This window comes from Bos indicus x Bos taurus, chromosome 6 (genome assembly GCF_003369695.1).
Source record: "Bos indicus x Bos taurus breed Angus x Brahman F1 hybrid chromosome 6, Bos_hybrid_MaternalHap_v2.0, whole genome shotgun sequence".
NCBI lineage: Eukaryota > Metazoa > Chordata > Mammalia > Artiodactyla > Bovidae > Bos > Bos indicus x Bos taurus.
The window spans coordinates 109,629,565-109,701,653 of NC_040081.1; positions in this window are offsets into that span (position 1 = coordinate 109,629,565).

The following is a 72,089-nucleotide window of genomic DNA, read 5'->3' on the forward strand; positions in this document are numbered from 1 at the left end:
CTCCAGTGTTCCTGCCTGGGAATCCCATGAACAGAGAAGCCTTGTGGGCTGTAGTCCACGGGCTCACAAAGAGTCGAACACAGCAACTAAACAACAAGAACAACAGAACTTCTAATCCACTCCATTTTTCTTCCGGTGGGTTTGCAAAGAGCTTAGTAAAGTGCCCAGCATATAATGAGCAACACGTACCTGTCAACTGTCAGATCAACAAGATGATTCGTCTCTTCATTAACCCATCCATTGGATTTTAATTTCAATAATTATATTTTATCTCCAGAAGTTCCCTTTCATTCTTTTACTAGATCTGTTGGGTTGTGATTGATAGTCACTTTTTGCTTGCTACTTTTATTCCATCTTTTATTTCTTCAGGCACAATAGTCTTGGGTAGTATATCTGTATCTGATAATCCCAAAGCTTCTACTGACTCTCACTCTTGGTGGCCTGCTCCCACATGTGCTGGGATATTTGGTCATCTTTCTCTAGGAGTTTATATTCAGTTCAAGTTAACCTGTAGACATCCTGAAGGCCTCAGTTGAAGGTGCTGATCCCGTAAGAGATTTTTGTACATGTATGTGCCCTGGTATTTCTGGACACCAGGGAGTGCTCTCTCAGGCTGGGACCACTTTCTTTTTTTTTTTTTTTGGCTTTATTTTTTCTGACACCATGGAGGCTACAAAAGGAGTCTAGGTCCACATGAGAACAGATCTGGACTGGAGCTAATGATCTCCAGGGTAGACAAGTATTACCATTAATTAAGTTAATGTGACTCTATCCAGAGTCACAGCAAAGACAGATACACTCTCGTCGGCTATAGGCAAATATTTTTCTTTTTAGTCCAGCTTTTCCCTGACTATAGACGTGCTTGTGGACTCATGGTTTATGTGCATTGCTTAGTCGCTCAGTTGTGTCAGACTCTTTGCAACCCCTGGGACTATAGCCCCCCAGGCTCCTCTGTCCATGGGATTCTCCAGGCAAGAATATTAGAGTGGGTTGCTGTGCCCTCCTCCAGGGGATCTTCCCAATCCGGGGATCGAACCCATGTCTTCCTCATTGCAAGCAGATTCTTTACTATCTGAGCCACCAGGGAAGCCTACATAGATGCTGTAATTTAAAGAATGTATACCATGTACAATAAGTACACAGAATAGATGAGGGGACCTCAGGTCCAGTTTGGGGCTTGTGTGTGAGCCCCAGATACCTTTTGTCATAGTCTGTGTGATCACCAGTCCTCAAAGCTTCAGGTATACCTGGTTGTCTCATTTTATGCAGGATGACTCTGCCTTCATGATCCTCACCTCTCTGGTTTCATTGTGGTATTAATAGCTTGAAGTTTTGCCCTTTAGGAAATCCCTTACTTTCTTGTGGACTCAGTAACACATTCACAAGTGTGTTGTGTGTTGGTTGGTTTTGTGATTTATTCCACACATAGGTATTCCATAGCAGAACATTTCTGCAGTCCATCTAGTCCATCACCTGGCTAGAAGAGAAAATCTGTACAAACCTCACGAGTGCAATTGTAACCAACCTGAGATAAAGGGGACCACACAAGAGCTCTGAGCCCTCTTATTCCATCCCCTTTCAAATGCCAGGTGCAGAAGAGTCCCGCCAGGTCCTAGAAGGGCGTCTCATAGGTGCTCTGAGAACTACATGCCTTTCAACTTCTTCTCTTGTCCTCTGTGGATCACAGTGCTGCTATTAATGTCATCGGTCACCAAGACACCAAAGTGGCCACTCTTCCCTTCACATCCATGAAAGGACCCTCTGCCTTTGCTGCCGCCGCCCAAGGACCAGAGCACTGACTTTACAGACAAGAATGCCAAGGCCAAGTGTCACAGCGCCATCCCACTCAGCCCAGCCAGTTCAGCCCTGTGATCAAGGCCACTGCTCCCAGGCTATTGGCAGCTTTGTCCTCAACCTTTATAGAAATCATAGAAAGATCACTTTTTAAAAATGTTAGCAGTAAGGGTGATAGTCAAAGACAGTCACTGTCCTTGTGAGTAGCATTTGCCGAGTATACCAGGCACTGTGATTTCTCTATACATGCTGTCTCATTCATCCGATGACAATCCTCTGGTCTCCAATTAGGATCTGCCAACGGGGAGGGTGGGTGTCTCCTTCTGTTTTCAGATGAGCATCTAAACCACATCACGGTTAAGAATACCATAAGAATGGTTCTGAAGCCTCACTGCGTACGAGTCCTCTTCTGCCACTTATTAGACATGTCATTTTGAGCAAACTACTTCATCTGTCACACAGACTCAGTTTTCCAGTCTGTTAAATGGAGCCAGACAGAGAAGATACCCCATAGGACTGGCAAGAGAATCACCATTAAAATGTTTGGCTCCATGCCTGGCATGCTGTAAGTGCCAAATGCATTTGAAGATTTTTAATGTTTTGCTATAATTATGTATGTCGATGTAAAAGTTAATGAACACAGGATAGGTTTTGATCACCATGACTTTTTCAGTGAATGAATACTGAAACTATAATTAGTGGACAATGTTGACACCAAAAGGTGTGGGGGTGTCACAGATTCAAGAAGATTATAAACTACCGGCTAAAGGAAATCCATTTCTACTACACAGGGCTGCTGTGAGAATTAAAATGGAACTGTGGACCACAGGTCCAGAGGGGTTACACCCACCTAGGCCCTGAATAGGGATCAAGTCCACCAGGACCTGTTGAGGGCAGGGTCTGGATCAAGAACAGCTTGTGTGACAGAGATGGGTGGGACTTGTGCCAAATCTCTTCCCATCCCCTGATCAAGGGTTTGCCAGGCCAGACCTGTGCACATGTTAGGGTTCTGGATCTGTTGGGAGAGGTGAAAACATTTAGGAAAATCACCATTTCCTAGCCCAGGATCTCACAATGGATGACAGGAGAATGGCTTACAGAAATCTCTTAAGGTTTCTGAGCCTTTTTTTTTTTTAAGATATATATTGAAATAACATACGAGAGAACAAATAAGTGGCACAGCCTTGAAGATACAACAGGGAGACTGTATTTATATCTCTATTGATACTCACATCTCTACCATGTCTGTATTTATAGCTGTGCTTTTATCACCAATCTCATTTGTCTCATGCAATTAAGAGTCATCTTCTGCAGAGCTGGCAAGCAACATGGAATTCAGGGATGGCCCTGAAATACAAAAACCTGCAGCGATAATTGCCTGTTCTCTCTCTCTACACACACTGCCTGGCTTTTCTCTTTCTTGGGACCTGGCGTCTTCATTTATACTCATTAAAATGTGTTAATGAGAACTTTGCAGAGTGAAAAATGAGGAAAGTAAGAAGGGGAAAGAGAAGGAAAGATACATCAAGGGAGTTTAGGTTCTAGTTAATAAGCAAGACAGAGCAAAGTTGTATTTCTTGGCCATGGGCATACTGTTTTCTCCCTAAAGATGCTTATCACTCCTTCCCCAGTTTCTCTGAGTCTGTAATCATTTTGCAGTGCCATGAACAGGTTTTCAATTCAATATAAAGCTGGTTTTAAATACCTGCTGAACACAAGATACGTATCTGGATGAGCTAGGAAATGATGTGTGTAGCTCAAAACTCTTCTTTCTGCCCATGCCTGAGCTTCTCTGGTGGCTGAGACAGTAAAAAAATCTGCCTACAATGTGGGAGACCTGGATTCCATCCCTGAGTCAGAAAGATCCCCTGGAGAAGGAGATGGCTACCCACTCCAATATTCTTGCCTGGAGTATTCCATGGACAGAGGGCCCTGGAGGCCTACAGTCCACAGGGTCCCAAAGAGTCAGACACAACTGAGCAACTAACCCTCAGGTAAGTCAACCGTAATCACCGTCCAAGGCTCCTCTGTTCAGCCTTCTCTGATACAAAATGTTGGGCATATGCTAGCTACTTAGTAAGTATTTGCTTAGTGAATAAATAAATCCACCTGGATACACAATCAAGGCACACCACCATGGCAGGGCCTTGCCTCTTTCTTTAAAAGCAACTCAAACCAGCCAGACCATGATTATTAGTATGAAACCCTGTGCTTCCTTCCCTGGTAGTTCAGCTGGTAAAGAATCCGCCTGTAAAGCGGGAGACCTGGGTTCGATCCCTGGCTTGGGAAGATCCCCTGGAGAAGGGAATGGTAACCCACTCCAGTACTCTGGCCTGGAGAATTCCATGGACTATAGTCCATGGGGTCGCAAAGAGGCAGACACGACTGAGTGACTTTCAACTTCACTTTCTGTGTTTCCTTACTTTAAAAGATGCCAATTTGGGGATTCCTCTTACCTCATTCATGTTGGTCCTCGCTTGCCCCCCACCTCATTTTCCCACTCCTGCTCTGACACCTTACCACAGTTGCACCCCTTTAGCACAGCTGCTGAAACACCTCAGTTGATATCAACTTGGCTGCATTTCATGTCAGACCTTCAGGACTATATTTGAGGTGAGGGGTCAGCGGATGAAAAAGGAACCTCCAGCACACACCACGTTTCAATCTCCCTCAGCTCTGCCCTTTCACTTCACCCTGTTAGTCGATCAGTCATATCTGACTCTTTTTGATCCAGGTGGACTGTAGCCCACCAGGCTACTCTGTCCATGGAGTACTCCAGGTAAGAATACTGGAGTGGATATCCATTTCCTTCTCCAGGGGACCTTCCCAACCCAGGGACTGAACTTGTGTCTCCTGAATTGCAGGCAGACTCTTTACCATCTAAGCTACCAAGGAACCCCCACTTCACCCTACAAGTTTCTAAAGAATGTATTGATGCAGGCAGAGCTGTGTGCTTCAGGGAAGATGACCCTGAAGGAAATGGCAGGTTGAAGGAAATTAGAGTGAAGGCAGAAAGTTAAGAAAATATCCGGCCATCCAAGTGAGAAGAAACGAATATCTGAACTAAGGAGGTGATGAGAAAGAGAAGGAAAACATGAGACATATTCTGGGAGGCAAATGGCCTGGAAAGGGAATTGAATGAGATTCAGGCACAGTGAGCTGTGGTGAGCTGGTGATCTGTAAAGACCTGCTGGATCAGAGAAAACAGTCTTGATGGATAAGAGCTGCCAGAGAAAATGCCATGGAGTCCATGACAGGGGGACTGAGTCCTCAGTGACAGAGAGTCTACACTGGCTCAGGAGTGAGGCAGATGGGATTTCAGGTGGGAGACAGTGAGTGGGGAAAACCAGAGCAATGGCCTTGAGTATCACAGTGTCCTAAACACTGAGACTTGTGGGTAGGGACTGACCACACCTTTACCCTGGCTTCCGGAGTGGACAAGCTAGGCTAAGCTAATTAAGATTTCTACTTGGACAATTAGCCCCCAAAGGCCTAATTCACTGGAAAAGACCCTGACGTTGGGAAATATTGATGGCAAAAGGAGAAGGGGGTGGCAGAGGATGAGATGGTTGGATGGCATCACCAACTCAATAGACATGAGTTTTAGCAAACTCTGGGAGACAATGAAGAACAGGGAAGCCCAGTGTCCACAGTCCACAGGGTTGTAAAGAGCTGTACACGACTTGGCGACTGAATATCAAGAAAAAGATGGAGATGACCTATTCTAATGCATTACAACTATTAATAAGATTTCTTTCTCTAATGACCTAAATGGAAGGAAATCCAAGAAAGAGGGGATATATGTATGCATATAGTTGGTTCACTTTGTTGTACAGCAGAAACCTACACAACACTGTAAAGCAACTATATGCCAATAAAGTTTTAATAAAATATTTATTTTTTTCTAGCTAGAGTGTAAATGGTTTCTCCTGGGTCAGGAAGATCCCCTGGAGGAGGGCATAGCAACACACTCCCTCCTCTATTCTTCCGTAAAAAATCCCATGGATAGAGCAGCCTGGTGGGCTACAGTCCATAGGATTGCAAAGTGTCAGCCATGACTGAAGTGACTTGGCACAGAGTGGAAATGCACTCTAACTTTTATTTTTCCTAATCCTCTTCCCCACACAGCCATTAGAGCAGCCATGGGGAGCTTTCAGTTGCATGTAATTAAAACCCAATGCTAACTAGTTTAAGACAAAAAAAAAAAGTTACCCCGATTCCCAGGCTAATTTTCCTTCCACTGTGTGCTACAGTCTTCATCATCCTTATAGAGATTTCAGCAGAGTTGTCCTCCCAGAAAAAAAGCCTTGCTCTGCTAATTATACAACTGTCTTCTTGACATTTCTGCTCTGTTACCTCTTCACACCATTTTTAAAAGATGTAACAGCAGATGATGTTACTTCACATCACATCACACACACACACACACAGCCCCATGCCTTTGAAAAGTGCTACTATCTTTTGTCTCTCTGGCTGTTTCTATAGTTCTCTTTCTTTTTGGATGCTGGGCTTTTCCAGGTAAGAAAAAAAAAAAAGTCTTAGAATTGTATAAAGGTTAGGGATGAACCAATACCACCCTATTGTTGTAGAGCTGAGAAAATTGCATAGTGAACACCTATTTTCTACATTGAAGACACAGGGCTGGGCTAGATCTGATTCTGCAGAATTACTGAGAATCAATGCACAGCTAGTAGGTACTTACATTCTGCAAGGAGCCAAACCTGTCTTGCTCAGCAGAGGTGCTGGAAGCTTCTTCTAATATCACCTCCAAGTTTACTGGAAGGTATGTCTGCCACTGGATACCTCTGATGGGGCAAATGGAGCAGTCTGATGTTCACATGGCCAATGAAAATCAATTATCAATGGAGTGAGTTTTTATACGATTTTAGAGGATCACACTTAAAAACTGCTTGGATATGAATATTTAAGTAAGCCTCGATTTTTAAAACTCTGTTAACTAGAAAATTTATGCTAGTAGACTTTTAGGAAAGAAGCAGAAAAACCACAAGAAAACTTGCTGAAGTCAGGGATTATCTCCAAAAAGTTTTTTTGAAAAGTCTAGGCTAATCACATAAATAGTTACTCATAATATTCTAGGCTTTTACCATTTGAAGATACTTCGCTCACAGATGCTTGAGTTCAGGTAAGCAGGCACCTTTATTTTTATCCCCTTTTGACAGATGCTAAAGTTGAGGGATAGAGGGGTCAAGCCAATTTCCAAAGGTAAAACAATGCAAATTCGACAGCCAACCTGTAGTACGTAGTCACTGTTAGTTCCTCCCTTCTCCCTCCTCTTGGAGCACATTGCAAATTCCATATGTACTACAGTGTAATTCCAGAGCCAGGATCAGTGCGCATATGTTCACACATTCATGATAAAAAGCACGAGGAAGCCCTTGGCCATCAGTGAAATATGTATTCACACTCACTGTCTCCCTCTCCACCCCACCTCCACCCCAGGAGTATACCTCCTTTATTTCTTACTTGAGCACTTCCCCAAACCTGAAACCTGTGAGGCAGCCCATGCTCTGCCTTCTTCTTGCCTTTGACATCCTGTTAGTCATTGAATCCTACTCACGTCACATCCTAATAATCTCTGCTCACTCTGCTTTCTCCCCTCCATCACCGAACTGTCTCCAGTGATCTAACACAATCCCATCTAATGCTGTAGGATAGTGTGACTTTGCTCTCAGCCCACTCTATTCTACCCTCCAGGATGGTTCCCATGGTGAGTCTGTAAGGGACAGATCTGATTACAGAATCAGATCTGCACCAAGTTACCCAATCTCTGCAACTGCCTGAAGCATCTACAGTCTTTAGTCTAGTACATAAGACCCACCATCGGCTGTTCTCTACCTCACCTCCTCCAGCTCCTGGTGGCATAAGATGTTCTCTGATGCAAGGCCACATCACTGCAATCTCTGCCTCCAATGCCATGTGACCTATTCCTTTTCTGTATCTTCCATCTCTATGTCTCTCATAAAGACATTTTTCACTGGATCCCATCTTTTTTCCAAAACTCCACAGGCCATTGGGCTTCCCTCGTAGCTCAGACAGTAAAATGTCTGCCAGCAATGTGGGAGACCTGGGTTCGATTTCAGGGTCAGGAATATCCCCTGGAGAAGGAAATGGCAACCAATTCCAGTACTCTTGCCTGGAAAATTCCACAGATGGAGGAGACTGGTAGGCTACAGTCCATGGGATCACAAAGAGTTGGACATGACAGAACAACTTCACTGGCACCACAGGCCATGTCTAACTATTACAATACCCTAAAGGTGCTTTGGCCACCTGACGAGAAGAGCTGACTCATTTGAAAAGACCCTGATGCTGGGAAAGATTGAAGGCGAGAGGAGAAGGGGAATGACAGAGGATGAGATGGTTGGATGGCATCACTGACTCAATGGACATGAGTTTGAGTAAGCTCTGGGAGTTAGTGATGGACAGGGAAGCCTGCATGCTGCAGTCCATGGGGTCGCAAAGAGTTGGACATGACTGAGAGACTGAACTGAAAATGAAAGGTGCTTTGAGCTTTTCCATTGTTTTTGTTTGGAAAACTTCTTGATGTTGTTTAGTCACTAAGCCATGTCTGATTCTTTGTGACCCCATGGGCTGTAACCCACCAGGCTTATTTGTCCGTGGGACTTTCCAGGCAAGAATCTTGGACTGCGTTGCCATTTCCTTCTCAAGAAGATCTTCCTGACTCAGGGATCGAACCCATGTCTCCTGCATTAGCAGGAGGATTCTTTATCACTGACCTACCTGGGAATCTCCTAGGAAAACCTACCCCACTTTATAATCTAGAGAAGTATCTTCATCATCAAAAGCAGCCCAATATCTACTGTCTCTTCTAGGATGACTTCCCTGATAATCATTCCCCCAAAGTTGGGAACATGTAACTTTTGCATGTACCCTCATATGCTCCTATAGCCCTTTATATTTGCACCATGTTTTCAAAGAACATTTTGGAGTATAATATAACTGGTAGTTTATCTCTGTGAAGACAGAGTTATAAGATACAATATTCTACTAAGGTTGAAAGCAAGTTCTAAAGCTGCCTGAGTTAGTGTCATATAATATCATCTACTAGATATGGGACCTTAGGTAAGTTTAATTGACCCTTTAATGCCTTGATTTCCCTTGAGAAAACCGTAACTGAAAAAGATGCATGCATCCCAATGTTCATAGCAGCACTGTTTACAATAGCCAGGACATGAAAGCAACCTAGATGTCCATCAGCAGATGAATGGGTAAAGAAGTTGTGATATGTATATACGAAGGAATATTATTCAGTCATAAAAAGGAGCGCACTGGAGTCAGTTCTAGTGTGGTGGATAAACCTAGAGCCTGTCATACAGAGTGAAGTAAGTCAGAAAGAGAAAAATGAGGTTCAAGTATTAATACCTATGTATGGAATCTAGAAAAAATGATACCAATGAATCTATTTATAGAGCAGGAATAGAGGTGCAAACATAGAGAACAGACTTTGGACACAGTGTGGGAAGGAGAGGATGGGACGAATTGAAAGAGTAAAGCTCACATTGCTGTTGCTGCTAAGTCACTTCAGTCGTGTCCGACTCTCTGTGACCCCATAGACGGCAGCCCACCAGGCTCCCCCATCCCTGGGATTCTCCAGGCAAGAACACTGGAGTGGGTTGCCATTTCCTTCTCCAATGCGTGAAAGTGAAAAGTGAAAATGAAGTCGCTCAGTCGTGTCCGACTCTTAACAACCCTATGGACTGCAGGCCACCAGGCTCCTCTGTCCATGGGATTTTCCAGGCAAGAGTACTGGAGTGGGGTGCCATCGCCTTCTCCAAAGCTGACACTACCATGTATAAAATAGATGGCCAGTGGGAAGCCACTCTATGGGCACAGAGAGCTCGGCGCAGTGCTCTGTGACAACCTAGAGGGGTGGGATGAAGAGGGTTAGGGAGGAGGCTCAGGCTGGAGGGGACGTATTTGTACTTGCGGCTGATTCGCACTGTTGTTTGGCAGAAGTCAATTCAATATTGTAAAACAATTATCTTCCAACTAAAAAAATTTTTTTAAAGGAGCTGTCTTCACATAGGCTATTTATCTTTCTTTCTTAAGGACATTAAACATTTTATGCTTAAAAATATTATGTTGGTTTCTTCCACCTGCTGTGACAACACATTACCACAAACTCAGTGACTTTAAACAACAGGGCTTTATTTATTCCCTTCCAGTTCTGAAGGCCTGCTGTCTGATATTAAGGTGCCGGTAGGGTTGTACTCCCTCTGAAGCTGAATGATCTGTTCTTTGCCTCCCTGGCTCCTGGTGGTACAGGGTGTTCCCTGGCCCATGGCCACATCACTCTGCCTCCAATGCCATGGGATTTTTCCTCTTCTATGTCTTCCCTCTGTGTGTCTCTTTTAAGGACATTTTTCATTGGATTTAGGGTCCATCTTGATAATCCAGATGATATCATCAACTCAAGATCCTTAACTCAATTACATCTATAAAGACCTTTTTTTCAAATAAGTTCACATTCATGGGCTCCAGGAATTAGGACATGGACATATCTTTTGGGGGACCACCATTCAACACACCACAAGTCTAGCTTTTGTATTTCTTGGGAATCTTGAATGAAATTATGCATGCAACGCTCTCAGAACAGTACCCGACAGGGAATAGATTTTCAATAGCTATGATGATAATAATGAAGATGATGAGTTATGGTGATTATCTCAGAAGCTGGTATATACATAATCATTCACACTTGGTTTCTTTTTTTTTTTTTAATGTGTTTCTTAGATCAAAAAAAGTTAACTAGTACGCTTAAGACATATTGCTAGCACCAAGGATTTATATGGACTTCTCAGGTGGTGATAGCGGTAAAGAATCTGCCTGCCAATGCAGGAAGATATTGCAGGAAGAAATGCAGGTTCAATCCCTGAGTCGGAGAGACCCCCTGGAGAAGGAAATGGCAACCCACTCCAGTATTCTTCCCTGGAGAATCCCATGGACAGAAGGGCCTGGCAGGCTACAGTCCATGGGGCTGCAAAGAGTCAGATGTGACAGAGTGGCTGAGTACAAGGGTTTATACAGGTTTTTCTGGTTAATTTTCACTTCAACAACAAAAAATGCAGTTCACCAGAATTCTCCTCCACCATCACACATGAACCTTGACAGTGCATCCAGTAGAAGCTATTTCCCCAAAGGAGTTTATACATGCCAAAGGCATGGAGGTCTTTACTATTTGCCAGCACCCAAAAATGAATGACTTTATGGGAAATGAAGTTGGAGAGATCAAGTGTGTTTGACTGTAGACTTGGAGAGGCTAGGAAAGCAACTATCCAATAATCACCTAGCAAGAAGACAGATATAAGGTTACTAAGGCTGGCAAAGAGACAACCTTCCCCAGGTCACTCCTTGAGTTGGTGACAAAGCAGAGACTAGGACCCAGGTCTCCTTATTCACCCCACTGTTATTCTCACCAATGATCTGCCTCATGTTGTTGACACTACTTAGAGCAAGAAATTAATATAAATAGTAAGATCCGCTATTTAAAAGGATGAAGAAGGTCAAGCACTTTAGCACAGGCTTATCGTCATAAGCTTTCGATATTCTACTCCAATAGACTCATATAACGGTATAGGTAACAGCCATATAAACTTATCAGCTCAGCTGCTCAGTTGTGTCCGACTCTTTGCAACCCCATGGACTGCAGCACACCAGGCTTCCCTGTCCCTCACCAACTCCCAGCACCTGCTCAGACTCATGTCCATTGAGTCGGTGATACCATCCAACCATCTCATCCTCTGTATATTTCATTTTCATTTGGTAATAGCGACATAGAAAAGTCATGCAGTGTATTCCAGCCACTTCATTTTGACACCAAAGGCCCTCTATGACTTTCCTTGATAATATAATCACCTTCTGTTCCCCTTCATATACCTACCTCTCCATTAAATGTGTCAACTCCATACCTATTCCATCCTTTTCCAGCCCACGTGTTGTCCCAGCTCTTGTTCTTTGTGTCCTGAACACCTTCTTCTCCATGTCTACATCTCCAAGTCCTGCCATCCTTGAAAGACTCAGTTTAAACAGAACAGGATCCAAAAAGCCTTTTCTTTTGCTTCTGCCTGTATGTGACATTTCTTGTTTCTGAACCCCCATTTCCTATTTTTTTACACCACTCTTAAAGCATTAGTCATTTCCTGATTTATATTTTTGTAGCTTCCTCTTAATCTGTTAAGATCTCAGAGATATCTGTAAAATAAGAATTAAACAAATAATATTTATCTTAGAGTGTATTATACACTGGAAACTCCCTCTTACCCAAGGACTTTCTGAGAAAGATTCATGGTGTTCCTGATACCATGACCACAGTATAAATGGACCAGGATGGGAATCCAGTTCCAGGCCAGCCAATCCCTAGACTGACCAGTAACTCACAGGATCCAATTTTAAAATTTTTAAGATTTGAGGAGCCAGGTGACACTGTGTCAATAGCTTGAAGTCAACCATAGTGGAAATATCTGCACCATAGAAATTGGCAAACACTACGAATCAGAATTTTCCCCTACCCCACCCCCCTACAGATAGCCACTTATTAAATATTTATCAGCACACCACTAATGCTAAGGAACTGAACCTTCTCCCTCGGCAGTTTGAGGGAGAGACCTATAGAAAGAGGCAGTGGTCCTTAACAGAGACAAAAGCAGAATAACTTAGAAGAGACAGCTGTAAGCCGGAAATTGAGACAGCAAAAGCTAGGAGGTAGCAAGGGCCACAAGGTGGAGAGACAGGATAGAAAGAAATTAATCCGTCATGGCAGGTTCGGTGAAGTTGTTATGATGACCAATTCTTGAAGTAGGAAAAACAGGTGCCCCCACCTTGGGTTGATGCTAATCCTGGTTCCTAGAGTCTCTGGCTAGATCTCATGTGATCTTTCCTAAATCCTTTTGCTCTGTGAGGCTGGCTCTGCAGTGATTCCTGTTTTTCCCTTACTTCCCTGTCTCTCCTGAAAGACAGATCCTTATCACCGAGGACAAGTGGCCCAAAGAGGGACCATGATGCTTCACAGCTCATAAAGGACTTTCACATGCATCCTCAAAAGCCAACCTTCCAACAGCTCTGCTGGTTACACAGACCATCAGCTGCTGTAGGTACCAGCCAGCCCATGAGACTAGAAGCTGAGGCTCAGAGAGTGTCTGGGACTTGCCCAAGGACATGCAGCTAGAGAACAGCAGAGGCAAAACATAAACCCATGGCTTCTGGTGTCAGGATCGAGGCTCTGTTCACTTCGGGCCTACATGAGCTGTACAGGTCCAGATGAGTGATGCTCTGACGTTCTGACCACCCAGATTACACTCTGAACAACAAGCTTAGTCAACAATTAGAAGTAGCACAGAGGAAAAGTAAGAGAGGAGACAGGAAGAGAGAGAGAAAACGTGATTTGAAAGTTCAGATGCCATATACAGATAACATGGTATAAAGGTAAACATGGGATTTCCCTGGTAACTCAGCAGTAAAGAATCTGCCTTCCAATGTAGGAGGCACTGGTTCAACCCCTGGGTTGGGAAGAATCCCTAGAGAAGGAAACGGCAACCTACTTTGGTATTCTTGCTGGAACATTCCATGGACAGAGGAGCCTAGGGGGCTACAACCCATGGGTTGCAGAACAGTTGAACATGGCTTAACAGCTAAACAATAACAACAAAGGTGAACACACGTATATGCACATACAACATGCAATATCAGATTCCCAGGCGGCTCAGTGGTGAGAAGCCACCTGCCAGTTCAGGAGGTTCAGGTTCAATCCCTGGGCCGTGGACATCCTTTGGAGGAGGAAACAGCAACCCACTCCAGTATTTCTTGCCTGGTAAATTCCATGAAAAGAGGGTCCTGGCAGGCTACAGTCCGTGGGGGTCTCAAAGAGTCGGACACAACTAAACAACTGAGCGCATACACACATGTAACATCACATAGATTATAGTTTACGTATATTCTGGAGCATCAGACACACCTGAATTAAAGTCTTAGCTCCCTATTCATTGGTCCTGAGAACGTGGGCAAGTCATTACCCCTATGAAACTTCGTTCACAAAGTAGATATTAAATTTCTTTATCTACTTCATAAGATTCTGATGAAGCTTAAAGAGAAAGTGGATGCAAACCATTTGGCACAAAGTTTGCCATGAAGTACATATTTGATATATTTGGTATATATTTGCTATTTTTTATGTAAAATAATAAATATAACTAATAATTTGAATTTATCTGATTGTATTAATATTTAATTGATTTTAATGAATCTTGAAATTTGTGAAAGGCACTGGCTGCTAATTAAATGACTGCTATACATAAATCAGTGGTGTTTTAGACATGCACACAGTCTGCTCTACAAAACACACACACACACAGGAAGACACACAAGGCTCAAAATTAAATGTCTTTAAATAAAACATAAAGCAAAAACATCTGCTGCTGGAACCTGGTCTCTGGGCAGATTTGATTTTTGAAAATGACAAAGAGGCCAAATTGTGCTTCGATTCCTGGGCTGTGAGAGAGTGGGACAGTGATTGCTTCCCTGGAGCTGACAGCCTGCTGGAGGGAAAGATGCAGATGCTTAAACAAAGGACATTGTATGCTGGACACACAGCACTCTGGGACCCTGGGCCAGCAGGGAATTCTGTAGCCACATCGTAAACAGTGTTGCTGAATTTCCTTCCATTTTCTGAAATAGCAACCACCACAAATGAGATGCCCTAACAGAGCCGTGAATGTGAAAAGAGCAAATTCATTAGGCTGCCGGAGGATAACACTCCTTGCTACTGGCAGAGAAATCACCTATATTTCCAGAGGCCTCGGGATGTGGCCTTATCATTTCCTAATAGAGCCTCTGCTAATATATTACAGACCGAGACCAGTTCCTCCTGGGAGATGAGTTTCTGTGGCCGTGACCTAGAAATTAGACTCAGGATGTCTGTCGGAGGTCTTCTTCAATGTAATTCAAATATAATTTTTTAAAATATAATTTTAAAGTCAGTAAAATCAAACAAACAAAAAGACCCACGTAATATAGAGACAAGAATATCCACCAACAAACCCATCCCCCTAACATAATTACCACCTTTTACGTAAAGGCTTTCCAGCCCTTCTTTCTCACGTGGTTGCTCTCACAGAATTGAATTGAGAGCATCCACATGATTTTGCAACGTGAATTTCTGGGAACTGGGCTGGGGTTCCTTGAGGGTAAGTGATTTAAAGGGTGGCCATCTATTCCACTCACCTGCCAGGGGTTCAAGCAGAAAGTACTCCTAGGAGGAGATTCGAGGAGAGGAGTATGAGTTCCCGTTGGGACGGGACTGTCACAGGAGTGAGAATGAGAATCTGCTTCTTTGTCTCAGCCCAGCTTACCTTTGCCACGTTCCCACCTCACTTTCTCCCTCACGCCCAGTGCTCCTGGCCTAGAGGACTGATTCCAATTTTCTGACCACTTCTCATGGCGATCAGAAAGGGAAAAAGTGCAAGCAGTGACAGATTTTATTTTCCTGAGCTCCAAAATTACTGTGGACGGTGACTGCAGCCATGAAGTTAAAAGATGCTTGCTCCTTGGAAGAAATGCTATAACAAATGTAGACAGCATATTAAAAAGCAGAGATGTCACTTTGCCAACAAAGGTCCGTGCAGTCAAAGCTATGGTTTTTCCAGTAGTCATGTATGGATGTGAGAGCTGGAACAGAAAGAAGGCTGAGGGCCAAAGAATTGATGCTTTCGAATTGTGGTGCTAGAGGAAAAGATCCTGATACCAGGAAAGATTGAGGGCAGGAGGAGAAGGGGATGACAGAGGATGAGATGGTTGGATGGTATCACTGCACATGAGTTTGAGCAAACTCTAGGAGATAGTGAAGGACAGGGAACGCTGGCATGCTGCAGTCCATGGGGTCACAAAGAGTTGAACATGACTGAGCAACTGAACAACAACGACAAAGCTTTCTATTATTTTATATATATTTTATTAATTTCATTTTATTTATTTTCACTAAGTGATGGTGTTACATGTGTTAATTTATTATAGCAGGAGATGACCAATGTTGAAACCTCACTGTGATGATAAAATCCCAACATTAGCAAAGAGGCAACTTTATAGTGAAATTAGGTACTTGATATTAATATTGCTTTATGTATCAGCCCTGGGATTTCTTTGGAAGGAATGATGCTAAAGCTGAAACTCCAGTACTTTGGCCACCTCATGCGAAGAGTTGATTCATTGGAAAAGACTCTGATGCTGGGAGGGATTGGGGGCAGGAGGAGAAGGGGATGACAGAGGATGAGATGGCTGGATGGCATCACTGACTCGATGGACGTGAGTCTGAGTGAACTGCGGGAGTTGGTGATGGACAGGGAGGCTTGGCGTGCTGCGATTCATGGGGTCTAAAAGAGTCGGACACGACTGAGCGACTGATCTGATCTGATCTGATCTGATGTGTGCTCAACTGTGTCCGACTCTTTGTGGTCCTATGCACTGCAGCCCACCAGGCTCCTCTGTCCATGGGATTTTTCCAGGCAGGAATACAGGAGTGGGTTGCCATTTCCTTCTTTAGGGAATCTTCCTGACCCAGAAATTAAATCTGTGTCTCCTGCTTTAGCAGGCAGATTCTTTACCATTGAGTCATCTGGGAAGACAATGTTGCCACAGTTGCTTCTCTCTTTGTGAACTTTCGCCTATCATAATTTTCTAATCTTTTACTTTTCATTTTTTACTTGATATTTTTAGAAGCATGCACTGTAATACATTGCACGCGTGTGTGCTCGGTCCCTTCAGTGATGTCCGATTCTTTGCGACCCTATAGACCCTTGTATCCATGGGATTCTCCAGGCAAGAATACTGGAGTGGGTTGCCATGCCTTCCTCCAGGGGAATCTTCCAGATCCAGGGACGGAGCCCGAGTCTCCTGCATTGCCAGGAGGATTCTTTACCGCTGAACCACAGAGAAGCTCCATTATAATACATTCAGCTCATTTCAGTCACTCAGTCGTGTCCAACTCTTTGCGACCCCATGGACTACAGCATGCCAGGCTTCCCTGTATAATACATTAAGTTGTATTTAAAAGAAAAGAAACTCAGACTCTGTCCTTTAACAGAGGCATTTAACCTGTTTACATTTTTGTGATTACCAGCATATTTGGCCCTTATGAATTTCATTGAATCAATGTAAATTTCCTGTAAGGATAGCTGAACTATTGAAATAGTTTGGGGAGTGCAAAAGCTCCCTTTCAGGACAGCTGAAGCCCTTTGGGACTTTAAACTTCCAGTGTTCATTTGAACATATGGATGCTGACACTGCCCTGATTATTCCCTAAAGTGGTACCTAGTCAAGAAACAGGGTCCCACTGAATCAGAGCCAAGGAGGCTTCCCTTCATGTATTTGCAAGCTGCTTCCCTCTTTGATCTTAAAAAAACTCTATTTATTTATTTTTTGGCTGCACTGCATGGCATGTGGGACCTTAGTTTCCCAGACCAGTGTTCAAACCTGCACACCCTGCATAGGAAGTGCAGAGCCTTAACCACTGGACCTCGTGGGAAGTCCCCAAGCTGCTTCCCTCTTTGCGTCTGCATTTGCCTGCTTTGCTACTGAAACTGTCTTTTCAAACTCCTGGTTGAGGAAATGACTGCCTGAGTGATACTATTTTTGTGTTACTTTCTAAGACCCAATTATCTCTGTGATACCCGGTAGTAGCAATTTACTTTCCCTTCCATCCATCCATCCACCCATCCAACAAATGTTTACCATCATGCTTCATCCACCAGCTCTTGTTCTGGGTGCTATTATAATTTAAGTGTACATGAAAACTATTTTGAAGGTCTAGAAAAATTCTACCCTTGAGGAGTACCCAGGACTTTTCTATGGACAGCCTCAGCTCTGCAGACCACAGCTTGGGTTTATTCTGGCCCTTTTCTCTGAGCACAGGACTGTGACCTGTGTTGCCGTAGCTGACCACTATTCTTGGCCTTAGCTCCATGTAATTTTGCTCCACTGCAATAGTCCAGGGCCTTGGAGTCCCTCAGAGAGCTCCTAGTGGGGCTTTTCACATCTCCTCCTCTCACTCCTTCTTGGCATCATGTGTCTAGCAGTGAGAACTGATGTTGGTTGTCTCCACTCTGAGCCTCAGGACATTTCATCATGACTATCACGGTTGCATTTTCTCAAGTTGATGGTTTCTTTTCTTCAGTGATGGCCCTTTTAAAAACTGACCCCATTAAAAAGAATACATTTGAATCAGTTCTAATGAGGCGAATGAAACTGGAGCCTATTATACAGAGTGAAGTAAGCCAGAAAGAAAAACACCAATACAGTATACTAACGCATATATATGGAATTTAGAAAGATGGTAATGATAACCCTGTATGCGAGACAGCAAAAGAGACACAGATGTATAGAACAGTCTTTTGGACTCTGTGGGAGAGGGAGAGGGGGGGATGATTTGGGAGAATGGCATTGAAACATGTATAATATCATATAAGAAACGAATTGCCAGTCCAGGTTCGATGAGGATACAGGATGCTTGGGGCTGGTGCACAGGGATGACCCAGAGGGATGGTATGGGGAGGGAGGTGGAAGGGGGGTTCAAGATTGGGAGCACATGTACATCCATGGTGGATTCATGTTGATGTATGGCAAAACCAATACAATATTGTAATTAGCCTCCAATTAAAAGAAATAAATTTAAATTTAAAAAAATAAATAAATAAACTAAAATTTTAAAAAATAAAAACTGACCCCAGCCCGGAAGGCCATTTGGAGCTGTGAGAAAGGAGCATCCTGTCTGAATGGATGGGTCCTCCTGCAGGCCCTAGAGTGGCTTCACCCCAGACCTACTGCTGCTGACTTAAAAAATAGTCATAACCTAAAAGTTAAGAGTTATGTTTTACTCAGTGGAAATTTTTAGGATTCATGCCCGGGAGATAGCATCTCCAGTGACCCCGAGAGAGCTGTTTCCAAGGAGGCAAGGGGAGAAACCAGGTTATACAGAAGTTTTGCAACAAAAGGTAGGTAAGTCTGAATATCCCAAAATTATTGCTAATTAAGGAGAACCAGATATCCCAAGTTAAGGAATTTAACACTTTTCTATGTATGGAAGATACAAGAGTCTGAGCTCACTGAAATCATTCCTTTCATGTGCATCTCAGCTCTCTGGGACCAGTTTCCTGTGTTTTTCACATCCTGAGCTTCCTTGAGGCTCACCATAGGGAGTGGCTGCAGTCTGGTAGCTGCTGGGTGGCAGGTATTTGTCTCCTTTTTGAGTGCCCTTAGGGTTCAAATGGGCTTCTCTGGTGGCTCAGATTATAAAGAATCTGCCTGCAATGTGGGAGACCCAGGTTCTGTCCCTGGGTTGGGAAGATCCCCTAGAGTAGGAAATGGCAACCCACTCCAGCATTCTTGCCTGTAAAACCCCATGTATAGAAGAGCCAAGCAGGCTACAGTCCATGGGGTCACAAAAAGTCAGACATGACAGAGTGACACACACTTCACTTTAGGGCTCAGAAACTCACAATGGAGGGCTGTAATTGCTGATGACTGTGATATCCTTGTTTATTCAGTCCTTTCAATGATTATTCAGGGTTGATTTCCTTTAAGATTGACTGGTTTGATCTCCTTGCTTTCCAAGTGACTCTCAAGAGTCTTCTCCAACACCACAGTTCAAAAGCATCATTTCTTTGGTGCTCAGCCTTGTTTATGGTCTAACTCTCACATCCGTACATGACTACTGGAAAAAGCATAGCTTTGACTATATGGACATTTGTTCTCAAAGTGATGTCTCTGCTTTTCAATACACTGTCTAGAAAACACATATACCCTGCATGTTTAGTGAATAAAATCTTACAAGATATAGGTTCCATGTAGTGACAGTAAATAGAAGGGTTGGTGCTCCACGGAGAAATGTATGAGCACCCCAACCTAATCTAAGCTTCTCAGAGGACTGAAGCTCCCAGAATGCCTGGGATCTGTCCGTAGACACTCCCCCGGGCTGTTTAACTCCAACACTCAATTCTTTTGTACGCAATCAGTTCTGTCCCACAAAATGAAAGCCTGTTACAAAATACTGAGTGTCTGAGACCCTGCAGCCTTGCTGCTTGGCCCTAGACCCACCAGCCTGACCATGTGAAGTCTGCCTTTCCAAGTCTGCAGTGAAACAGTAGACACCTCTCAAATACCACTGGAGCCCCCCAAACTGTAAGCTCAAACAGATTCCTATGTTCCAGTCTGGAGGCCAAATTCCTTCTTTGGGAAAACTCACTCTTTGCTCAGAAGGGCACTGGTCAGCATAGCTTAGCCACATTGACTCATAAAATTATCCTTCCCAGCCACAGTTCTATCAGTATTCAGAAAACTCCCAAGGCAGAAGAAAGAAAAAAAACTCTTAGAGATGTCAGCTCCTTCAGCCTCCTTTCCCGAATCTGGCAAGGGAGAAAGATCACATTCTGTGTGAGAGAATCACCAGTTTTTAAAATGCTGACAAGGTTCAAATTAGCCCCAAGTGTCCTATGGTGACTAATACACAGGGCAGGGCTCCCTAGGTGCCACCTTCTCAGCACATTTCTGCACCCCAGGTCCAATCTACTTGCCCATGAGTCCTGAACCTTGTGGGGAGGGGAAGATTTAACTACACACAATGAAAAGGAGCTCTTTATCATTAGCTCCGACTCTTGCCCCAGCTTGCCACTCCTAGCTGGACTGCGCCAGATGGATTCCATTGCCAAGTTGTCATAAATGTCTTCCCAGCCCCAAGCCATGTGCCCTTTCTGCTTAGCTGTGTCTGGTGTCATGGGAAAGCTCACACACACCCCTTCCCTCTGTGGGCCAAGGGGAAGCACCCACAAGGTGGTGGGAAGCCCTGGCTCAGAGTCCACATGCACACGAGGCCTGGCATTGATGGAGGCCCTGGAGAGTTTGCTGGTTTGACTCATTGTCTCAGTCATGCCCAGGCCCGAGAAGTCAAGCTTTTCGTCTTATCATTTCTTTTCTTTTTTTTTTTTTAGCAAGGAATGTACTGTCTTCTGGGGCTTCCCAGGTGGCTCAGTGGTAAAGAATCTGCCTGTAGTGCAGGAGATGAGGGTTCAATTCCTGGGTTGGGATTGAAGACTCCCTGGAAACAGAAATAGCAACTCAGTCCAGTATTCTTGCCTGGAGAATTCCATGGACAGAGGAGCCTGGCAGGCTACAGTTCATGGGGCCGTAAAAGAGTCGGACACAGCTTGGCAACTGAATAACAACTAGTGTTGTCTTCTACAGGTGTGAAGCACCTTTCTGCTTTGGAGAAGATCTGCATCCACATAATAGAGGAGAATTGGAGTAGACTCACTGCTGGCTGCTCTATCCTTGGATCTCTCTTACCTGGGAAGCCAGGAAGGTTGGCAGTCACCCACAGAGTCCTTGTAAGGGTTACATGAGGTGCTGATCTTAAGTGCCTGGCTCCAGTGTGCATTGAACAGAGTGTCTTTCCTCTCCCCTGTTATCTATGGACCGCTCTTGTTACAACTCAGTTCCCCACATGCTGTCCCATTGGATCACTCATATTCCCATGAGACAGATGTCGATTCCCTGGCCAGCAGAAATGGGACTTGAGAGTTGGCATGTCATCCTCCTAGCTTTGGGACCATGGGTGGCGGCCCCACAGTGTTCCCCAGTCTGTCCATGAGCAACCTCGAGCCTTTCTGTTTCACAACATATCAGGGAAAACAGGTGTCTGAGGAAATAACAGCCCACAGGGAAGGGCCAGCCAGCTTGAGCCTTGTGGGCCTCTGTGGCAATTCTTAGGCTACAAGTGGGCCAGACAGAGGAAGGAGCTGGGATTGGTAAGTGTGTGGGAAGCTGAGGGGAGAAAGAATGAGGATCCAAGCCCCACAGTCCAGGCGGAGAAAGAAAAGACCACCTTGCATGTGCCAAACAGCCATCTGAGATTCTAGAAGCACTGGTAAAAGACAGGTCATCACCCGGAGAGAGAAAGATTAGGAGAAAGGCAGGCCCTCAGCTCCAGCTGCTATTTCAAGGCTACTGTCACCTCTAACCCAGAATACTGCAACAGTCTTTCAACCGGTCTCTTGCTTCTGACCTTGACTCCGTCAGGTGAGACTAGGCTCCACATAGCAGCCAGAGAGCCCGTAAAGGCATGAGTCAGCTTATGTCACTTTTTTTGCTCAAAACCCTGCAGTGACTCCCATCTCAGAGCAAAACCAAACTCCTCATAAGGCCTTGCAATGACCTCTGTGGTCACTACAATCTGCCTTCCATCCCTGACCTCCCCTAACACTACTTCCCCATGGGCTTGTTATCGTTAATCACTAACTCATGTTTGACTCTTTTTTGACCCCATGGACTGTAGCCCACCAGGCTCCTCTGTCCACGGGGTCTCCTAGGCAAGAATACTGGGGTGGATTGCTGTTTCCTACTCTGGGGGATCGTCTAGACTCAGGGGTTGAACAGGCATCTCCTGCATTGCAGGTGAATTCATTACCACTGAGTCACCAGGGAAGCCTTCCCCACAGGCTTACTCTGCTCCAATCAAACCAGCCTCTTGGCCTGTCCACACACACACTAGGCCCACATCCACTGTCCTTTCCACTGGCTGTTGCTTGACTCGGAAGACTTTTTCCCTGTAGATCTACTTAGTTATTCCATGACTCAAATCTTGTATCAACCTTGCTCAAATCTCCTATTCTCCGGGAGGACTACCCTGCCAGTCTACTTCCTACTACAAACTGCCCTCAGTCCCCACTGCCTTCATTTCCTTCTCTGTTCTTGCTCCTTTGTGTCTGCATTTTTTTTTTTAATTTTACTTAAAGGTATCCTCTGCATTTCAGTACAAGAATGTCAGCCTCACAATGGTAGCAGACTTTCTCGTTTTTAAATATAAATTTATTTATTTTAATTGGAGGCTAATTACTTTATAGTATTGTATTGGTTTTGCCATACATCAACATGAATCTGCCATGGGTGTACACGTGTTCCCCATCCCGGAACCCCACCCACCTCCCTCCCCATACCATCCCTCTGTGTCATCCCAGTGCACCAGCCCCAAGCAAACTGTATCATGCATCGAACCTGGACTGGCGATTCGTTTCACATATGATATTACACATGTTTCAGTGCCATTCTCCCAAATCATCTCACCCTCGCCCTCTCCCACAGAGTCCAAAAGACTGTTCTATACATCTGTGTCTCTTTTGCTGTCTCGCATACAGGGTTATCATTCAGATCAGATCAGTCACTCAGTCGTGTCCGACTCTTTGCGACCCCATGAATCACAGCACGCCAGGCCTCCCTGTCCATCACCAACTCCCGGAGTTCACTGAGACTCACGTCCATCGATCTTTCTAAATTCCATATATATGCGTTAGTATACTGTATTGGTGTTTTTCTTTCTGGCTTATTTCACCCTATATAATAGGCTCCAGTTTCATCCACCACATTAGAACTGATTCAAATGTACTCTTTTTAATGGCTGAGTAATACTCCATTGTGTATATATACCACAGCTTTCTTATCCGTTCATCTGCTGATGGACATCTAGGTTCCTTACATGTCCTGGCTATTATAAACAGTGCTGCGATGAAAACTGGGGTACCAGGAAGAAATTGAAAATCTTAACAGACCCATCACAAGCACAGAAATTGAAACTGTAATCAGAAATCTTCCAGCAAACCAAAGCCCAGGTCCAGATGGCTTCACAGCTGAATTCTACCAAAAATTTAGAGAAGAGCTAACACCTATCCTACTCAAACTCTTCCAGAAAATTTCAGAGGAAGGTAAACTTCCAAACTCATTCTATGAGGCCACCATTACCCTAATACCAAAACCTGACAAAGATCACACAAAAAAAGAAAACTAAAGGCCAATATCACTGATGAACATAGATGCAAAAATCCTTAACAAAATTCTAGGAATCAGAATCCAACAACACATTAAAAAGATCATACATCATGAACAAGTGGGCTTTATCCCAGGGATGCAAAGATTCTTCAATATCCACAAATCAATCAAAGTAATACACCACATTAACAAATTGAAAATTAAAAGCCATATGATTATCTCAATAGATGCAGAGAAAGCCTCTGACAAAATGCAACATCCATTTATGAAAAAAAAAAAAAAAACCCTCCAGAAAGCAGGAAGAGAAGGGACATACCTCAACATAATAAAAGCTATATATGGCAAACCCACAGCAAACATTATCCCCAATGGTGAAAAATTGAAAGCACTTCCCCTAAAGTCAGGAACAAGACAAGGGTGCCCACTTTCACCACTACTTTTCAACATAGTTTTGGAAGTTTTGGCCACAGCAATCAGAGCAGAAAAAGAAATAAAAGGAATCCATATTGGAAAAGAAGAAGAAAACTCTCACTGTTTGCAGGTGACATGATCCTCTACAAAGAAAACCCTAAAGACTCCATCAGAAAATTACTAGAGCTAATCAATGAATATAGTAAAGTTGCAGGATATAAAATCAACACGCAGAAATCCCTTGCATTCCTATACACTAATAATGAGAAAACAGAAAGAGAAATTAAGGAAACAATTCCATTCACCATTGCAAAGAAAAGAATAAAATACTTAGGAATATATCTACCTAAAGAAACTAAAGACCTATATATAGAAAACTATAAAACACTGGTGAAAGAAATCAAAGAGGACACTAATAGATGGAGAAATATACCGTGTTCAAGGATCGGAAGAATCAATATAGTGAAAATGAGTATTCTACCCAAAGCAATCTATAGATTCAATACAATCTCTATCAAACTCCCAACGGTATTTTTCACAAAGCTAGAACAAGTAATTTCACAATTTGTATAGAATTACAGAAAACCTTGAATAGCCAAAGCAATCTTGAGAAAGAAGAATGGAACTGAAGAAATCAACCTGCCTGACTTCAGGCTCTACTACAAAGCCACAGTCATCAAGACAGTCTGGTACTGGCACAAAGTCAGAAATATAGATAAATGGAACAAAATAGAAAGCCCAGAGATAAATCCATGCACCTATGGACACCTTATCTTTGACAAAGGAGGCAAGAATATACAATGGAGAAAAGACAATTTCTTTAACAAGTGGTGCTGAGAAAACTGGTCAACCACTTGTAAAAGAATGAAACTAGAACAATTTCTAATACCATAGACAAAAATAAACTCAAAATGGATTAAAGATCTAAACATAAGACCAGGTAGCAGACTTTCAATTTGCTCATGACTATACTCTAAGGTCTGGTAACCCACTCCAATACTCTTGCCTGGCAAATCCCATGGACAGAGGAGCCTGGTAGGCTGCAGTCCATGGGGTCACTAGGAGTCAGACATGACTGAGCAACTTCACTTTCACTTTTCACTTTGATGCATTGGAGAAGGAAATGGCAACCCACTCCAGTGTTCTTGCCTGGAGAATCCCAGGGACAGGGGAGCCTGGTCGGCTGCCATCTCTGGGGTCGCATGGAGTCAGACATGACTGAAGCGACTTAGAAGCAGCAGCAGCAGCAGCAGCATACTCTAAGGTCTGAGAATAGACCTTGACAAACACTGGGTGTTTCGTAAACATTTTTGAAAAATGAATGAATAAATGAAAGAAAATGTACTTTGGAGCCAGTCAGACTTAGGGCTCAAATATACCACCATCTACCACAACCCACTGATCTTTGGAAGGTAGATTTAGCTTTCAGGGCTCAGTTTCCTCATCTGTAAAATGGGAATTGTAGTTTATACCTCATAAGATTGCTTTAGGGATTAACTAGAAGAATTTTACATAAAGTGACTGGCTATCAGTAAGAGCTAATTTTCTTTAAATATTTTCAGGAATTTTTCAGCACCAAAGTATCTGAAAGTGAAAGTTGCTCAGTCATGTCCAACTCTTTGTGACCTCATGAACTATACAATCCATGGAATTTTCCAGGCCAGAATACTGGAATGGGTAGCCTTTCCCTTCTCCAGGGGATCTTCCCAACTGAGGGATCGAATCCAGGTCTCCCACATTGAAGGCGGTTTCTTTACCAGCTGAGCCACAAAGGAAGCCCAAGAATATTGGAGTGGGTAGCTTACCACTTCTCCAGTGGTCTTCCCCACCCAGGAATTGAACCAGAATCTCCTGCATTGCAGGCAGATTCTTTACCAACTGAGCTCTGAGAGGTTGCTTATATCAAAATAATCAGGGACAAGTTTCAAAAATCAATAAAAACTTCTGAACACCAACCTGTACCAAGAACTCTGCTAGTCTAAGTGAATACGAATAGATAATAAAGCAGCTGTGCACTCAAGGAGCTCAGAGTCCTTGAGAGTCAGAGCCAACAGTTCAAAGCGTGAAATGTTCTCTTAGAAGCATTCAGAACGTGTTTCAAGAGGAAACAAAGCAGCATAAATTAGCTTTCTTAAAAGCATATTTTGAAATAACTTTAGATTGGCAAGATACTGCCAAATAATGCAGAAATCTCCGTACCCTATGTCCAGCTTCCTCCAGTGTTGATATCTTCCACATATGTCATGTTGGTTTGGTTTAGTCACTAAGTAGTTTCCGACTCTTGCAATGCCATGGACTATAGTCATCCAGCTCCTCTATCCAAGGGATTGTCCAAGCAAGAATACGGGAGTGGGTAGCCATTTCCTCCTCCAGATCTTCTCCACCAAGGGATCAAGCCCGAGTCTCCTGCATTGCAGGCAGACAGTTTACAGACTGAGCCACCAGAGAAGCCCCCATGTATCTTACATTCTTCATCAAAACCAAGAAATTGACGTTGATCAGTTGCAACTACAGAACTTATTCAGATTTCACCAGTTTTTACATACATTCTGTGTGTGTGTGTGTGTGTGTGTGTGTGTAGCTATGAGATTTTATCACATATATAGAGATTAACTGTTAAAGAAAACCAGAAAACATTTCACAAAAGTAACACAGTATCTTGTGTTTTTCCTGAGGTTGTGAATTTGATATTTCCATTTTACAGATAACATAATGAAATTCATAAAGCTAAGTGACTTGCCTAAGATGACATAATTCCTAAGTGGCAGAGCTGGTACCTGCAATTTTCTGACACTCAGCATGTATTGACATGAAAAACCTTAATGTTGGAAGGTAGGGTGCAATAGCATTAGGAGTTATCAAGGCTTTGTTCTCTGACTTATCTTGCCATAGAGACATTGGCAGCTATACAACTGCTGTTGTGTAGGTATCAAATTGCTATTTTCTTTGATCTTGCCCCAATATCTGGGCTCTGGAGTATCTAGGATATAAAATGCAAAAAAAAAAAAAAAAAGGCACTGATATTTCAGGATGACCTGAGTGCTGAGTGAAGGATTCCCCAGGACTTTCCCACTCTTAGATGTGCCAGCCAGACTCACCTGTCTGGGCTGTCAGAATCCTATAGAGCAAAGAAAGCAAAAAGGTTTAAAACAAGGGCCATGGACAGAGGCTTAAACAGCCTGGGAGGAATCCTGCAGAAAGAAAGTAACTGTTGTCCTTTCCTCTGAAGCTCCTCTCTATTGCCCAGTTTGAAAGCAGCTGAGTCTGAACCTCAGCCAAGAGATAAAGGGCTTTTTTTTGGCTAAAAGAAGTAACTGTGATCACGGTGGGCCAAAATAGGAGGGAAGTATTAAGACTTGAAAGGGTAACAGAGCTACCAAGTGTCAGAATCAGTGCTTTAGGATACGCATTAATTCTGCAAGGAGTCATGCAGTACATGCATCAGGCATGCATACGTGATTATGAGACAACTCCAGGTCTTTCAGGGAACTCCCAAACTAGTAGAAGACTTGCTCATTTTGCTCACTGTTTTTTGAAAAAAATCTCTGACTCTTTCAGAATATAATTTAGTTGTTAAGAACATAGTCTTGAAATACGAAAGTTTCACTCATTCATTCATGTAATATTTATTCAGTGCCTACTAAGTTCGCAAGACTGCTCAAGACACTAGGAAACAAAAGTCAACAAAACATAGCTGGGAACTGAGAGATGGAGGGACAATGGACAGGAAGCAGAGCAAATAAATAATATAGTATATTGTTTCTGTTCAGTCACTAAGTCATATCTGACTCTTTGCGACCCCATGGACTGCAGCACACCTGGCTTCCCTGTCCATCACCAACTCCCGGAGCTTACTCAAACTCATGTCCATGGAGTCAGTGATGCTATCCTCCCATCTCATCCTCTGTCGTCCCCTTCTCCTCCTGCCTTCAATCTTTCCCAGCACCAGGGTCTTTGCTAATGAGTCAGTTCTTCGCATCAGGTGGCCAAAGAATTGGAGTTTCAGCTTCAGCATCAGTCCTTCCAATGAATATTCAGGACTGATTTCCTTTAGGATGGACTGGTTGAATCTCCTTGCAGTCCAAGGGACTCTCAAGAGTCTTCTCCATCACCACAGCTCAAAAGCATTAATTCTTCGGTGCTCAGCTTTCTTTATGGTCCAACTCCCATATTCATACATGACTACTGGAAAGACCACAGATTTGACTAGACAGACCTTTGTCGGTAATGTAATGTCTCTGCTTTTTAATACGCTGTCTGGGTTTGTCATAGCCTTTCTTAAAAGGAGCAAGAATCTTTATATTTTGTGGCTGCAGTCACCATTCAAAGTGATTTTGGAGCCCAAGAAAATGGAATCTATCATTGTTTTCACTTTTTGCCCATCTATTTGCTATGAAGTCATGAGAGCGGATGCCATGATTTTTATTTTTTGAATGCTGAATTTAAAGCCAGCTTTTTCACTCTCCTCTTTCACCTTCATCAGGAGGCTCTTTGGTTCCTCTTTACTTTCTGCCATTAAAGTGGTATTATCATCTGCTTATCTGAGGTTGTTGATATTTTTCCTGGCAATGTTGATTCTGGCTTGTGAGTCATCCAGCCCAGCATTCCACCTGATGCACTCTGCGAAATAATATAGTATATTGGAAACTGGTAAATGCCATGGGAAAAAGAAAACAGAATTAGGTTAAAAATCTCAGAAATATGGGGCAAGAGAGTTTAGAAGGCAGTATTAGACAAATTTGTCAAAGTCGACCTTATTGAGAAGGTGGCATGTGAGCAGGGATCTCACATGAGATTAAGCAGGTGAGGGAGTGGGCGATTGTGTGGATATGGGATGGAGGAGAGGAAGCAACACAGATGGGGGGACAGACAAAGACAAGACCCTAATGTGGAGCCAAGCCTGATCTTTCCAGGAACACTAAAGAAGGCCACAAAGTTAGGTATAAAGAGGGGAGGGGAAAGGGGGGAGAGAGTTAAGACTGGGCCGATTATAGAGGGCCATATTGTACATGGTAGGATTTCTTCTTTTATTTAGTGACATGGGTAGCCACAGCAGAGTTTCAGCAGAGAACTGCCATCATCCATCTCGTGTTTCAACGCACCCCAGTATTCTTGCCTGGGAAATCCCATGCACAGAGGAGTCTCATGGGCTACAGTCCACAGGGTTGCAAAGAGTCAGACATGACAGAGAGGGAACATACACAATATATATTGCTACAATACATAACCTGCAACATATTATAATACTAGTATATTTCTACAGAGAACACACAGAATATACACCTTGCATATATACAGCAATATATGTATATACACACATATATAGATTACAACACATATACAAACACATATAGCTAGATATACTCAATAGCTAGTTATGGACACATATATACATAGGTAGATACAGCCACGGAGAAGGCAATGGCACCCCACTGCAGTACTCTTGCCTGGAAAATCCCATGGATGGAGGATCCTGGTGGCTTCAGTCCATGGGGTCGCTGAGTCAGGCACGACTGAGCTACTTCACTTTCACTTTTTACTTTCATGCATTGGAGAAGGAAATGGCAACCCACTCCAGTATTCTTGCCTGGAGAATCCCAGGGATGGGGGAGCCTGGTGAGCTGCCATCTATAGGGTCGCACAGAGTCGGACACGACTGAAGTGACTTAGGAGCAGCAGCAGCAGATACAACCACAGCATGCATAGATAGATAGATAGATAGATGAAATTGAACTGGTGAGATTCCGAGAAAACTGCTACCAGGAGCAGGACTGTGAGATTGGAGGAGGCGCAACCAATTCTGCCAGAAAAAGAAAATAACCTGGCATTTCATGAAGCAAATTAAAGTCCAAGTGTTTGGGGAGCGTCTCAGTGTTTGTCTTTCTGGTGAACTCTGGTGCTCTTGGCCGTGGGCCCAGGCTGGAGAGCCGGTGCAGGAAGGAGGCAGTCCTAGGCACCCAGCCTGCCGAGATCACACTTGTAACACTCCTCTCATGGGTCTCTCAGCCAAACATTGCTCAAGGACTCCAGAGGCAAGAAAACACTGTTCTGTTTGTGTTGGAAGTTTGGAGAATCTGTCTGAAACAGAGAGAAATTCCAGACTTTTAGAAGTTTGTCTTTTATGTTTGGGAAATAAATACAAACAGGACTGGTGTGAGAAAAGTCTTAGAATGTCCTAAGGAGGTGACATGGTCACATAAACATAAAATAAATAAGATATGTGAGGGGCATTTAGGAAGGGGTATCACAGAACACAGTGTCCTGGTTAATTTATCCGAATCAGACTTGACCATCTCCTACCCTTTTCACCAGGTGAAAAAGCATGGACTTTCATTTGATGGTTGGCTTTTGTTGTTTGCTGCCATCTGGTTGATTTTTAAAGACTTTTTAGACTTTCTATGAAGATGGGATATTGAATATAGAGTTTGTTCCTCTGATCCACAAAAAGAAAAGTGATAGGGAAAAAATAAGTTCAATGAATAAAGAAATAAACAATAAATTATATCATTAATATATGTTATATATATTGATATACAGGTGGCCAAGAATCTGCCTGCAATGCAGGAGCCACAGGAGATGTGGGTTCAATCCCTGGGTCAGAAAGAACCTCTGGAGGAAGAAATGGCAACCTACTAGAGTATTCTTGTCTGGATAATCCCATGGACAAAGGAGACTGGGCTACAATCAATGAATACATACATATATGGAACAAATACACTAACATATACATATATGTTAGTCACTCAGCCATGTCAGACTCTGCGACCTCATAGACTGTAGCCCCCCAGATTCCTCTACCCATGGAATTATCCAGGCAAGAATACTGGAGTGGGTTGCCATGTCCTTCTCCAGGGGATGTTTCCAACCCAGGGATCAAACCCGGGTCTTCTGCACTGCAGGCAGATTCTTTACCATCTGAGCCACCTGGGAGTGATTTTGTAAAACCACTCCCGAGTTTTATATACATATATGTATATATACATGTATGTATGTATACACATAAGATGGCAAGAGTGAACAATGACATTTTAGGAATCAGCAAACTAAAATGGACTGGAATGGGTGAATTTAACTCAGATGACCATTATATCTACTACTGTGGATAAGAATCCCTTAGAAGAAAATGGAGTAGCCATCATAGACAACAGAAGAGTCCGAAATGCAGTGCTTGGATGCAGTCTCAAGAATGACAGAATGATCCTTGTTTGTTACCAAGGCAAACCATTCAGTATCACAGTAATCCAAGTCTATGCCCCAATGAGTAAGGTTGAAGAAGTTGAAATTCAATGGTTCTATGAAGCCCTATAAGACCTTCTGAACTAACACCCAAAAAAGATGTCCTTTTCATTATAGGGGACTGGAATGCAAAAGTAGGAAGTCAAGAAATACCTGGAGTAACAACAAATTTGGCCTTGGAGTACAGAATGAAGCAGGGCAAAGGCTAGTAAGAGTTTTGCCAAGAGAATGCACTGGTCATAGCAAACACCCTCTTCCAACAACACAAGAGAAGACTCTACACATGGACATCACCAGATGGTCAACACTTAAATCAGATTGGTTATATTCTTTGCAGCCAAAGATGGAGAAGCTCTATACAGTCAGCAAGAACAAGACCAGGAGCTGACTGTGGCTCAGATCATGAACTCCTTATTGCCAAATTCAGACTTAAATTGAAGAGTGTGGGGAAAACTTCTAGACCATTCAGGTATGACCTAAATCAAATTGCTTATGATTGTACAGTAGAAGTGAGAAATAGATTTAAGGGACTAGATCTGACAGAGTGCCTGATGAACTATGGATGGAGGTTCGTGACATTGTATAAGAGACAGGAATCAAGACCATCCCCAAGAAAAAGAAATGCAAAAAAACAAAATAGCTGTCTTGGGAGGCCTTACAAATAGCTGTGAGAAGAAGAGAAGTGAAAAGCAAAGGAGAAAAGGAAAGATATAAACATCTGAATACAGAGTTCCAAAGAATAGCAAGGAGAGATAAGAAAGCCTTCCTTAGTGATCAGTGCAAAGAAATAGAGGAAAACAACAGAATGGGAAAGACTAGAGATCTCTTCAAGAAAATTAGAAATATCAACGGAACATTTCATGCAAAAATAGACTCAATAAAGGACAGAAATGGTATGGACCTAACAGAAGCAGAAGATATTAAGAGGAGGTGGCAAGAATACACAGAAGAACTATACAAAAAAGATCTTCATGACCAAGATAATCACGATGGTGTGATCACTCACCTAGAGCCAGACATCCTGGAATGTGAAGTCAAGTGGGTCTTAGGAAACATCACTATGAACAAAGCTAGTGGAGGTAATGGAATTCCAGTTGAGCTATTTCAAATCCTGAAAGATGATGCTGTGAAAGTGCTGAACTCAATATGCCAGCAAATCTGGAAAACTAAGAAGTGGCCACAAGACTGGAAAAGGTCAGTTTTCATTCCAATCCCAAAGAAAGGTAATGCCAAAAAATGCTCACACTATTGCACAATTCCACTCATCTCACAAACCAGCAAAGTAATGCTCAAAATTCTCCAAGCCAGGCTTCAGCAGTACATGAACCATGAACTTCCAGATGTTCAAGCTGGATTTAGAATGGAACAATATCTGGTTCCAAATCAGGAAAAGAGTATGTCAAGGCTGTATATTGTCACCCTGCTTATTTAGCTTATATGCAGAGTACATAATGAGAAATGCTGGACTGGATGAAACACAAGCTGGAATCAAGATTTCCGGGAGAAATATCAATAACTTCAGATGACACCACCCTTATGACAGAAAGTAAAGAGGAACTAAAGAGCCTCTTGATGAAAGCTAAAGAGGAGACTGAAAAAGTTGGCTTAAAACTCAACATTCAGAAAACTAAGATCATGGCATCTGGTCCCATCACTTCATGGAAAATAGATGGGAAAACAATGCAAACAGTGACAGACTATTATTCTGGGCTCCAAAATCACTGCAGATGGTGATTGAAGCCATGAAATTAAAAGACGCTTACTCCTTGGAAGGAAAGTTATGACCAACCTAGATAGCATATTAAAAAGCAGAGACACTACTTTGCCAACAATGGTCCGTCTAGTCAAGGCTATGGTTTTTCCTGTGGTCATGTATGGATGTGAGAGTTGGACTATAAAGAAAGATGAGTGCCAAAGAATTGATGCTTTTGAACCGTGGTGTTGGAGAAGACTCTTGAGAGTCCCTTGGACTGCAAGGAGATCCGACCAATCCATCCTAAAGGAGATCAGTCCTGGCTGTTCATTGGAAGGACTGATGTTAAAGCTGAAACTCTAGTACTTTGGCCACCTGATACAAAGGGCTGACTCATTTGAAAAGACCCTGATGCTGGGAAAAATTGAGGGCAGGAGGAGAAGGAGATGACAGAGGGTGAAATGGTTGGATGGCATTGCCAACTCAATGGACATGAGTTTGAGTAAACTCCAGGAGTTGGTGATGGACAGGGAGGTCTGGCGTGCTGCAGTCCATGGGGTTGTAAAGAGTCAGACATGACTGAGCAACTGAAGTGACTGACTGATATATACAAAAATGTTTGTAATTGTGTGTATATATATATATATATATATACACACACAAATATATATATAGCCAGGAATAAAGGGGGAAATAGTACCTTTCTTGGATGGTGGGTGGAATAAAGACACAGGTGTGTGGGAAGGCCTGCAGTTTGAGCCTCCTGGGCTCTGAGTCTGGAGCAGGGCTGAAGATTCTGCTTCTGAAAAATAAATCAAACCAGCCCCCAAGATGGGGATCCAGGACAAGGCTGACTACCCAAAGCCAGCAGATGGATTCATCACATTTTCCCACTTATGAAAAAGGGAGAAAATGACTGTTGCCCTCCCCCACCTAAAACTCTGGATTTGAGCCAATTTTGGCCTGAGAAAGCACAGAAGTCACAGCCATCACCTCTCAAATAGGAATGGAGTCAAGCAACATGCTGACCAGGAGACTGGATCTACAACACTCCCATTAATAATATATGTGGAACAGGATTCCTAAAATGCTTGGGTGAGATCTAGGGATCTGTACATGGCCTGGGAGCAAGGAGAAGGCAACTGTCAAATCATTAGGTAAGGTGGGATTAATACAGGTGGAGAGAGAGAGAATAAATATAGTTCTCTCATTTAAATCTAAGCCTAAGCCTAGCTCTAATTCTTGGCCAACTCCTAGTGGAACAGAAGCCAGGAATTAGAAATGATTGTACCTCTAGAGTTGGAGATATACTGGATCAAAGACTAGGAGGACTGATTAGAGGTATATGTACGTGAAAGAAGCAGCTAGATTCCTAGGGCATTCCTGTAGCCAAAATGACATAATTGCTCTTCCGTCTTCACTCATCCCATGGCCACAGAAGACTTTAAGTTTACCATTGAGAACACTGAACCAGGAGACCCTGGGCTCTGGGGCACCAGGTATAGCCGAGGAAGGATGCAAAGCTAAAACTGCTGAAATGAGAGTCCAAAATCCTTTTTCCCCTCAACTCCTGTCAGTCAGGCTTATACCCACAGGCAAGAGATTGGCGCATACAGAAACTCCTCAGGAGACAGATAAGCCCAAGTAAAAAGACCTACAATTGCTAGACAATTACAAATTCTGCAAGAAAATAGCTGATTATTTGTTCAATTGCCTGAGAATGAAGTTCACCACTCACTAAGGCTTGACCTCATGTGTTGGACTTCCAATAAGCTTTTAAGTGCCTAACTTTTTGATGTAAATGGATGGAAAAGAATCACCTTTTTTTTTTAACAATCACTTCTAATATAATAAGCAGACCAACACAATTATTTCTTAAAAAGAAATAAGGAAATAGATAAAATGTGGGAAGCCAAATAAATCAAGGGAAAAAACATTCCTGAAGAAGTCAAAAGTATTGCATCTATGAAACAGGAGCAAATACTGTTTAAAAGAAAAGTCGCAAAATAAGCAATAACAACAACAAAAAAAAACCTCTTCAAAATTAAAAATCTAAACTAATCTGTTCTAAGGAAGGAAGGGAGCCTTGATAAAGACAGGCAGGTAGGTAACTATGCTCTGCTATGCTAAATCACTTCAGTCGTGTCTGACTCTGTGCGACCCCATAGACGGCAGCCCACCAGGCTCCCCTGTCCCTGGCATTCTCCAGGCAAGAACACTGGGGTGGGTCGCCATTTCCTTCTCCAATGCATGAAAGTGAAAAGTGAAAGTGAAGTCGCTCAGTCGTGTCTGACTCTTAGCGACCCCATGGATTGCAGCCTAACAGGTTCCTCCGTCCATGGGATTTTCCAGGCAAGAGTACTAGAGTGGGGTGCCATTGCCTTCTCCAGGTAGGTAACTAGGTAACAACAAACACCCAGTTCAAAGTAATATTCTAGAGGGATTTAGCTGTTAATCTCTGATTAATAAGGAACGGAAATGGGATGGAAGAGCAACATACAGGGTGTACATCTCTATCTATGATGGCTTATTTCTTAGAAAACACTTTAGAGGCAAATATGTCACCATTTGACAAAGCTTTTTTTTCTTTTTTTGATTGTGCCAGGGCTTACAGGATCTTATTTCCCAACCGTGGATTGAAATTGTTGGTAAAAGCCCAGAGTTCTAACCACTGGACAATCAGGGAATTTTCACTGATAAAGATTTGGGAAACTCTCATATCATTTCTTTTCACGCTATCTGTATTTTAAATATTTCACATAAGTTTTTTTTTAAGTAAATTTTTCAACAATCCACTTTCACTACAATTCTTATATTTTTTAAAAAATTCTAAGTACACACATATATAAACAATTGAAAAATACTTAGACGACATTAGCTTCACTACAAATTATCTCATACATGGAGCTTCAGTTATTTTAACTTTGAGAATAAAACTTCAGATGCATAAAATAGCTAGACGTTTGACTACCCTGAATAAGTTTTTGTCGTTGCTATTAACTAGTATCAATTGAATATCTACTACATGGAGATGACTGTGGCAGGCTTTCTTCTACACAATACATTACAGAATATGTTCCCAGTGTCAATTATTCATTTGCACTGTATTAACTGTGAATTCTGAATAATTCCCTAAATTTCTGATTCTTGTACAAAGGCCAATGCATTTCCCTATTGATTCAAACTGTGGTTACAGTGAGAAAAGTGGAAAAAACACTCTTCTCTAAAGCTTGGGAGGCTGTGAACACATTCTTTTAACTTTCCTTCCAAAAAAGATCTATTGAGTAATTATAATTGAGTCTGCTGGCTCCACAGATCTCTGCTTCGCTGAGGACTTTTACCAGAAAGCATTTTATGACACCAACCAGCACCACCAATCCACTTGGATTAAATCAGATACTCCTTTTCAACACTGTGGTCTTAGCATGCTTGTGTCTTAGACCCCTTCCCCATCCAACCACCTCCTCTATACTTGGAATTCCTGTTTACTTCTTCACCTGCCCCCAAAGAATGGGATCTCTCTAAGGGGGTTCACTGTTTTGGTCACTGTGGTATTCCCCAACATGTAGCTTAGGGCATGGCGCATAGTAGGTGTTCAATAAATACTTCTTTGAATGAATGGGTAACTAAATGCCAGCCTTCGTTTTCTGCCATTGCCCTGGATAGATCTTGATGCTGCAGCTTGGTCACAGCAGAGCAAAGACAACTGTGGTCCAAAGTCTTCCCTTATTACGTCTAATCATACAACTATAAAACACTGCAAAAGGCACACCCACCAGAAACTAATTCCTGCATGGTCAATTTACAGTAAGTGCTTCTGGAATTTGCCTCAACTGTGGTATCAGAATTTGAAGGTTCCAATTACTGGGAAAACAGTTCCCATTACCAACAGAAGAATCATGAGGAGGAACGTTCAACTAGGTTGGCATATGAACAGCTTAGTGTAAATAATGGATTATCAGAATTTCTACATCACCAAGAGAAATGGCAAAGAAGAACAAAGTCTCTGTCCAAATGTTCAGGCCCTCATTTCCTACTTTTCCAGTAAATTTGTCTTAGCTGCAATACTTAACATTTGCATATCTCAGTTTCTGTGGAGGCATATGAGTCTTCCCAAAGCCTTATAAAATCAGAGCCTTAGGCATCTTAGATTACACTGTTTCTTAACATTTTCTGACTCGTGTTCCTCAGAATCACACTATTGAAAAATCTGGGTCTCATTCACCTTTTATAAGAAGGCAGTGAATAGCATACATTGAAATAAACTATTATTCTATTTATCATCTACATTAAGAACTTAAAAATTGCAAGGGTGAGGTTTACATTATTATTGCTATTTGCAGTGGGTTGAATACTGTCCCTCCAAAAAATTCATGTTCACTTAGAATTTCACAATGTGTTCTCTTTGAAAATGTAATTAGTTAAGGATCACAGATGAAACATTCTGGTTTAGGGTGATTTTTCCAGTAGTCATGTACGAGTGTGAGAATTGGACCATAAAGGCTGAGTGCCAAAGAATTGTTGCTTCTGAATTCTGGTGCTGTAGAAGACACTTTAGAGTTCCTTGGACTGTAAAAAGATCAAACCAGTCAATGCTGCAGCAGCAGTCATTGGAAGGACTGACGTGGAAGATGAAGCTCCAATATTTTGGCCACCTGATGGAAAGAGACGACTCACTAGAAAAGACCCTGATGCTGGGAAAGATTTAAGGCAAAAGGAGAAAGAGGCAGCAAAGGATGAAATGATTAGATAGCATCACCAACTCAATGGATATGAGTTTGAGCAAACTCCGGGAGATAGTGAAAGTCAGGGGAGCCTGGTGTGTTGCAATCCATGGGATCACAAAGAGTCAGATCCAACTTAGCAATTGAACAACAACAATTAAATCCATTAACTTGTATCCTTATGAAAACAGGGAGGGGACAGAGAGACACACAGGTAAAAGGCAATGAGAAAATAGAGCAGTGGAGGTCGGACTTCAGCTGCCACTTCCCAGGAGCCTCCAGAAGCTTGAAGAAGCAAAGAAATATCCCCGCTTATAACCCCTGGCAGGAATGTAGTCCTGCTGATATCTTGATTTCTAATCTACAGAACTGTGAGAGTCTAACTTTCTGTTGTTTAAGCCACCCAGTTTTTGGTACAGCATTAGAAAACTAAAAAACTGGTTTTGAAAGCACCAAAGCAGTAATTGCATCATTGGTTGAAAATGGTAACAAATACTATTACATTAATAAAAAGACAATTCTTTTTTCTTCAAGAATACTTCAGTATTCTTGCCTTGAGAACCCCATGAACAGTATGAAAAGGCAAAAAGATAGCACAATGAAAGATGAACTCCCCAGGTCGGTAGGTGCCCAATATGCTACTGGAGATCAGTGGAAAAATAACTCCAGAAAGAATGAAGGGATGGAGCCAAAGCAAAAACAACATCCAGTTGTGGATGTGACTGGTGATAGAAGCAAGGTCCGATGTTGTAAAGAGCAATATTTTATAGGAACCTGGAATGTTAGGTCCTTGAATCAAGGCAAATTGGAAGTGGACAAACAGGAGATGGCAAGGGTGAACGTCGACATTCTAGGAATCAGAGACCTAAGATGGACTGGAATGGGTGAATTTAACTCAGATGACCATTATATCTACTACTGTGGGCAGGAATCCCTTAGAAGAAATGGAATAGTCATCACAGTCAACAAAAGAGTCCAAAATGCAGTACTTGGATGCAATCTCAAAAACAACAGAATAATCTCTGTTCATTTCCAAGGCAAATCATTCAATATTATGGTAATCCAAGTCTATGCCCCAACCAGTAATGCTGGAGAAGCTGAAGTTGAACAGTTCTATGAAGACCTACAAGACCTTTTAGAACTAACACCCAAAAAAGATGTCATTTTCATTATAGGGGACTGGAATGCAAAAGTAGGAAGTCAAGAAATATCTGAATTAATAGGCAAATTTGGCCTTGGAGTACAGAATGAAGCAGGGCAAAGGCTAATAGGGTTTTGCCAAGACAATGCACTGGTCATAGCAAACACCCTCTTCCAACAACACAAGAGAAGACTCTACACATGGACATCACCAGATGGTCAAGACTGAAATCAGATTGATTATATTCTTTGCAGCCAAAGATGGAGAAGCTCTATACAGCCAGCAAGAGCAAGACCAGGAGCTGACTGTGGCTCAGATCATTAACTCCTTATTGCCAAATTCAGACTTAAATTGAAGAGTGTGGGGAAAACCACTAGACCATTCAGGTATGACCTAAATCAAATTGCTTATGATTATACAGTAGAAGTGAGAAATAGATTTAAGGGACTAGATCTGATAGAGTGCCTGATGAACTGTGGACAGAGGTTCGTGACATTGTATAAGAGACAGGAATCAAGACCATCCCCAAGAAAAAGAAATGCAAAAGAGCAAAATGGCTGTCTGAGGAGGCCTTACAAATAGCTGTGAGAAGAAGAGAAGTGAAAAGAAAAGGAGAAAAGGAAAGATATGCCCATTTGAATGCAGAGTTCCAAAGAACTTCAAGGAGAAATAAGAAAGACTTCCTCAGTGGTCAGTGCAAAGAAACCGAGGAAAACAATAGAATGGGAAAGAGTTTCTTCAAGAAGAATCTCTTCAAGAAAATTAGAAATACCAAGAGAACATTTCATGCAAAGATGGACTCAATAAAGGACAGAAATTGTATGGACCTAACAGAAGCAGAAGATATTAAGAAGAGGTGGCAAGAATACACAGAAGAACTGTACAAAAAAGATCTTCATGACCCAGATAATCATGATGGTGTGATCACTCACCTTGAGCTAGTCATCCTGGAATATGAAGTCAAGTGGGCCTTAAGAAGCATCACTATGAACAAAGCTAGTGGAGGTGATGGAATTCCAGTTGAGCTATTTCAAATCCTGAAAGATAATGCTGTGAAAGTGCTGCACTCAATATGCCAGCAAATCTGGAAAACTCATCTGTGGCCACAGGACTGGAAAAAGTCAGTTTTCATCCCAGTCAAAGAAAGGCAATGCCAAAGAATGTTCAAACTAACACACAGTTGCACTCATCTCACATGCTAGTAAAGTAATGCTCAAAATTCTCCAAACCAGGCTTCAGCAATATGTGAACCATGAACTTCCAGATGTTCAAGCTGGTTTTAGAAAAGGCAGAGGAACCAGAGACCAAATTGCTAACATCCGCTGGATCATCAAAAAGGCAAGAGAGTTCCAGAAAAACATCTATTTCTGCTTTATTGACTATGCCAAAGCCTTTGACTGTGTGGATCACAATAAATTGTGGAAAATTCTGAAAGAGACGGGAATACCAGACCACCTGACCTGCCTCTTGAGAAACCTGTATGCAGGTCAGGAAGCAACAGCTAGAACTGGACATGGAACAACAGACTGGTTCCAAATCAGGAAAGGAATACATCAAGGCTGTATATTGTCACCCTGCTTATTTAACTTATATGCAGAGTACATCATGAGAAACGCTGGGCTGAAATCAAGATTGCTGGGAGAAATATCAATTACCTCAGATATGCAGATGACACCACCCTTATGGCAGAAAGTGAAGAAGAACTAAAGAGCCTCTTGAAAGTGAAAGAGGAGAGGCAAAAAGTTGGCTTAAAGCTCAACATTCAGAAAACTAAGATCATGGCAGTTGGTCCCATCACTTCATGGCAAATAGATGTGGAAACAGTGGCTGACTTTATTTTTATGGGCTCCAAAATCACTGCAGATGGTGATTGAAGCCATGAAATTAAAAGACGCTCACTCCTTGAAAGGAAAGTTATGTCCAACCTAGATAGCATATTCAAAAGCAGAGACATTACTTTGCCAACAAAGGTCCGTCTAGTCAAGGCTATGGTTTTTCCAGTGGTCATGTATGGATGTGAGAGTTGGACTGTAAAGAGTGCTGAACACAGAAGAATTTATGCTTTTGAACCATGGTGTTGGAGAAGACTCTTGAAAGTCCCTTGGACTGCAAGGAGATCCAACCAGTCCATCCTAAGGGAAATCGGTCCTGGGTGTTCATTGAAAGGAGTGATGTTAAAGCTCAAACTCCAGTACTTTGGCCACCTGATGCGAAGAGCTGACTCATTGGAAAAGACCCTGATGTTGGGACAGATTGAAAGCAGGAGAAGGGGTCGACAGAGGATGAGGTGTTTACATGGCATCACTGACTCGATGGATATGAGTTTAGGTAAACTCCAGGAGTTCGTGATGGACAGGGAGGCCTGGTGTGCTGTGGTTCATGGGGTCGCAAAGAGTCGGACATGACTAAACAACTGAACTGGACTGAAAAAGATAATAAAAAATAATTTTATCACCAAGATCAGTATGAGGAAGCAGAAATTCTTAGAAAGCATTCAGAAAACTGGGTTTCCTTTTGCCACAGCCATGGTCTGTGGTAAATATAGAATGAAAATGTACTGATTGGGTGGATAATCAGTATTGGTCTCAAATGACCAAAAAAAGTGGTCAACGGAATACCAGCTTGAATACATCCTTTCAGATAGAGGGTTTAAAATAAAACTGATAGTGAAATGAGGAATTGCAGAACTCTATAACTGTGTTAGTTGCTCAGTTCTGTCTGACTCAATGAGACCCCATGGACTGTAGCCTGCCAGCCTCCTCTGTCCATGGGATTCTTCAGGCAAGAATACTGGAGTGGGTTGCCACTCCGTTTTCCAGGGGATCTCCCTGACCCAGGGACTGAATCCAGGTCTCCCACATTGCAGGCAGATTCTTTACCATCTGAACCATCAGGAAAGCCCCATTAAACCTTGGGATTCTCCAGGCAAGAATACTGGCATAGAGAGCCATTTCCTTGTCTCGGGGATCTTCCTACCCAGCGATCGAATCCTGGTCTCCTATATTGCAAGCAGATTCTTTACCACTGTGCAACCAAGGGAAGCCTAATTATAGGACCTTTTTATATAAAAATGTAAGGCATTATTATATAAAAGTACCGGGTATCATTAGCACTTCTCCAGAGCTCACGCATTTCAGACATTTTTCCAGGCTGGCTCATCACCACCCTGTCCGTTGGACACATTGCCACTCTCCGTGAAATGGAAGGCACATACCAGAATGGAAGCTCCGAAAGCATGGGGAATTTGACCTGTTTGTTTGATGAACCATGCCTGGCACATACTAGACACTCAGTAAACACTTGGTGAATTTCAGGAAACTAAGACTTGCTCAAGGAAACACAGCTAGTGCACAATGAAACCTGGACTCCAAGATTTGAGCCCAGGTAATATTATTTCTGGAATCATACTCTCAACCAGCATCCCAACCTGCCGCTGACAGTGCAAGCGGAGATTTAAATCTCAACATATGTAAACAAACCAACGCTAACCATTTCAGAAAATCTGCAAAATAGAGAATAGGAGATAATCACCTGGTAACCTACCACTCTGCTGGTCAGCATTGACATTTTGTTAATATTTCCTCTTAAGGCTCTTTCCTTGTGTTGTGTGTGTGTATGTGTGTGTTAGTCACTCAGTCACGTCCGACTCTTTGTGACCTCATGGACTATAGCCTGCCAGGCACCTCTGTCCATGGAAATTTTCCAGGCAAAAATACTGGAGTGGGTAGTCATTCCCTTCTCCAGAGGATCTTCCCAATCCAGGGATGGAACCCCGTTTCTCCTGCACTGCAGGCAGATTCTTCACCATCTTTGTGTTATATATATTTTCCCCAAAGGTATATTAAAACTCTAAATACAGATTCTGCTTTTAAATTTAGCATTCTAGCAGATCATATTTCTATGCCATTATAAATTCTTCATAGATAAAGCATCACATGTTGCACTGAGAGGTTGTTACCTGCTTTACTTCTATTCCTAGGTGTTTGGTGTAAGTCATTTTCACTGTATATTTTGTCCCTGCAAATAGTTCTCTGACAAATATCTTGGCTCATAATCTTTTAATAAAATTTATTACAATATTTAACATACTTATATTAAATATAAACTTTGAATACATATTTACAATAATAAAAATATCCTTAGGGTAAATTCTTCTTTTTTTTTTTAGGGTAAATTCTTAAAGAGAAAAAGACAAAAAAAAAAAAAAAAAGACTCCTAGGTCAAGTGGTACAAAATTTTAAAGGCTCTTATTAGTAATACTGACAAAATGATTTCCAAAATGGACATGCCTATTTATCCTTTCATCAGCCATGTATGGAAGTGGGAGTAGGTTATGGTGGATCTTCTGTACTAAATACACTAAAATACTAATTTCATAAGCAATAAATGTTATCTCATTATTTTAATTTGCATTTCCTACAGGCCAGAATATATATGTATATGAAAGTGAGTGGGTGAAGTTTTTATGTGTATGCAAAATAGAGAAAGGAAAAGAACATGTCTATACTCCCACCAATTCACTCCCAGAGAAACAGTCAAGAGAAATCAACGTGTCTACCACAGTTGTTTTGTTCATAATACCCTTGACTGGAGACAACTCAAATGTCTATCGTGAGTAGAATGGAGAAAGCAATTCGAGTATATTCACAAAATGAGACACTACAGAGAAATTCTAAAAAGAATGAATTGCTACATGCAACAACATGGCTACCAGATGTTGCTGTTCAGTCACTAAGTCGTGTCTGCCTCTTTGCGACCCCGTGGACTGCAACATGCCAGGCTCCCCTGTCCTTCGTTATCTCCTGGAGTTTGCTCAGATTCAGGTCCATTGAGTCGGTGGTGCTATCTAACCATCTCTCCGCAGATATGAGTGTTACATAAAGAAGTCAGGCACAAAGGAAATACTGCACAATTTCATTTATACTGTGTTCAAGGACAGGCAAAACTAACCAATGATAACGCGACTCAGAATAGTCGTGGGGAAAGACAGAGTGGGTATCAGTGGAGAAAGGCAGGCTTCTGGGTGCTGGAAAGCTTCTAAATTTTGATCTGCATGCTGGGCAGATGAGCATACACAGGTGTAGAAATTCATTGGGCTTAAAATTAGCTCAATTTATCATATAAAGCTTATACCATTATATAGGTAAAACTGTAAAAATAAAAATAAATAACAAAGCATGGATTTTGAATGACCACGTAAGAATACAGACCCTCCCGTAAAAGTCCTTTAAGCTAAACGGTTCATTGCTCCATTTTATGGGAGTGAGAATTGGCTTTGGGATGATATCATGCTTTGCTGTTCAGGGAGTTCAATAATGAGCTCACTGAACTATTTACACATATGTTTGAAGGTTATAGAAAACTGGAATGGTGCCCAAAAGACTTAAAGAGTAAAGGAAGTCATTTTAGCAATTACCATCTGGCAAATCTACCACTTCAGTTATTATTTAAATAACACTTTAAGGAACAAAAAAATGATAAGCATAAAAAGGAAAAAAAGCATCGTGAAAATCTTCAATAACTGGGGAAAGACACAATACCCTGAGTCAGAAGAACTGCATTTTCATCCTAGTTCTACAATAAATGATTTCAAACACCAGTTTCCCTGGTTTTCTTCTCCCTTTTTCTTTTCAGTCTCCTTTAGTGCCTCCCAATCTTCCCCTCTTCCTTTAAATGTTGGTGTGCCCCAGGGCGTGTCTCCCTAGATAATTGCATATAATTTTAGGACCTTAAGTATCATCTGTAAGCCAATGCCTCCCAGATTTATATCTCTGGACTTGACCTCTCACCTCAACTTCAGACTTTTGTGACTGCTAGCTTGACAACTCCATTAGGGGTCTAATAGACATCTCAAACATAAGATCTTGATTTTCCATACATTCTCCATTCCCAGCTTCTCTAGTTCAGGACAAGATAACCACACTCTGCTCAAAACTCCCAAACCCCAAAATAGAGAAAGATCATAAAATGAGAGAGAAACCCATTCCCATTTTCTCTTCTACTCATAGTACTTATCACCACTTTCCATTTCATATATTAATATTTTTATCATCTGCCTCTCCAAAACAGAATGAAAGCAGGGACTGTGATAATTGTTGTATTAACAAAGTGCTTAGTATGTTGTGGGCTTCCTTGTAAAGGAAGGGCTTCCTTCTTTTCTTTACGGCTAGTAAAGAATCTGCCTGCAATGCAGGAGACCCGGGTTCGATCCCTGGGTTGGGAAGGAAGATCTGCTGGAGAAGGGAGAGGGTACCTAGTCCAGTATTCTTGGACTTCCCTGGTGACTCAGCTAGTAAAGAATCTGCCTACAATGCTGGAGACCTGGGTTCCATCCCTGGGTTGGGAAGATCCCCTGGAGAAGGGAACGGCTGCCCACTCCAGTATTCTGGCCTGGAGAATTCCATGGACTGTTCCACTGGGTCTCAAAGAGTCGAACACAACTGAGCGACTTTGATTCAGTATTTTGTAGGCACCTGGAATACACTGGTTCAATGAACGATTGATATATTGAACATCGTACATTTCTGATGAAAACATTACTGATAATAACTTTAAAGGACCACCTGTAGTAGTACTGTCATCACTGGGTTGCTGTGAGGTTTAAGAATGAGATAGGCTATGTGTGTGCTAAGTCGCTTCAGTCATGTTCAACTCTGCAACCCCATGGACTGCAGCCCCCCAGGCTCCTCTGTCCATGGGATTCTCCAGGCAAGAATACTGGAGTGGGTTGCCATGCCCTCCTCCAGGGAATCTTCCAGACTCAGGCATTGAATCCGCATCTCCTGCAGCTTCTGCGCTGCAGGCAGATTCTTTACCACTAAGCACCAGAGAAGCCTGAAGTATACTATAGAAAATGTCATTTTTTTGCAATAAATGGCAGATTGCTCTGCTGGTTTCAGAGGACAATGGTCTCACAACTCCGACACTGACTTTTGTAGGCAGAAGTCAGAAAGTTTGTGTTTAAATCTGGACTGTGTCCCTGATTACCGGGGGGCCCTTAGGTTCTGTGTGTAATCTCTCTGAATCTAGGAACTCTCATCTATAAGTTGAAGGTAATGAAACCTGCCTCACAAGGACAATGCAAATCTCTTTAGATGATACAATGTTTAGGAGTATGCCAAGCAACTACACGGTCTTCCAAAAAAAAAAGACAAACGACAAAAAAAACAAACATCTGCATTTATGTAAATTATGCTGTGTATCATTATGCTTTCGTGAGAGGCCAAGTATTATTTTTAAATAATATTTACTTCCCTATTTCTCTTTATAAATTTAAACTTACTGTGGAAATTGTAAACTATCCATAAAAATATTTTTTTTAATGAAAGTTACCTAGAATTCTTCCTCCCAGAGATAACCACTGCTAACATTTTGGTTATATATTTTTCAAGTCTTTTTAATGTACGTATCTGCATGTGTGCATGCTCAGTCACTCAGTTGAGTCCAGCTCTCTGCATATCTATGTTGTATGGTGTTTTACTCTGTCATGTTAACAATGTCATACAAATTCTTAAAGCCCATGGCTTATAAAATCTGTATTTATTTTTTCTGAACTCTTATTGATGGTCTGTTGGGTTGATTTACATGTATACAACTATAATATTGTTAATAATTTTTTTGTGATTATTTCCATGGGTGAAATTTCCAAATGAAATGCTTGGATAAAAGGGGGTTAAACTTTTGAAGCTTTTGATGCATCTTGCCAAATTTCTTCCAAAAAGACCACTGTGCCAATTTACACTAAAGCCAGCAGCATATTATTGCCTATATCATCACATCTACATGAAATATTGAATTTCAGGGTGGGAAAAAAAAAACATGAACACCATTTTGATAAATAAACAATTTCTATTAATTTTATAATATTTAAAAGTATATTTTAATATCAATTTTTAGTAATGACATCATTACATTTATAAAAATTTGTTTTGTGATATTTTTGTTTTCAAAAGAAAATTTTTTAAATCCACCACCCAGTAATAGTGATTGTCAAACTCTTGCTGAGTATAATTCCAGACACCTCTCTATGGATAGAAAAACGTAAGGACAAGTTGGTAGTTAGGTGAGGAGGGGAGGAAGAAGGGGGAAAGAAGTTTTATTAGAAATACAGGCAATTCTCCTTATTTGTGGATTCTGTGTTTATGAATTTCTTACCTGCTGTGCTGCGGTTATCATTTCACAATATATGCAATATAAACCCAATAAATTAAATTAAACATGCCTTTGCAATGCACACACACATGAGTACCAAACCACATCACACATGACTACAAGCTCCCCCAGGACTGGGACAGGCCTGGGCAGCAATAGTTATCCTTGTCAGGGAAAGCCAACCACTCAGGGACCACCGCTCCAAGTTCAGGAGCCCGCACTGCATGGCGCACATTGACAGTCTGAAGCTGACCTAGAAAGAAACAGCTGCCTTGCTGTATTTCACTGATTCTAAGACACACACTATTTTCACATTTTAACGTCTCTGAAAATGAAGTGTGCCTTATAATTGATGTCACGTCAAGGCTTCATTGGTAGAGGTTTTTGTTTGTTTCTTAGAGATATACAAAAAATGACGGTGCAGTTACAGATGATGCCTACAAATGATGGCATCTTTGAATGAACAGACAACAGTGCCCTAGACCTGGAAAAGCAACCCATCAATGATGCTGGGGAACTGGGGGTGATTGGCAGCGAGAGAAGAAGGCTTGGGTAATTGGTGCAGAAAATGGCAAAGGTGAGTGAGTAGGAGGATTCACAATCACAGACAAGGAATATTTTAGTTGAAAGACTGCTCAAAGGTCACTTGTCCATGATCATCATCTTCACATATTTGAAGGGCTGCCATGTGGAAAGAGGGAACACACCGGTGCTCCGCAACCGCTGAGGGCAAATCAGGACCAACCAGTGCAGTAAATGATGTGGCTTTGGCCTCAAAAAAAGCCAGAATTTAAAAGTTTTTGTTTTCTGAACAAATTGGATGAACCTCCATGTGAAGAAGTAAGGTTAGTTGAAAGAAGTCAGCAAGAGGCATGATGCTTTAGAAAGCATCTCTGCCTTCAAGTTGAGATCTGACAGAGCAACTTCCCTTCCAGTTTAAAGAAATGAAAACTTGAAAAATATATACCCATTTTAGCCCCTACCCATAAATTATTTTATATAAATAAATGGAGATATGTGTATAAGGAGATTAATTGCAGAGTAAGAAAGATTCGATCAATATATCCATTCACTGGGATATGGTTCAATAAATATAGCATGATGAAATATACAACTGTTAAAGAGAACCATTATGAAAGCCACGTACCAGCAAAGTAAACTGTTTGTGGTAAAGTCTTGACACAAAACCATATCTTCACTGATTGCAAAAATCTCATGTCTGCACATAGACAAGGGCTAGAAACAGGAAAACAGGTTATTCTTCGAGAGGCAGAATTGTAGGTTAGTTTTTTCTTTTTTTAATTTTTGATTTCTGTTATTGTTGTGCTTAAGCAATTTATGTTGTGGGGAGTTAGTACCACTGCTACTTTGAAGGGCACAAGGGGGTGGGCCTCTCCAAGATGAAAAAAAAAAGCACTGTAAGCTCCCAGGGCTCCTTTCCAAAGCATTAATACTTATAAAAGATGATCTTAAGTTCATTGGACCTAATTACTCAACAAACAGACCCACTAGGTATTTCTTTCAGACTAAAGATTCCATAAACTAACTACCAAGACAATGAGAGCAAAGTGAACCAAGAGATTTTTGGAAACCTCTCATAGTCTCTACATTCGAAGAGTATAAAAGGCAAAACTGGACGATCAAATATCAATGAATCTAGTGTAATAAATCATATAATCTACACGAACACAAAATAGACGTGGGAGAAGGGAAGAGAAATAATTTAGCTATATGGAAAGCATCAAGGCAAGCTACATGAAAAGAATAAGTTCTGAGGGCGTTTGTTTCATTTCACCTAAATAACAAATGCTCTAATGTTTAAAAATCAAATAAACTGGTTTATATTGAGTGATCACAATCTCCTCCCCCACTCACCACCAAATCCTCAGTCCTACTCCCTAGAACCTATTTCTTTCAAACATTAATATCTTACCTACTTTTCCTGGTAATTATCTCATCACTAAACAAGATACTCACACTGCTCTATCTTGCTTTCTACATTTAAGACCTTCTATATTGACTTCCAATATTAATCAGTCAATCCTAAAGGAAATCAATCCTGAATATGCATTGGAAGGACTGATGCTGAAGCTGAAGCTCCAATATTTGGCCACCTGATGCAAAGAACTGATTCTCTAGAAAAGACACTGATGGTGGGCAAGATTGAAGACAGGAGGAGAAAGGGATGACAGAGGACAAGATGGTTGGATGGCATCACTGACTCGATGGACATGAGTTTGAGTAAGCTCTGGGAGTTGGTGATGGACAGGGAAGCCTGGTGTGCTGCAGTCCATGGGGTTGCCAAGAGTCAGACACAACTGAGCAATGGACCTGAACTGAAGAAAAAATGTATAGTGGATAAAATGCTTGCATCTTTCATGTCAGAAAATATGTAAATAATACCTTATGCTCTCAATTGATAATTTGCTGTGTATAATACTAGGTTGACTATAATTATCTCTTTCAATTTTGAAAATATTGCTCTCCTGTTTTCTAGTGTTGCTATGATTAAATTTGAAGCCATTTTGAATTCTGAATCTTGTCTCTGTCTCTCTTTGTCTCTCTCTCGTATTTATTCCAAGTGTTCTACAATTTCACACTAATGTGGCTGGAGGTAAGTAAGGTCTTCTTGCTGACTGTGGGCTGAGCAATCAGGAACCAGTCAATACAGAAGTTCACATACGTCAGTTAGGGAAGACGTACTCACATTAGACCTCTGATCAGTTAATCCTTTCCATTTTCTCTGTCTTCTCTTTCTGAGTCTCCTAATGTACTGATGGGGGAGTCCCTGGGTTGAGCTTTTAATTTTCCTGTTTTTCTTCCTTCTTGTCCATCATTTTTCCTTTTGGTGGGCGACAAAGTCACCTTTCAACTTTTAATAAACTTTTTACTTTTTTAGAGGTGTGTGAAATCAAAATGATGTCTTTTCCCCCAAAGAGCTCTTTATTATTCTGTTTCCTTTTCCCAAGCATCCTACTGATATTTTAAATGTGTAACAAATTTTCTTACCTTTCTGAAGATATTAGTTGTAGATTTTTAAGTTTTCCCCTGATGCCAGCATGGTTCGTTTTATTGAGTTCCTTTTCGTTGTTGTTTTCTGTTGGTTTGTTTGTTTCACTGGTTGGTTCTCTGGGGGATTTGGTACATTTTTGTCACTTTCATGTGGAGGGCCTTCCTTAAATACCTGGATTGCCCATTTGCTTTTTTTTTTAAGAGCAAAGCACCAAATGTTTATCTGAGGCACTGTGAGCATGGGCAGAGACTTAATTGCTGGGTTTTACTTGGGATAATTAAAGGGCACACCATCCTTGCGGATGGAAAGCTCCATTTGTCTGTCTCTGCGAAGCTCTCCTTTAGAGCTACTTTGTTTCATTACAAAATGATCTTTCAATCTGCTGCTCCAGAGCTTCAGAAAATAGGTATATATGCTGAGATGCTGGCCTTCTGGGAAAACAGGGAAGGGTGCTGATGGCCTTGCAGTTTGTTATATGAAGCGCTCTTAATCTTCTGTTCTAGCCCCATCCCATACCTCCTTGCTCTCCCCAGACCTTGGTGTCCCTGAGAACAGAGTCCCACGAGTTTAATTTTCCAAAGGTGAGGAAGGGACCACCTCGAGGAAGGGTAAAGGAGGGAGCCAGGTCTGCCAACCCTCCAGTTTCAGCCTGTGTGCCCCCTCAACCTTCCACTACTCCTGGTGTTCTTCTCGCAGAGCCTCTCAGAGACTCAGGGGCAAGTCATCTGCAGGCACTTAAGTGGGAACTTTCTCTGCTCAGCTAAGTGGTCTGCCTCGCCTGCATCTGTTTCCTATCTTCAGAACAGTGGTTGAGCCGTTCCATTCATTGCTGTGTCTTCCTACTCATTTTGTCCTTTGCAGACCAGTGTATTTTCTCTTCTGCCACTATTTCAAGGGTATGGGGGGTGGGGAGGGAGAAGAGAAAGGCATGTGTGTGGACCTTTGCTATGACCAACTGGAAGCCTCATGTCAATTTCCAAGATACAGTGGAACCAGCCAAGTGGAGAACCTAAATGAGACAGTCCAGGGAGAGTCATATGTGCTGGGTTTCTAGCAGACGTAAAGAATAAACTCTCCTTGGATGAAATCTTCTGCCTGCTCCAGAAAAGATACTGAAGGAGCATAGCACTCAGTTTTCAAGCTCAAGATCTGGAAGGATATAGGCTTCATCCCAGGTCTCTTACTTAGTAGCTGGGTATCTTTTGGGGAAATTTAACTACTCTGGTTTCCCCATCTGTCCAATAAGGAGTATAATCAAACCTACCTGATGCCTGTATTGAGCACATTAAATGAGATGATGCTTTGTGAAGACTTAGCACCATATATAGCAAAAGAGTAAGGACCAGACTATCGTCATCACCATCACCATTAATAGCATCATCATATGCCTACACAAATACACTGTAATAGGGAACATTTGACTGAAGAGACAAAAGTAATTTAGATGAGCAGGAAAAAAAAAAAAAACTGTACGAAGAGTCAGTGATGGCATCGTGAATTCCTTACACTGGACTATGTTTACTGAGAAAACACTAGAGTTATTTGAAGGAGTAAACTAAATATGAGTATTTGTATAGATATTACTTAGGAATCTCTCACATAGGCATTTACTAAGTGATAGCTCTTATTATTATATGTCATAAGAAAGGGACAAAGAAGACACTTTGAAAGTTCAGAAATGGGAAGCTGGGATTAAACTACAAAATAGGTTGACTGGCAGGTTTAAACACTGGCTTAGAAGAACACTCTGATATGTCAGACAACCCCTGGGAATGACGAAGTACCTGGTTATGTTCTCCTTTAGGACTAGGTACTTACCTCAGTACGTCTCATTCCCTGGCTGAATTTGCCTCTATGTTCCCAGCACCCAGCACAGGATCTCACATATAATCATTTTTGATAGGAACCAAAAACTGCTTAAATTATCTCCATAACCATTTTTAATAGCAAGCACGAGGATATAGGAAGGACAGAAAATAGCTGGTTTGGCACGCCCCCAGATATTTCATATACATATTTTTTTTAAGTTATCTTGTGCATGAATCAGGTACATTGATCAGCACTAAGACAAACAAGTCACTTTGACTCCCACTCTTTCCACAGATCTTCAAGGCTTCCCACATGGCACCAGTGATAAAGAATCCGCCTGCCAATGCAGGAGATACAAGAGAGGTGAGTTTGATCACTTGATCAGGAAGATCCCCTCGACATGGAAATAGCAACCCATTCCAGTATTCTTGCCTGGGAAATTCCATGGAGAGAGGAGCCTGGACGGCTACAGTCCATGGGCTTGCAAAGAGTTGGACACCACTTAGCACACACACACAAGGCTGGCTGAGCCCACCTGGAAATGACAGTATTGATTTCCTTCTTTGGAAAAAGATTGATAACAAGAATTTCAGGAAAGCCCTACAGTGCTGACTGTATTTCTTTTTACCTCATGCATTTACCATGCTTTTCTCATTAGCAAGACATTTTGTCACAGATTATTTAAATGAAACAACGCTTGTTAAAACAAATGGAAGAAAGATGCTCTCTGTAATGGCTTGAATTTTACTCTTTGTAGACATGCCAAATTGCAGGATTATACAATGTTTCCTGTCACCAAAGGGAATGAGTGACTTTGTCTGCACGGTCCCCAAAGTCAAGAAGCATCCTACAATGAAATCTCATATTTTGAAGGTGTATTTATAGCTCTCAGCATGCTTTCATGCACTTATATCACTTGGTTCTATCAGGTCATCGGTAACAATAGTTCCATTTTTGTAATGAAAAAATAAGGACTCAATGAGGTTTAGGTGATGCAAATCAAGGGATTGAGAGTACATAACATGGCTGAAAAGTAGCTGGAAGAGCAGAAGTTGGGAAGAAGGAGGTCTGGGTGCCCTTCTTGAACCTGAGTCTAATAAACTGTGCAACCGTGGGCAAGTTGCCTCATCATTCTGGGTCCCAGCTTCCTAATTTGAGAAATGAAAAGGCTGAACGAAGCATGCTCCCGATACTAACACTCTGAATTGCAGAATCCAGATTTACTAAACTCTTTCCATAGTACAGCACAACTTAGATCACTCTCTGGGATTAAAACTCGTCTGTTACTGATGAACCCGATGGATCTTTGTTTCTCAGTTTCTAGTTCCTCACTTTGATCAACAACAAACTATTAATATATACAAGTAGATTGAGTACCTGCTATCTGTCAGGGATGATTTGCGGTTGTTCAGCCGCTCAGTCATGTCCAGCTCTTTGTGACCCCACGGACTGCAGCATGCCAGGCCTCCCTGTCCTTTACCATCTCCCAGAGCTTGCTTAAACTTATGTCCATTGAGTCGGTGATGCCGTCCAAACATCTGGTCCTCTGTCATCCCTTTCTCCCACACCTTCTATCTTTCTCAGCATCAGGTTTTTTTGTTTTCTTTGTTTTTTTTTTCCCAATAAGTCAGCTCTCTTCCAATGAGTCAGGGATGATACAGGACAGTAATGATGCCAAGGTGAAGAGGCCTGGTCTCTGCCCTCAAGGAACCTACTGCCTAGAGGAGACACAAGAGCAGATATAAAGCTATGTTGTGACTACAGCAATGGAGAGATTGTGTACAGAGGTCTCAAGGAAGCATTAAAAAAAAAAAATAGCCAACTCAGGTCTGTCGTCCTTAAGGAGTGATGTTTGTGTTGACTCTTGGTGATGGGTTGAAACAGACATTGTGGTGAGTAGTAGCAGGCACACAGTTGGGAAGGCAGGGTGCACACAGTTGGGAAGGCAGGGTGCACACAGTTGGGAAGGCAGGGTGCACACAGTTGGGAAGGCAGGGTGCACACAGTTGGGAAGGCAGGGTGCACACAGTTGGGAAGGCAGGGTGCACACAGTTGGGAAGGCAGGGTGCACACAGTTGGGAAGGCAGGGTGCACACAGTTGGGAAGGCAGGGTGCACACAGTTGGGAAGGCAGGCTGCACCCGGAGAACAGCCAGTCCTTCTGCAGCGGGGATGGAGCTGGTAGAAGGAGACGCGCACAGAGCAAGGCTGAGGTTAGAAAAGTGGACCAGATCCAATCACGCTGACTCTGGTTGATGATGCAGTTCACCGGTTTCATTGATTGACATTCTCCCTTGCTCCCAAAAGGATTTGAGGTGGTTTAAAGGATGGTAACAACAAAGAGCAAAAATTCAGATCGGCTTAAATAATAAAGGGGTGTATTTGGTTCAGATTAAGGAGAAGCCTACTGAAGCCCTAGTCAACTAATACAGTGATCTTCAGACCCTTCGGATGACTGCCCCCCTCTATGAATATGTTTCTTTGAAACAGGCAGTTGATAAAAATCAAGTCTTTTGTCTTTTACAAGGACAGTGAGGATGGCATTGCCATCATTGTGGGGATAAAGGCCAGTCCTCTGTTGGGAGAATGCGATGTGCTCCAGGAACCGGAAATAAGCTCTTCCTGCTCCCCAGGTTCTGTCTTTGTGTCTGACGGACTCACACAGACTGCCTTGTCTGGATGTCAGCTCTGATGCCGACTAGCTGTGTGACTTGAGGACAGTAGACCAACCTCCCTGTTCCTTCATCTGGAGGAAGAAATGACATAACATACCTAAACAAAAGGCCTAAGTAATGCATATAGAAACATGTCATGTGGGGCCCACTATGAAGTAGGATTCCGAAAATAATGTAAGTCTCCCTCCTTGCTCTCCTTAGAATGCAATATATATTTTCCCATAAAAGAAGTAAAAGTAAGTAACCTCTAACAACTTAACAATTTTAAGATATCTTCTCTCTTTAATATTATAATCTGGTCAGCTTTCTACATCCAAAAAAAAAAAAAATCATAAACATGTTTAAGAAAAAAAAAAGAACATGTTTAAGTAAAAAGATGACAAAGAAGTTCATTTTATTCCGGAAAGGGTTAATTATTGTGCACTAAACATTTGAATTTGTATCTTAAAATTTTTAATTTAAAAAACAATCTCAGTCCTTGTAGTTTATTTGTAAAGTTTGGCTAAGGTTTACACTTAGAACAAATATTTTTGATTTATTATACTACTAAGTCAACCAAATCATTGTGTGTGTAAACTCAGTCTCCATATCTTGTAAATGCATTTTTTCTAGTGTCTTGCTCTATGTGATTTTCATTGTTTAATTTTTTTCTTTATTGCTTTTTAGCAGCTGAGTGCCTCTTAAACCAAGCAGAGAAGACTAGAAAAAAAAAAGCATATCCTCAATCATGGGTTTGAGGTCATTTGATCCTAGTGATCTTTGGCTTTCCAAAGATTAAAGCCAAATTTAAAACAGAGTAATTTTCCAGAACTAGCAACAAAGAGATGGTTTTGGCTCAAATCCATCCACTATGAAAGAATAGAGAAAATTCAATATTATTATTTATTCCAAGCCCTAACTAACACTTTTGCAAGAATATCAGAACTCCAGGTTAATATTCTCTTTCACTTAATATTATCCAGGGTTAACAATTATTGAACAGGACCAAGCATGATGGAGAAAGTAAAGAACTCTGTACTTAGCATTATCTATGGAGAATTCAGTATATGCCACACATTTGGAGTTCAGGTATAAATCATAAAGTGTACAAAAAATTTAAAGTAGGAAAAGGCAAGCCAGGTAAGGGCATTTAGGGCAGGTAGGAGTGCTAGTTAACAACAAATGGGGAAAATAATAAAAACTAATCACAAGGCTATCAAACCTCAGCATTCATTTTTTTTGTAAGAGGCACAGGGTGTTAACTATACCATAGGCCCCAAGACATCATACAACCCAACAAAAAAGATAGGGCTGTTGCAGCTTTTCTTGAATGGTAGGCATTCTAGAACCACACACTATGAAGGGCCTCTGATTAGCCAGGCCATCTGGGAATCATCATTGACTCTCCCAAAGCCATTCTTTATCTCCAGAATGAAAATCACGGTTCTATCACTCCCTACTGCACGGGTCATAGTGGACATCAAAAGAAAAAGAGCTGCATAGAGTCACTGACTTGATTTCACAACTCAACCGCTTCTTTCTCCTCTCTTGGCTTCTGGGACCACACACTGTCCTATTTCCTTCTAATGCATCAACTATTTCTGGCCAGCCTCCTATGCTAGTTCTACTTTTTGATCGCTAAATTTTGGAGTACACCAGAGTTCAGTCCTCATTCTTTTCTCTGTCTCCAGGCTCTCTCTGGATAATCTCAAAGTTTTAGGTATGACCCATTTTGCTGGTCATTCCCACATTTGTATCTCCAGTCCTAACTGCCCTTCTGATCTCCAGATGTATAAACTCACTGAAACTTGATATCTAACAGGTTATCTCGAACTTTATTCGGCCAACATAGACCTCTTGGTCTTCCAGCACCTTCCCTACTTTCATCAATGTCATCCACTTAGTTGTTCCAGTCAATAAACGCGAGGAATTATCTTGAGCCTTCTCTTTCCCTCTTCCCTCACATCTAATCCATCAGCAAGATCTATCAACACAACCTTTGAAACAGATCTCAAATCTGTCTACTTCTTTCTATTTCCACCCCTTGCCCTTGTCCAAGCCATCATATTTGCTCTGAATATTCCCAATCAACGCTCAACTGATTGCCCCTATTTAGCTATTGGCCTTACAATCTTATTTTTTATGTTTATTAGAGTCTTAAGACTAAGATGGCAGTGGCACCCCACTCCAATACTCTTGCCTGGAAAATCCCACGGAGCCTGGTGGGCAGTCTATGGGGTCGCTAAGAGTCGGACATGACTGAGAGACTTCACTTTCACTTTCATGCATTGGAGAAGGAAATGGCAACCCACTCCAGTGTTCTTGCCTGGAGAATCCCAGGGACGGGGGAGCCTGGTGGGCTGCCGTCTACGGGGTCGCACAGAGTCGGACACGACTGAAGTGACTTAGCACCAGTAGCAGCAGCAAGACTAAGATGATGGCATCTGGCCCCATTGCTGCTAAGTCGCTTCAGTCGTGTCCGACTCTGTGCGACCCCAGAGACGGCAGCCCACCAGGCTCCCCCGTCCTTGGAATTCTCCAGGCAAGAACACTGGAGTGGGTTGCCATTTCCTTCTCCAATGAATGAAAGTGAAAAGTGAAAGTGAAGTCGCTCAGTCGTGTCCGACTCTTAGCGACCCCATGGACCGTAGCCCACCAGGCTCCTCCATCCATGGGATTTTCCAAGCAAGAGTACTGGAGTGGGCTGCAATTGCCGGCCCCATTATTTCATGGCAAATAGAAGGGAAAAGGTGTTTGTAGTGACAGATTTCCTCTTCTTGAGCTCCCAACTCACTGCAGCTCGTGACTGCACCATGAAATCAGAAGATGATTGCTTCTTGGCAGGAAAGCTATGACAAACCTAGACAGTGTGTTGAAAAGCAGAGACATTACTCTGCCTACAAAAGTCCATATAGTCAAGGCTATGGTCTTCCCAGTGGTCACATACGCTTGTGAGAGCTGGACTGTAAAGAAGGCAAAACTCCAAAGAATTGATACCTGCAAACTGTGGTACTTGAGAGGACTCCTGAAAGCCCCTTGGAGAATGGAGATCAAACAAGTCAATCTTACAGGAGATCAACCCTGAATATTCACTGGAAGGACTGATACTGAAGCTTAAGCTCCAGTATTTTGGTCATCTGACGTGAACAGATGACTCATTGAAAAAGTCCCTGATGCCCTGGAAAAGATTGAGGGCAGAAAGAGAAGAGGGCATCAGAGGATGAGATGGCTGGACAACATCACCAATGCAATGAACATGAACTTGGGCAAACTTGGGAGATGGCGAGGAACAGGGAGGCCTGGTGTGCTGCAGTCCATGGGGTCACAAAGAGTTGGACATGACTGGGTGACTGAACAAAAATGACAACATAGGTTTTATATAAATTTTATGACATATAAATAATGCATAAAGGATATTTCTAAATTTAAAAATCCACCAAATATTTAAAATATATACATGTATTTAAAAAATAAAAATTCAGCGAAGACCTAAAATGCCATAACAAAATCTATGATGCATTGAACTGCTTATAAAGGAAATAGGATAGGAAAAGAGGACAAAATAGACTTTACTTTTATATGTAGTATTTGTGTGTGTGTGTGTATGTGGGTGTGCACACTCAGTTGTATCAGACTCTGTTACCCCATGGAATGTAGCCCACCAGGGTCCTCTGTCCATGAAATTTTCCAGGCAAGGACACTGGGGTGGGTTGCCATTTTCTCCTCCAGGAGATCTTCCAACTCAGGGTTTGAACTTGTATCTCTTGCGTTGCTTACATTGGCCGGCAGATTCTTTACTACTGCACCATCTGGGAAGCCTATGCATAGTATATTTTTCTTTTATTAAAAAATATAAGAAGTTGAACATGTAAGTATGTGAAAATGTCCGTCTTGGTCGGACATTTGAATATTGTTTCCTATAATTTTTTTTCCTAATTTTCTCAAAAGAAAAAAATAAAACACATAGAGAAGGGAAGATAAAGAGCAATAAAATAAGTAAAAGGGGAAAATATCCCTGAACCAAAGATTGCATTAAAATTTAAATATATTCTATGCATAAACAGCTGGAAAAATATTTTGATTTCATGAATAAAAGTCTTGCTCTAATTCTGATTTTTATCAGGATGTTTCTATTTGCCTCCATACTGTACAAAATCTGGAAAGTGTAAATCATATCATGATAATTTTAAAGTCCTCCAAAGACTCCCAGGGTTTCCCGGGTGGCATTAGTGGTAAAGGACATTCCTGCCAATGCAGGAGATGTAAAAGATAGGGGTTTGATCCCTGGGTTGGGAAGATACCCTGGAGGAGGGCATGGCAACCCACTGCAGTATACTTGCCTGGAGAAACTCATGGACAGAGGAGCCTGGTGGGCTACGGTCCATGTGGTCACAAAGAGTCAGATACGACTGAAGCAACTTTGCATGGCACAATATAGCACAATGACTCCCAACATGTTTAGAATCAAATTCAAATTGTCTGCCATGACACACAAAGTCCTATCTGACCTGGACTCTGCCACCTCTCCAACCTCCTGTGCTGGCTCCCTAACCATGCAGGTCCCAGCCACGCTGCCCTTCCATCCGTCTGTCAACCACAAGCTCCTTCTCACATGACACCCTTTGCCTTGGTCCATCCTCTGCTTGGGTAGCTTTTTCTTCCGAACTGAACCTGGCTTGAAACTCCTTACTGTGCAAGCCTTTTTAAGTACAGCTACCCGACAGAGACTTTCCCTGACCAGCTGATCTGAAGGAACCCTCTAGACCCTCTAGATCATATACTCTATTATAATGCTCTGCACAGCACTGCCCACAGTCTGATTTTTTACTATGTGTATTTGTATTGAACTTTCCTGGCTTAGCTCAGTTGGTAAAGAATCTGCCTGCAGTGCAGGAGACCTGGGTTCGATCCCTGGCTTGGGAAAATCCCCTGGAGAAGGAAACAGCAACCCACTCTAGTATCCTTGCCTGGAAAATCTCATGGACAGAGGAGCCTGGTGGGCTGCAGTCCATGGAGTTGCAAAGAGTCAGGCATGACTGAGGACTAACACTTATTTACTTACTTTCCTGGTGGCTCAGATGATAAGGAATCCGCCTGCAAAGCAGGAGACCTGGGTTCAATCCCTGGATCGGGGGGTGGATCTCCTGGAGAAAGGAATGGCTACCCACTCCAATATTCTTACCTGGAAATCCCATGGACAGAGGAGCCTAATGAGCTACAGTCCACGGGGTTGCAAATAGTCGGACACAACTGAGTAACCAACACATCTTCATTGCATCTCCTTCATCCTCTACCCTCTTAAGTGAAGTTGCTCAGTCGTGTCCAACTCTTTGCGACCCCATGGACTGTAGTCCACCAGGCTTCTCCATCCATGGAATTTTCCAGGCATGAGTACTGGAGTGGGTTACCATTTCCTTCTCCAGGGGATCTTCCTGATTCAGGGATTGAACGCTGGTGTCCCGCATGGCAGGCAGACGCTTTTACCATCTGAGCCACATCTACCCTCTTACCAGAATTTAAATTCTGTGAGTGAAGAAGCCATATTATATTTCCAGCACCAAGTACTGTGCCTGCCTAGCACATAGAAGGTGTATTGGTTTTGTTTTTGCTTTTTATTGTTTTGTTCCAAATTACCATTTTAATGTTTTAAACCAACACTCATTTATTAGCTCAAAGCTAATAAATGACCCTGCAGGTCAGGCCTCCTGGCACAGAATAGCTGGATCCTATAACACTTTCAGGGCATTAGAAGCTAAAATCAAGGTGTCCACCAGGCTGAGTTCCTGTATGGAGGCACTGGAGAAGGATTCACTTCTAAACTTGCTCAGATTGTTTACAAAATCTGGCTCCACGAGGCTGAAAGATTGAGGCCTCCATTTCCCTGTGGTCAGTCAGGCTTTGTTCTTAGCTCCTCGAGGCCACCCACATTTCTTACCAGGCATCCCCCTCTATCTTCAAGCCAGTAATAGAATGTCAAATCCTTCTTGTAATTTGAATATCTGACCTCCTTTTCTCTAAAACCAGCTGGAAAACTGCTTTCAAAGGAGTCCTGTGATTCAATCAGGCCTACCTGGATAATCTCCATATCTTAAGGTCAACTTGCCAAGTAACCTGACCTATTTACAGAGCAAAATCCCTCACATTCACAATCCTGGGGATTATCTGAAACAAGTACCAGGGGCAGGGACTCATGGGGCCCATTTAGAATTCTGCCTACCACAGAGGGCATTCTATAAATGTTTGTGGATTGAAAAAAGTGAATAGCAAATGAGCTCATCTAAAAATCATAAATAACCTCACGATGTCAGCATTAAAGTAATTGTGATTCATAAAGATGTCCCTGTGAGTCATGAAAAGGTTAAGATGGGTATGATTTGCCATGGCTAAGAAGTCAGTCTATCAAAGCAAGGCTACTTTTTTCTTTAAGTTTTGGAGCTCAGAAAGACAAACTCTAGTTGGCTGATAAATGCAGTTTAAAAAGGCAAAAACCATAGGCTCATTGGTAAGACTTGGTTTTCATTTGACTCACCTACTTACTACCTCTGACTCTAGACAATTTATTTCAATGTGTCCAGTTTAGAATTCTTTCTAAAATGAGCAGAGATTTTACAGGTGGTTGTAAGGTTTAAACTATTAGGTACGTGTACATTAGCTGTTTAGAATAACAATTCATATATCTGAATATGCAGAAAAACTTTTCCAATGGAACTGCACAGTAAAGGAGTGGGTATTTGCTAACATCAGAAAATTAATGTGTGTGTATATATATATATATATATATATATATATATATGGCTTCCCAAGTGGCTCAGTGGTAAAGAATCTGCCTGCCAAGCAAGAGATGGGTTCGATTCCTGGGTTGGGACATCCCCTGGAGAAGGAAATGGCAACCCACTTCAGTATTCTTGCCTGGAAAATTCCATGGACAGAGGAGCCTGGTGGGCTAAAGTCCATAGAGTCGCAAAGAGTCGGACATGACTGAGCATGCATATATATATGTGTGTGTGTGTGTGTATGTGTGTGTGTGTGTGTGTGTGTGTATGTGCATCTATTGTTGTTGTTCAGACACTAACTTGTATCTGACTCTTTGTGACCCCACGGACTACAGTACACCAGGCTCCTCTATCCTCCATTGTCTCCTGGAGTTTGCTCAGATTCAGGTCCATCAAGTCAGTGATGCCATCCAACCATCTCATCCTCTGTCGTCCCCTTCTCCTCCTGCCCTAAATCTTTGCCAGCATCAGGATCTCTTTCAGTGAGTCATCTCTTCACATCAGGTGGCCAAAGTATTGGAGCTTCAGCTTCAGGATCAATCCTTCCAATGAATAATCAGAGTTGATTTCCTTTCAGACTGACTGATTTAGAGGCCATACTTATTTTAGTCAAAAAGAAAATACCTTTATGGGATTGCACAGAAAGTTAATCTAGTTTTGGAACCAGAATTACCCACTTTATTGAATAGAGATTGTCATTAGGAAAGTTGACATTGCTTTTTAGCCACCAAAAGTATAACATCAATAAAACAACTTTCAAAGATTTTCCTCGTGAAATGAGATCGCACACCGCATTCCAGAGCTCTGCAGCCCCAGCTGGCCCTCGGCCTGTGTGTTGCCCGCATCTCACCTAGCGAAAGGAGCCCAGAACAGAAGGCTCAGTGCCAAGGCTTGGAGAACACACCCTCTTAGGTGGGACGGGTGAGGACGAGAGAGCTAGAAGAGGTGGAGTGGAGATGCTTTGGGAATTCAGAGGAATGAGCCACAAATAACCATTATGGGAGTGGCACTGATTAGCTGAGACTCCCAGACAGGCTGCCAAATGCAGGACAGCCAGCTTTTTCCTTATCTTACTTCAAACCTTGGTTTCTAGCTTAACCTTGGTTTTTCCAATGCGGATGGTTCGGTGTGATCATTACCACCCCAGTTCCTGACTGATGTTATCATCCATCCATCCATCCTTAGTCCAGGACATACTGAGTACAGAGTGCACTTGGATCACAGTTTCTACTAACAGCATATCCCTTACAGTGAGTATATATTTTGCTATACTGATTTGTAATGTTAGCCAGTGCAAATCACTTTGGGAGGGAGGGATAAATTAGGAGTTTGGGATTAACATACACACACTACTATATATAAAATAATCTAAAGGACCTACTAGAACTTTACTCAATATTTTGCAATAACCTAAATGGGAAAAAAATCTGAAAAAGAATAAATACATGTATATGTATAACTTTGCTATACACCTGAAACTAATACAACATTGTAAATAAATTCTATTCCAATATAAGGTTAAAAAAAAAAGCCAAACCAAAGCTCTTTTGACTGATTTTAGTTTAAAGCCCCCACATCTGTGACCCACCCTGGAGTAGCAGGAAATGGCAACTTAATCCAGTATTCCAAACATGGGAGAAAGCCAGCTTGAACTGACTTAAGCAAAAAATGTTACTGCTATTATCATTATACAATGATTGGGGTATTTCCTGAGTCACAATATTGCTCAGGTAGTTTGACAGCAGAGACAATAGGAACCAGGCACTCATGTGGCATTTGAACTCATCTCTTTGGCTCTTTCCTGCGTATCGGCTTGAGACATCTCTCTCTTGCTGCTTACTTGCTTTTACTGTTTGGTGGGGAACACAGCAATCAGAAAATTCTGACTTTTATATCTTACAGCTTCAATCAATAGAAAATGACTGATTCAAGTCTCAAACTCCCCAAATCCAAAAATCCTAAAGATTGGGACTCACTGGCTCTGGAAATATCCACTGACCACTCTTGCACCAGTAATTGATGACGTAAGAATTGGGGTTCTATGATTGGCCAAGCTTGAGTCTGGGCCCAGTGCTGACCAAATCTTGAGTTTATATTAACTTGGCACCTCCTTCCAGAAGAATAAGAGAAGGCATAATTCCTAGAAGAAGGGAATGTTATTCCCAGAAGAAAAAAATATGCCAGCCAAAAACAAAAGGGGTTAAAATATAGAGGTAAAAATTATTGGTATAGTCAATTGGAAGAGATATTTATCTATCAAGATTAAACATATATAATCTTATCCCAATTCGATGGATATGAGTTTGAGCAAACTCCAGGAGATAGTGAAGGACAGGGAAATCAGTCCATGGGGTCGCAAAGGGTTGGACATGACTTAGCCACTGCACAACAACAACAAGACCAAATCTTATCCATTAATTCCACTTCTAGTCATTTACACTAAAAAAATTACATATATACACACAAAATGAGATGAACTAAATTAATTTATTCAATGGATATTTGGTGTAAACTGTATGCTTTGTACTAGAGCTGAAATACTAGTGGTAAAAAAGGAGAAGTTCCCTGCATTTGTATTGATCAAGCATTCTGTTCAATTTCTAGACTTCACAACTGCACAATGCACATGTATTTTCTCTTTGTACCCAAGGAGTTTTCATTATCTTCAAAGCTCCATTGCTGATACCATATATCAGATTATGTCTAATTTGTATGGAATTATACACTTTACAAAGAACTTTTACATCTAATATCTCATTTGCTGCAACACTGTGACTGAAAGACAGGCATTACTATTATTTTGATCATCACTCAATCTCTAGAGCCTAGCAAGATGCAAAGTATACAGCAGGCACCAAATAAAAGTTTGCTGGAGGAATCAAAGTCAGGAGGCATGGTTGAAAACACTGAGATAATGGGCAGCAACCTAAGTTATCCAACCCAAGATCGCCGCTTCAAGTTCTTGGGTTTTTCCAGGTACATTATGTTCACAATTTCTAGAATCATCCAATCATAAGATTTTAGGTAACCCATTTTATTTTGTGGGGCTTCCCTGGTGACTCAGATGATAAAGAACACACCTGCAATGCTGGAGACCTGGGTTCAATCCTTGGGTCCAGAAGATTCCCTGGAGAAGGATATGGCTACCACTCCAGCATTCTTGCCTGGAGAATCCCATGGACAGAGGAGCCTGGCGGGATACAATCCATGGGGTTGCAAAAGAGTCGGACATGACTAGATGACTAACACTTTCATTTCATTCTACTTTGTAGCTGCCATAGAAAATTAGCCATTTTATTTATTTATTTACATTTATTTATTCACAAAACATGAACTGTTCTAACATAGAGAGTGCATGTGTTCTCAGTCATGTCCAACTCTTTGTGACCCCATGGACTGTAGCCCTCCAGGCTCCTCTGTCCATGGAATTTTCCAGGCAAAAATACTGGAGTGGGTTGCCATTTCCTTCTCCAGAGGATCTTCCCAACCCAGGGATCAAACCCATGTCTCCTGCATCGTCAGACAGGTCCTTCACTGACTCAGCTGCTTGTGCTGTGTGCTCAGTCACTCAGTCATATCCGATTCTTTGTGATCCCATGGACTGTAGCCCTCCAGGCTCTTCTGTCCATGGGATTCTCCAGGCAAGATTACTGGAGTGGGTTGCCATTTCACAGGCTCATTTTTCTTCTAGAAACTAAAACTAATAACTAGAGCTCAAAGACTGGAGTATAGAAAGAAGTGTTGGTAACACTCAGATCTGAGCTGGACAAGAAACCTAAGGCTCGTGTTTCAATCTTAACCACATATGTGTGACTTGGACATGAAATTAGGTGATTATTCTAGTTAAAAGCCGACTCTTTCTGGCTGAAAAATGTGATGATACATTGACTTTTTCAGCCACACCTGCTGTATAATTATGGATAGCCAAGGTTGTGTTTTAGTCGACTCTGAAGGGCAGGGATACACATTGCAAAACAAAGTCATTTCAGGCAGTTCTCTGAGCAATTGAGCGTTTTAGGCTCCACAAGTTGCAAACTTAATTACCACAAAGAACAAGCATTAGTTCTTTCACATGATGAAATGAGTCAACAGGAGAGTGTGTTCAGGCACACCCTCTTTCTTAGAGAAGTAAGACTCAGCAAATGCCATGACATGACTTTGCAGATGCCTAGTTAAAATCAATGCATATGGACTGCAGAAAAGGAAAGTCTGGGCTTAAGCAATCACTTTGTACTGAAGGTCTGCTCACAAAACCAGTCCTTGGACAGGGCATAGCATGATGAGTGAGAGATGGTTAGATACCTCACTGACTCAACGGACATGAGTTTGAGCATACTCCAAGAGACAGTGAAGGACAATGAAGCTTGGTGTGCTGCAGTCCATGGGGTCACAGACTGAGCGACTGAGCAACAGCAACACTATCCTTTCAGATTACAAAGGATAACAAACACACATAGTCCCTCACCTAATTTTTTTCTGCTTAATTTGTGTCTTAGTTTCTTTTCTATTATCTTTCAGTTCAGTTCAGTCATTCAGTTGTGTCCGACTCTTTGCGACCCCACGAATCGCAGCACGCCAGGCCTCCCTGTCCATCACCAACTCCCGGAGTTCACTCAGTCTCACGTCCATCGAGTCAGTGATGCCATCCAGCCATCTCATTCTCTGTCATCCCCTTTTCCTCCTGCCCCCAATCCCTCCCAGCATCAGAGTCTTTTCCAATGAGTCAACTCTTCACATGAGGTGGCCAAAGTACTGGAGTTTCCACTTTAGCATCATTCCTTCCAAAGAACACCCAGGACTGATCTCCTTTAGAATGGAATGGTTGAATCTCCTTGTAGTCCAAGGGACTCTCAAGAGACTTCTCCAACACCACAGTTCGAAAGCATCAATTCTTCGGCGCTCAGCTTTCTTCACAATCCAACTCTCACATGCATACATGACCACTGGAAAAATCATCTTTAGCATCAATAGTAAATACTTAATGAATGAATGTCGTATGCACTGCATGATTCTTATACTAATCTGGTCAGAGGACCCAGTTCTAGAGAGTGAATTCTATAATGAGGGAAATGTTGTACTTTCTCAATTCCACAACCAATTCAGTTCTACAACTTATCTGAGAAGAACTCCAAGACATGTGCTTCACCTAATTTTGATAGTCTGTGCAGTGGAAAGCTAATGGGCTTTAGAATGTCAAAAACCCTAGGTACAAATTTCAGCCTTTGCTTTGAATGACCTTGAAAAAGCCATTTAATCTCTCTAAGCCTCAGGTTTCTAATCCACAAAATCAGGTTGATAATAATATTTACCTTCCAAGATTTAAGTCACAAATGTATTTAATCACCCCAGTAGAGTCCTAACACCAAATAAATGTTGAATAAATATATGGATGTACCCCAGTGTGTTTAACATTCATCTGTTGAAGGACATCTGGGTGGTTTCCAGTTTTTCTCATAACAAATAAAACTTCTTTGAACATTCATGTACAGGCCTTTGTGTAAACATGAATTTTCATTTCCTTGAGATAAATATCCTAGACTATAACTGCTAGATTATATGGCAGTTGCATATTAGGTTATAAAAAATTTGCCAAGCTGTTTTCAAGAGTGGCTGTACAATTTTACATTCCCACCAGCCACAAGCACATGGACAGATCCAGTTTCTTCATATTATCACTAGCATATGGTATTGTCACTATTTTTCATTTGATCCATTCTGATAGCTGGGTAGTAACATCTCATTGTGGATTTAATTTGCATAGTTGCTTGGACTGCAAGGAGATCAAACCAGTCAATCCTGGGGGAAATGAACCCTGAATATTCATTGGAAGGACTGATGCAGAAGCTAAAGCTGAAGCTCCAATACTTTAGCCACCTGATATAAAGAACAGACTCATTGGAAAAGACCCTGATGCTGGGAAAGATTGAGGGGATGAGAAGACGGGAGTGGCAGAGGATGAGATGTTTATACAACATCACTGACTCAATGGAAATGAATCTGAGCAGATTCCGGGAGATAGTGAAGGACAGGGAAGCCTGGCATGCTGAAGTCCATGGGGTTGCAAAGAGTAATATACAATTTAGGGGCACAGCAACAACAAGGGCTAATGATGTTAAACATCATGTGCTAATTTCCCATCTGTCTGTCCTCTTTTGTGAAATGTCTGTTCATGCCCTTTGCCCATTTTCTAGTCAGGTTGTTCATTTCTTGGTGAATTTTGGGAATTCTTCAAACATTCCAGATGTTAATCCTCTGTCTGACAAGTGCTTGCAAATACTTCCTCCTGTCTGTATCTTGTCTTCTTATCCACCTAAAAAAGCTATTCCCTATAAGTTTCTAATTTTCATGAAGTCCAGTTTACCCATTTTTAAAGGATTTTATGGATTGTGCTTTTAGCGTGACCTAGTCCTGGGCCACAAAGATTCTTGCCTACATTCTCTTCTAAAAGATTAGTGGTTTTACGTTTTACATTTAAGTCTATGATCCATTTTTGGTCTGCACCTGTGGCATTTTCAGGTTCCAGCTTTTCCAGCTTGAATTTTCAGATAGATAAAGCAAAAAGAATACCCAAGGATCTCACAACCTTTTTTTCCCCTTGATTCCAAGGTCCCTAACAGTTTGTCATCTCCCTACCTTTCAAATGGTCGATATTTACCTTTTGTATAATGTCCAGGCTTATTAGGAGTATTATTAATAAGTGGGAGGAATAGGAAAAAATCATCTGTTCTATCGTCATGGAAGTGGAAGTTCTGAAGATTCATTTTTAATAACATTTTATTGTAAAGACAATTTGAGTGAGATATTAAATGAAATGTTAAAGCTAGGGGAAAAAAGCCTTCTTATAATGCTTACTGATATTAGCATGGAAATTATACACAAGATTAAGATTTGCAAGCAGCATTCATTTGTCACATTCATAGCAAAGGCAGGTACATGTCCTGCTAAGGATCCAAGCTAAAGCCTAGTCTTGGTAGGGGGATAGGTAGCTGCCTATGGGTATGTGGTTTGATGGTGTTAAGTAAGCCAGACTTCCTCAAATAAATCCTCTCTCTGGCTGGTGCATAGCATTACCAGGCTTAAGCTTTATCCCCTAAGCCTATGTCTATAATATCTGTTGAAGCATAAACATCCATGGAGAATATATGGTACTATTCTCGACCCCAAGAGTGCCATATTCTGTGAGCACTCACTAATAGACAGGAACAATCAGATACTTAACAGAAACGAGTAGATATGAAAACACGTCATCACAACCTCCAAATATGCTCGTTCAGGTACACACACGCACAGTCACAAACTTACATCTCTAATAATCAGCTGAAGGAACAAATACACATGCCCAATTTAAATGGAATTTTGGATTATAACGAATACATTTATTGACAACTGCTTGATGTGCCAAAAAGGTCACAAGAAATTGAATACAATACATCTTCTCCCCTGGCTGGAGGAGAGATTTGGTGTCCTCTGGTCTCCTTCTGCCATTCAGGAACTCAGCTCAATAAGTATTTATCAAGCACTTACTATATGACAGGCACCACATAATATACTAGAGATAAGGACTTATAAATCACTTCTCTATGCTGTCTGCCAGTTGATGGTTCTTATACCAAAAAGATGTTCCAAGGAAATTGGCTTTCTTTATCACAAATCTGTATTGCATTTTAGAAACTGCTTTCCCTTATCTCTACCCATTAATTCTTAAAATAAGGTGGACCCAAAACCCATTATTGTCCTTATATAACAAATGGAGGGAAGCGAGACCCAGAAACCAGTGTCTTTCCCATAGTCCCACATGGAGTTCATGCTTAGTCATTCAGTTTTGTCCAACTCTTGCTGACCCCAAGGCCTGTAACCTGTCAGGCTCCTCTCTCCATGGGATTCTTCAGGCAAGAATACTGGTGTGGGTTGCCATTTCTTTCTCCAGGAGATCTTCCAGAGCAAGGGATTGAACCCTTGCCTTCTATATTGCAGGCAGATTCTTTATCTGATGAGCCATAGAGGAAGCCCCCCACAAGAAGGATTAGCCTTAAATAGTGGTCTTCTGACCCCCAAGCCCAGGACACTCTTCACATCACAGCTTGACAATGCTCAGTTGCTGAGAGCCATTTCCCTCTAAAGACCTGTCATCCTTTTGTTAAAATCCCACCTTATGTTTGTTTTTCTAACTCCTTCCACCAAATCAAAAACTCCATTAGAGTGGGGACTTTATTATTATGAAAGTGAAGAGTCGTGTCTGACTCTTTGCGACCCCATGGACTGTCCATGGAATTCTCCAGGCCAGAATAATGGAGTGGGTAGCCTTTCCCTTCTCCAGGGGATCTTCCCAACCCAGGAATTGAACTGGGGTCTCCCACATTGCAGGCAGATTCTTTACCAACTCAGCTCTCAGGGAAGTTTTATCATAACTCAATGTAATTTTAAACACTTGTCCTTATTGGCGTTCCATTGCTATTTGTTGGATTAATTTGATTGACTACAAGAGGATTTAGATTCTGAAATAAAAAAATAATCCTTATGTTCTTCCTTGTTGTCAATTAGCCGGCCTCAGTTCCTTCCTAGTTTTGTGAACTCAGATAAATCAATAGCATTTTCTTAGCGTAGGCTTCTCTTTTGCAAAATAGGCGAAATAATAATGCTTACTTTGTAGGGTTGCTGTGAATATAGGAGATATTCAATAAATGGTAACTCTCATTCTAAAATATGTAAAATTCCTAGGGTAGTGTTTGTAATGGAGCAGGTCCCCCTCTGTCGTTACTTCCACTCTCCCAACTAGATAGGGAACTTCTTGAGAACAAGGACTTCCTTATTTAAAACCAATAGCACAGTGCTTTGTATTTATCAGACACTGGAAAGAGATTTGCTAAGTGAATAGATGACTGAACATAATACTGTAAAAAAAAAATGCTTAATTATCAGTGTTACAAAATATGTAACTTTACTAAGAGCAAGTTGATACAGTATTTTGGCAGTACAGTAAATCTATATAGGGTGATGGTTTAGTTGCTAAGTCGTATCAGACTCTTGCAGCCCCATGGACTGCAGCCTACCAGGCCCTTCTGTCCATAGGATTTTCCAGGCAAAAATACTGAAGTGGGTTGCCATTTCCTTCTCCAAAATCTATATATATCTTCTGACTAAATGAAAACATATGATCATCAATCACTCTGAATCTTTTCATTTTAACATGTTTACCCTATTATTTATTTTACCTTTAAAGTTCCCATCAGCTCCCTACTATCTGCCTTTAACCTTTCCTGGGAACTAATTGTTCATCCATGCCTGCAATTAACATTTACTGAGCACTTACTGTCTACCACAAACCAGGGTATAAAGATTCATAAGACTATCTCTGTGTCTCTAAAGGATTTATACCCTACAAGGAAAAACCAATGTATAAACAATTTATAATTAATGGAAGTGTTATGATAGAAGTACGAAAAAGCACTATGGTTTATAAGAGTGATTCATCCTGCCTGGGGACTTGGCTTATGAAGCATACGTGTGGGAAAGTGATTTTTCTTTCTGTAAACTAAATTGACTTAGCGGTAATAAAAATAGTTTCCATTTGTATAGTACTTTGCAAAGTGCTTTCACATCCATTTTTTTCTTTTAATCTTCACAATGAAGGTTCTATAGTTGTATGTGTGTGTTTTTTTTTATATATTCATCAAAAAAATGTAGCTATGAAGCCAACAGATAAACAATATGGAAATTCATTCTAAAGCCCGTGTATGCATGCTAAGTAGCTTGTTGTGACCAACTCTTTGTGACCCCATGGACTGTAGCCCACCAGACTCCTCAGTCCATGGGATTCTCCAGGCAAGAATACTGGAGTAGGTTCTCATGCCCTCCTCTAGGGGATCTTCCCAACTCAGGGATCAAACCCATGTCTCTTATGTCTCCTGCAGTAGTAGGTGGGTTGTTCACTACTAGCGCCACCTGGGAAAGCCCATAGGTAGATGACATAAGTTGAAACTGGAAATAAGACTCTGTTGGAGCTTCACGGACATCATTCCAAGAAAAGCTAAAAGCAAAGACCTGTTCCTTCCCCTTTATCCTCTGTGTCATTGCCTACTTCAAGCCGAAACTGCTGTCTTGCTCAAAGGTTATTATAACAACTTTCTGGCTGGATCTAGATGGATTTGTCTCATCTCTGTCCGAGTCCGGTAATTTTTAAATGCAAATTGAAGCATGTCATTCTCTTATATCCTATAGAGCTCCCTACTTCCTATAGAATAAAGTTTAAATGCTTTTCTATAGCATATAAAGTTCCTCATCTACACCTGTCAAATTCTTTATTTGTTATTCTCTTCCAATATTTTTACTATTTGCTCAAAGCTACCCACTATTTCCACGTCTACCCCTTTATAGTGTCTTTGACTTGGATGCCTCTAGCTTCCCATCATTCTGTCCAGTAAAACGATGGTGGACGTAGAAGTTGTGGCTTTTGTAGTTGTTGTTTATATATGGGCTTATGTAACAGGAACAGCCAGATCTTAACATACATTTGGCTGTTGCTTTTCTTTTCTCAATTCATCACTGCATAAGATACAGTTTAGGAACCACTAGACTAGCATTTCCTTTTAAGATCTCAGGAAGAGATCACTATACCTTTTACTAAATATTGAAGACTTATGACATTTATATTCATTTAACCTAGAGCAGAAAATGAAGAGGAACTAAAAAGCCTCTTGATGAAAGTGAAAGAGGAGAGGGAAGAAGTTGGCTTAAAACTCAACATTCAGAAAACTAAGATCATGGCATCTGGTCCCATCATTGCATGGGAAATAGATGGGAAAACAGGGGAAACAGTGGCTGACTTTATTTTGAGGGGCTCCAAAATCACTG